The sequence below is a fragment of the Macaca thibetana genome, chromosome 10 (genome assembly GCF_024542745.1).
Source record: "Macaca thibetana thibetana isolate TM-01 chromosome 10, ASM2454274v1, whole genome shotgun sequence".
Lineage (NCBI taxonomy): Eukaryota > Metazoa > Chordata > Mammalia > Primates > Cercopithecidae > Macaca > Macaca thibetana.
In genome coordinates, this window is record NC_065587.1 from 1,140,257 (window position 1) to 1,211,139 (window position 70,883).

At 53.2% G+C, this 70,883-nt stretch overlaps 1 protein-coding gene across 1 annotated transcript; it reads left to right on the forward strand.

Annotated features, from left to right (window-relative positions):
* The first annotated feature begins 51,999 nt into the window (after positions 1–51,999).
* LOC126929465 (uncharacterized) lies at positions 52,000–55,086 on the forward strand. The gene is made up of 2 exons (XM_050745848.1): positions 52,000–52,072; positions 52,160–55,086. The coding sequence occupies exons 1-2, from the start codon at positions 52,004–52,006 to the stop codon at positions 52,718–52,720; spliced, it is 630 nt and encodes a 209-aa protein (XP_050601805.1). The 5' UTR covers positions 52,000–52,003; the 3' UTR covers positions 52,721–55,086.
* The last annotated feature ends 15,797 nt before the right edge of the window (positions 55,087–70,883 follow it).

A 70,883-nucleotide genomic window follows, 5' to 3' on the forward strand; every position in this document is an offset into this window, starting at 1 on the left:
CACCCTGTGTCTGCCTTTCGGCTGCTGTGAGTCGGGCTGCCATGAGCCTGGGTGTGCCGCCTGCTCCAGCCCATGTTGTCAGCTCTTTCGGGTGTGGAGGGAGAAGTGGAATTGTGGGATCATATTGTAACTTTGTTTAACTTTGGGAGGATCTGCCAAATTACCCCTCAAATTTGTTTTCAATTTTATTCTTATTTCCAGGTGCTTGTTCTTTCTTTTGACTGGTTTAAAAAAAAAAAAAAAAAAGGCCGGGCGCGGTGGCTCAAGCCTGTAATCGCAGCACTTTGGGAGGCCAAGACGGGCGGATCACGAGGTCAGGAGATCGAGACCATCCTGGCTAACACGGTGAAACCCTGTCTCTACTAAAAAATACAAAAAACTAGTCGGGTGAGGTGGCGGCGCCTGTAGTCCCAGCTACTCGGGAGGCTGAGGCAGGAGAATGGCATGAACCCCGGAGGCGGAGCTTGCAGTGAGTCGAGATCGCGCCACTGCACTCCAGCCTGGGCGACAGAGCGAGACTGTCTCAGAAAAAAAAAAAAAAAAAGGCAAAGGTCTTCAGCAAAACAGGAAGTGAGTTTCAATTGAACCGTGAATTAAATATGATACGTTCAAAATCTGACCAATACATTTTAATATTCCCCACACATTTATGTCCACATGTTAATTCCATGGAAATCAAGATGCTTTTGCCTCTGTTCTAACTTATTTTATTTATTTATTTATTTATTTATTTATTTTATTTTATTTTTTGAGATGGAGTCTCGCTCTGTCGCCCAGGCTGGAGTGCAGTGGCGCTATCTCGGCTCACTGCAAGCTCCGCCTCCCGGGTTTACGCCATTCTCCTGCCTCAGCCTCCCGAGTAGCTGGGACTACAGGCGCCCGCCATCTCGCCCGGCTAATTTTTTTTTTGTATTTTTAGTAGAGACGGGGTTTCATTGTGTTAGCCAGGATGGTCTCGATCTCCTGACCTCGTGATCCGCCCGTCTCGGCCTCCCAAAGTGCTGGGATTACAGGCTTGAGCCACCGCGCCCGGCGTATTTATTTTTTTAAGACAGGGTCTTACTCTGTTGCTTAGGCTGGAGTGCAGTGGTGAGATCTCAGCTCACTGCAGCCTCGACCTCCCAGGCTCAAGCAGTCCTCCCGCCTCAGCCTCGTGAGTAGCTGGGACCGCAGGTGCGTGCCACCACACCTGGCTAATTTGTTACATTTTTAGTGGAGACGGGGTTTCACCACCATTGGCCAGGCTGGTCTGGAACTCCTGACCTGAAGCCATCCTCCCACCTCGGCCTCCCACAGTGCTGGGATTACAGGCGTGAGCCACTGCGCCCGGCCTGAAAGTATTTATTGTTTAGAATTTCCTAAAAGTTTCATTATCCCTTTTGTTTTCCTAACAAGCTGTGAAACCCAGTGGGTTTTAATTGTGAATCAGCACCAAAACACATGCAGATTTAATTTCTAATTGAAATGATGGACAATAAACAGAATTAATAACTAAAATGCTCGAAGTCCGTCAAGCACGGTGCTTTGTCTTTGCCACGGACGTGAGAAAGCAGCATCCCCTCCGGACTTGAGGCTGGGGACCCTCCGAGTCAGAGCAGCCCCTCCCTCCCCACCTCTGAGGCTGTTTCCACTTTGCCGTCTCCCCAGCGGGCTCTGCCCGTCCACCTGTGAGACACCTTGTCTCCATGGCTTGTCCTCTGCTGGTCCCTGGGCAGTGGGATTCAGTGGCCGAGTTGTCATTTGTTTCCCTATTCTTTCCCCTGCAGCTCCTGGCCTGGCATGCAGCAGGTTCTCTGCTGGGCGAGTGGAAGGACGGAGCATGGCCACCACTGCAGGGGGTCTGTTTGGTGCTTGGAGACCTCACGTGTGTGTTGTTAGGCACTGGAACCCCTTGGGAGGGTGCAGGGCAAGTTTAGGATGGCCATGTGTGCCCGGATCTGTGAGACCTTCATTGGCTTGGCTGAGCAGGGGCTCGCCACAGAGCTTGGGGACCTCTTACCGGGAGCCGTGTGGGGGGCAGGGCAGGGCAAGGCCGTGGGGGCTGTGGGGGCTGGTGAGGAGGTGTGTGCTCAACCATCATGGGACTGTCCCCAGGACCCTCGGACTCCAGGCAGGGCTCTGAGCTGCCCACACACACCTCCGTGCACCCCCAGCTCCATGCGCTGCTGGAAAGTCCCTGAGTGCCAGGGGGCACCCGGGAGGGGCCTGAGTCCTGCAGACAGACCTGGGATGGGGGCGTCATCCACAGGTGAGGAGTAGTCCGTGCCAGGGACAGGCAGAGACGCCAGCATGGACCCTGCTGGGACCCCCGAGAGGGAGGCGGCCGCAGTGTGTCTGGCAGCCCGTGCCTCGTGGTCCCGGTTCCATCCCCTCCTCTCCGGCGGGCCGCACTCAGTGCCTTTTCCATCTCACCCGCACCGTGCGGGGGGCTCGGAGGAGGAGGGCCGGCGGGGAGCTGCAGCGTGCCCGGTGATGTGGTGCTCACGGGCTCCTAATGAGGCTCTCCGTCTTGTTTATTGTGTTCTTGCTGGAAGATTTTCTTTTTTCTGAAATGTAGGCACAGGATGAACTTGAAATATTGAGCTCTGCTTGAAATAAAAATGTCCTGATAATTAGAACCTTTGCCTGGAAAGATTCCTGTGGGGCTGTGGGGCTGGGCTGTGCAGGCTGGTCACGGATGCGGCTCTGCTGCCCACAGAGTCATTGCTCAAAGCAAACGGGTCAAGCCACCGAGGAGGGACCCACCAGGCCCCGAGACCCGGCAGCCGCCCCATCCAGCCATCCTCGCCATCCCAGCCCCCTCGGGCTGGCCGGAGCCCCTCGCTCACCTCCACGGCATGGGGGCCTCTTCCAGGGGCACCCCCAGGGTGCCCAGGCCCAGGAGAGAGGAACAACCATGTGCATGGTGGCCGTACATTGCTTCTTGACCGCATTCCATTTAAAGTAAAAAATACCTTGAACAAGTGAGAAACGTGCCTTGGGAGAGAAAGGTCCTATTTTAGTCAAAGGACTGCCCCCCATGGACAAAGGCCAAGAGGTCACAGGGGACCCCGAGACCCCGGCTTCTCGCCTGAATCCCAGAGTTGGGAACCGGTGAGCTGGAGGTGTCGCGTGGCGCCCCGCGTTTCTCCCCGTCAAGGATTTGAAACAAGCGCAGCATCAGGATCCGAGGCAGCCTTGTCGTCCTTCACGGAGTCCTGTTCAGCACGGATGGCCGAGTGGGGCTGACGCCAAGCCCTGCACACTCTCATGCACTGGTTTCCTGACCAGGGCAGGGGAGCTGGTTGAGGGTTCGGCTTTCTCTCTCCCCTCGTCCTACTTCAGGGCCGGCAGGATGGGTTTGGAACTGTTTTCTGGCTGGCCGAAGGGCTGAAATAATTTAAATTCACACGGAGGACCTCCCGCCTGCACCCCCACTGCCTGGGGCCATCTCCAAGACTGAGGCCTGCGGCCACCTGTACATCCTGGCCAGGGTCTTCTGAGAACCAGAGGGAGCTTGACCCTCACTCTGTCTCAGCACCCCGAGAGCTGGGCCCTCAGCGCCTGCTGAGCCCGCTCTGGAGGCCTGGTGCTGGGCAGTGGGCGGCTAGAAGCGCAGACAGGAGGGCACAGGGCCAGGGCCGAGTGTATGTCTTACGGGATGTGCTGTGGATCTCCGTGGGCAGCCCCGTCTCTGCCTGGTGGCCGACCATCTGGTTGAAGTGACTCTTGGGGTATGAGAAGAGCTCCCTGGTCTCTGTAGCCGCTGAGGCTGGCCCTCCCCAGGGGTCATCTTCTGGAGCAGCGCTGGCCGGGTGGGCTTCCAGCTGCTTGTCCACGGCCCTGCCCCTCGGGACCCCAGGGAGAGGCCTGCTTGGAGCACACGTGCTGAGATCCCTGAACATCTTCTGCTCTGAGGATCCCTTCACTCCTTCTCTGGGGTGCTGGCCTCGGGAACTGCGAGGCGTCTGGTTGGAGCTGACGGCTGCAGCCCGGTGCCCCTGGGACTGAGGGAGGTGTGGAGCCTCTTTGTCATCAGGTCTAATTACACAGGCTTTCTGACTCTTATGTAAAGCCCACATCTGAATGCAAAGATATTCGACTCCAGCGTTCTCCTGGGACCCGCGGCCCTGGTTTCCGTGCCTTCCTCCACCAGGGTTTTAAATTAAGCTTGATGGAATCGCGGCTGCTGCTTATTCATCTCCTTCGGGCCTTCGCGGGAAATCAGTGGCTCTTAATGAATGCTGAAGCTGACTCAGCAAGTTCTTCTTACCTGTGGCTTAAGGAAACGGCCTCAACACTGCGTTCTTCCTCATAAGCGGCTTGCCCTTATGCCTGACCCTCTCGCGGCTGGAATTCTGCTAGTGCTGCTGTTGTGGGTTGAATGTGCCCCCCACAAAAAGATATGTTGATGTCCTAGTCCCCCCAGGACCTGTAAAGGTGAACTTATTTGCCAATAGGGTTTTTGCAGTTAAATCAAATTAAAGATCTGGGGATGAGATAGTCCCATCCCGGATAGGGTGCGCCTTAAATCCTGTAACGGGTGTCCTCATGAAAAAAGGAGAGAGGTTGGAGGCCGTGCAGACACAGAAGCTCCCATCAGGCCGTGTGGCTGTGAACCAGGGAATTCCAGGGATCCTGGGGCCCCCGGAAGCTGAAGAGACAGGAAGATCCCTCCCTGGAGCCTCCAGAGGGAGAGTGGCCCTGCGGACACCTTGATTTTGGACTTCCGGCCTCCGAGCTGTTGCTCTAAGCCCCCAGTTTGTGGCCCTTTGTCATGGAGGCCCCAGGAGATCCCACGGTGGGCCCAGCTTTCCTGGTGAGGGTGCGCTCAGCCGACAGTGTGGATCTGTGGTGGGAACACAGCTCCTAATGTTTGCCCTCTGCCTCCCTGTGGCTTCCCCATGCCTGGAGGAGGAGCAGAGGGGTTAACAGAATCCAGTGAGGTGGAGGAGGCGCAGGCTGGGCCCTCGGGGGCAGGGGTCTCAGCGTGGCCCACCCCAGAGGCCATCAGTCTGGGTCCTGCCCTTGGAGCAGGTAGGGGACCGAGGGGAACCGGGCACCCATGGTTCACGTCGTGTGCCAGGGAGGAGATGGCAGAGGGCTCCCCTGGGGTGAGGCTGTGCTGGCCAGGGAGGCCTGGAAGGGGGCATTCAGGGTGGCAGAAACAGAGCATGGTGGCCAGTGGAGGCCAGGGTGAGGCTGGACTCCAGAGAAAGCCAGGAGAGGCCTTGTGAGGACAGGTGCCAGAGGGCACGTTTCTCAGGCTCACCCTGGTGCTCTGCGGAGAAGAGCAGGGGATAGATGGAACCGTGTGAGCCTTTGTGGAGGTGACGTCGCCACTGCGTCACTGGCCGGGAGATGGCAGGGGCTGGAGGAAGGGCCGGCCTGAGCCCCATCTGGAGGTGGGAGGGATACAACCTGTGGGTGGGCTGAGAGAGGGGTTCTCAGGGAGGGGAACTGCAGGCCCCCGGGTCTCCCGCTGGAGCTTCCGCAGGGGACTGGGCGGGTGCCCAGATCAGGAACCCGATCTGGGGAGTGTGCTGTGGTCCGGCTCTGTGTCCACACCCAGATCTCAGGAGGAATTGTAATTCCCAGTGTTGGAGGAGGGGCCTGGCTGGAGGGAACTGGATCACGGGGCAGCGTCCCCCTTGCTGTTCTCGTGATACCGAGTGAGTTCTCACGAGATCTGAGGGTTTAACCGTGTGAGGTCCTGCCCCTCACATTCTCTCTCTTCTGCTCTGCCATAGTGAGAAGCGCCTGCTTCCCCTTCACCTTCCGCCATGATTGTGTTTCCTGAGGCCTCCCAGCTATGCTTCCTGTACAGCCTGCAGAACTGTGAGTCAACTAAACCTCTTTTTAAAATGAATTACCCAGTCTCAGCTAGGTCTTTATAGCATCGTGAGAACGGACACACAGAGGGTGTCAGAGCCAGAAGACTTTAAGGAGAGGGACGAGCTGGGGCCTGGATGCCCAGGGAGGTGGATGTGGACCAGGACAGGTGTCAGCGGGGCAGAGATGGGGCAGGAGGCGTGGCTGTCCACCCCCGACTGGGGCCGTGCCCTCTCAGGCTCAGCTGAGGAGCTGCTCTTCCTCCAGAATGCGCTCGCACGGAACGTTAGGAAGGCCGTGGTGAGTGGCCCTGACCTCCACCCCCAGGACTGGCTTCTCCGGCCCCCGTCCTTTCGGACAGAACAGCTCGTGGCTCTCCCAGGACCTGGGGCCCCATCTTGGTGGGAGGTGCTTTGCTGAGACGCCTTAGGGACGATTCTGATTTTCCCTCGAGCTGTACAATGGTGGCTTATCTTTCAGGGTTCCCTGGAGCCCCTGAAGGAGGTTCGGACGCCAGCTGGGCTGCCTGCCTGTGGCGAGGCAGGAATGAGAGCCGGCGCGGCTGGCACCCCTGGGTGCCTGGTCCTGCTCACGATGCCCACCCCTTGAACCCTGACATGGGTGCCCAAGGATTCTCTCCCCAGGCTCGCAGACTCACCAGATCACCGGGCAAGCACGGGCAGGCCTGGGGTTGGCTCTGGAGCTGTGGACCATGTGGTAACCTCAGAGCCCATGGCTCATGTCATGTGCCAGGCAGCAGATGGTGGAGGGTGTCGGGCTCCCCTGGGGTGAGGCTGTGCTGGTCAGGGATGCCTGGAAGGGGGCATTCAGGGTGGCGGGAACAGAGCAGGGCGGCAGGTGGAGGTCAGGGTGAGGTCCAGGCCCTGCCTCTTGGGCTGCGAAGCGAGGCCGTCCCAGGCCAGGCCGCAGGGGCCTGGGGGCCTCTGGTGCTTTGTGGCACACACCTTTGCCGTTTGCAGCGACTCCTGCTTGTGACGTGGGTGGGTCTGCTCTCTCCTCGGCGACACCGTGCTGTGGCTCACACCTGCCGTGTTACTAGGACATTTGACTTGCGTTTAGTTTTTTCTGCTTATAAACATCTTTGCACATCAGGCGGTTTCTAATTTTTTTTTTTTAAAGAATGTTCTTCTAGAAAGAGGAGACCAAGACAAAGTGTCTTGAGGTATCTTGGAAAATCACTTTCTAAAAAGTTGGGCTTCGTCTCCTCAGGGCTCTCTGTGGAGCTCCTGACACCAAGCATGTGGTTATGGCTATGAAACCCCAGGGAATCCCATTTCACGTGTCTTGTTTGCTCATTAATTTGAAAATTAAATCCCAGAGGAGTATAAGTGAGTGGAGGGAAACCCGATGCCATATTTGCCTCAGATCTTTTCTTTCTATTTCTTTTTAAAGAAACCAGCACCGCAGACCTTTCCTCCTGAGGCGTGCCTGCCCCTCTCGCCGCCGGGTGCCTGCCCCTCTCGCCGCCGGGTGCCTGCCCCTCTCGCTGCCAGGTGCCCCGTCCTCAGCTCTGCTGCGCTTCCATAGGGTACCTGTGCAGCCGCGGCTGACCGGCCATCTTTTGGGTGAATGCTATTTTAACCTTTGTAAAATGTCACTTGTCACAACTTGCTCTTTTATGTTTTCCAGAACTATCTTTTCGATTCTATAGGTCGGCTTCATCCAGGTTAACTGCAGTTTGTTATCGCACAATATGAAGGCACCAGTGTTAATTTCTGGGCCTTGCAGATGTGCAGGGTTCTTAGTGTTTCTAGTCGCAGACAGGCTGGGGTAGATGTGACAGTGGGTGTGTATCTCATGGAGCTCAGCGGCAGGGTCTCTGGGCGGCCTCCCCAGGTGTCACCCTTGCGAGCGACCACAGACCCTGTTGACGTGTAGATTCCGACGCCGCTGGTCCCCGGGCCACGCTTTACCCAGCAGAGCTCCAAGGGGTATATCTGGGAGGAAAGTTCCTGGGCTGGAGGTGTGTGTGCTCCCAACAAACACCGCTGGGTGCTGGCCAGGCCCCTGGAGGTCATCGCCCCAGTGGATGCTCAGGCCAGTCGTGTGGGGGTTCCTGGCTCTGTGAATCCTCCCATCACTCTTGTGTCACGCTGTGAAAGTTTTCCTAATTTGCATCTCTTTGCGGTTTAATTTTGGATTTTCAGATGAAGAGACAGGCTGAGCCACTTACCACGTGATTTTTATTTTAGCTGTTGGGGTCTTCTCTTCTGCAGTTTGCCTGTTCATCTGGACAGATTTTAGGGTGGTTTTTTTTTTTTTTTTTTTTTTTTTGAGACGGAGTCTCACTCTGTCGCCCAGGCTGGAGTGCAGTGGCCGGATCTCAGCTCACTGCAAGCTCCACCTCCCGGGTTCACGCCATTCTCCTGCCTCAGCCTCCCGAGTAGCTGGGACTACAGGCGCCGCCACCTCGCCCGGCTAGTTTTTTGTATTTTTTAGTAGAGACGGGGTTTCACCGTGTTAGCCAGGATGGTATTGATCTCCTGACCTCGTGATCCGCCCGTCTCAGCCTCCCAAAGTGCTGGGATTACAGGCTTGAGCCACCGCGCCTGGCTGGGTTGTTTTTCTTTCACTTACCTCTTTGTAGGAATTCCACATACATCTGGGTATTAGTCCTTTTTATGTTGTGTGTATTGCAAAATTTCTCCCAGTCAGTGGCTCAGTTTTTAAAACAAACGGTGTGATTGTTTGTCAGAAAAAACTTCAAATGTAGAGTTAGAGGTGTGGAATCTTTTTCTCTAGGAGTTTTTATTTGTTTTGTTTGAAGAGACCCCTCCCTATTCCATGATTAAAAATATTCTCTGACTAGTCTTAAAGATTTCTTTACTAGTCTTAAAGATTTTTTGATACACAGAATTTAATTCTGTGTACCGGAGGAGGCAGAGATCTGCTTTTTAACTTTACCGTTTACGGAGCCTCAGCGCCCTGTCCCCTGAGCCAGATGCCACCACATCTGCCTCCCGGATGAGTGTTGGGCTACCTCCGGATTCTGTCATTCCTAGCACCTGACCAAAGGTGGTTAGCTCTACTCATTGGTCAAGTAGTTCTGGTAATTAGGATTGTTCATACAGATCATTACAGCACCTGAAAGCATTTGTTTCTTTTTTTTTTTTTTTTTAATTCCTATACCTCTCAGTTACTTTGCTTCTCTTACTGTCTTGGCTATGGCACCCAGCAAACGTTATAGGATAGAGAGAGGGAGAATCTCGTCCTGTTTCTGATTTTTATGGAAATTCTTGTAAAATTTCTCTAGCAAGCAAGCAGTTTGCTCTAGGTTTTGGTAGTTTTTCTGTGTCCGTTTAGACAATCTCTTTCTGTTTCTAGCCTGCTAAGAGGTTTTCCTCATTGGTGGTTGTGGAAACACTGTTTATGCCCCCTTTGTTTTTCTTCCAATCTGTTGAGCTTGTGGAGCAGGCTGGGTTTCCATCAGCAACCAGACAGCCAGTTTCTACTAACCCTTTACTATACTTCTGACAAATGCATAAGCTGAACATTAAGGAACTGGAAGCTGGCGCCTGAGTGTGGGGGCTGGAATGCCATAACAAACCCATTAAGACCCTGCCTGGGTTTTCTCAGACCCTGAAATCTGATCCAATAATGAAAGCATCCTTGGGCCGGGCACTGTGGCTCATGCCTGTAATCCCAGCACTTTGTGAGGCAGAGTCAGGTGGATCATGAGGTTAAGAGTTCGAGACCAGCCTGACTAACATGGTGAAACCCCGTCTCTACTAAGAATACAAAAATTAGCCAGGCTCGGTGGCGGGCACCTGTAGTCCCAGCTACTCGGGAGGCTGAGGCAGGAGAATCACTTGAACCCGGAAGGCGGAGGTTGTAGTGAGCCGAGATCGCACCACTACACTCCAGTCTGGGCGAGAGAGCGAGATTCCATCTCGGGGCGGGGGTGGCGTTGTGGGGGAAGGCATCCTTACACATACACCTCCTGCCAGAGCCCACTTAAGACTGAGAAACTTTCCAAGGCTCTAGAGAAACTTTCCAGACCCCAGACCCTCGCTAAAGATGAGATAGAGATTGAATGAAACAGTCCTGCTGGCAGGTGCAGCTCCACACGCAGCATGGATCTCAGAATGTAGACAAGCTCTGCAGAGAAACTCGTCCCTTGGAGTTGGTCTGGTGCGCTGCTCCGACCTCCTGCCCGTACCTGGCTGCGGAAATAAACTCCCTCCTTTCCCAGTCTGTCTGCATCTCGTTATTGGACCTTGAGAACAAGCAGCTGGGCCTTGTGCAGCTGAAAACATGTGGACAGACGTTCTCTTTCACCTGCTGCTGTAGTGGAATATTCCTATAGGTTTTCTGACACAGGGGCAAAGCCTTCTTGGTCCTGATGCTGATTTTTTTTTTTTTTTTTTTTTTTTGAGACAGAGTCTCGCTCTGTCACCCAGGCTAGAGTGCAATGGCACGATCTCGGCTCACTGCAACCTCTGCCTCCCAGGTTCAGGCGATTCTCCTGCCTCAGCCTCCTGAGTAGCTGGGATTACAGGCATGCTTCACCATGCCTGGTTAATTTTTATATTTTTGGTAGAGATGGGGTTTCACCATGTTGCCCAGGCTGTTCTCAAACTCTTGACCTCAGGTAATCCACCTGCTTTGGCCTGCTAAAGTGCTCGAATTACAGGCATAAACCACTGCACCTGGCCAGATTTTTAATATTTAGATATATTTATAAATAATTCCATTCACTCATAATTGATTTAGTATTTTTCCCACTTTGGGCCTCCTTCATTTGGGTGAGAATCTCCTGTGATTCTCTTCATTGTTATTTTGTATTTCACATGCTGTTTTCTTCTCTGACTTCTCTCAAAATGGTTTTTTTTGGAGTCTCACTCTGTTGCCAGGCTGGAGTGCAGTAGCGTGATCTCAGCTCACTGCAAGCTCTGCCTCCCGGGTTCATGCCATTCTCCTGCCTTAGCTTCCCTAGTAGCTGGGACTACAGGTGCATGCCACCCACCCAGCTAATTTTTATATTTTTAGTAGAGACAGGGTTTCACTACATTGGCCAGGATGGTCTTGATCTCTTGACCTCGTGATCCGCCTGCCTTGGCTTCCCAAAGTGCTGAGATTACAGGAAGTGTGAGCCACTGTGCCCGGCCTCAAAATGGTCTTTTTATCTTACATTTTTAGAACTTTGGCTACGACGTATCCAGGACTGTTTCTTTCCCCTGTTTATCCTGCTTGGGGTTTGTTGAACTTTTTGCGTCTGTAAGTTAACATTTTCCACCAAATTCTGGAAGTTTTTGGCCGTTGTAGGGACCTGGCCAATACGTGCCCTTCCCTCTCCACTCCTGCGACGGCCATTGTCCACACGCTGGGCCACTGGCTCTTGGCCCTCAGGTCTCTGAGGCTTGGCTCATTTTTCTTCAACCTTTGCATTTTTTTTTTTTTTTTTTTTTTTTTTGAGACAGGATCTCACTCTGTCACCTAGGCTGGAGTGCAGTGTTGTGATCATGGCTCACTGCAGCCTCGACCTGTCAGGCTCAAGCAATCCTCCTACCTCAGCTTCCCAAGTAGCTGGTACTACAAGTGTGCACCTTCACGCCCAGACATGTTTTTTTGTATTTTTTGTAGAGATGGGGTCTCACTCTGTTGCCCAGGCTGGTCTCTAGCTCCTGGGCTCAAGCGACCTGCCTGCCTTCGTCTCCCAGAGTGCTGGGATGACAGGCCTGAGCCAGCCACTGTGTCAAGCCTTCTCTTCATTTTGAATCTGGCAAATTCTACTGCTCTGTCCTCCAGTTTATTTTCCTTCGCCACCTCCAAAGTGATGTCAAGGCTGTCTAGTAAATTTCTGCTTTGTTTATTGCAGTTTCCACTGTTAGAATTGCTATCCATTTTCTCCAGTTTTCATTTCTCCATTGAGATTTCCTATTTATTCATTGATATAATATTTTCCTGTACTTATACATATTTTATTATTTGGATATACTTTATTTTTTATTTTTTTTAAGATAGTTTCATTCTGTCGCCCAGGTTGGAGTGCAATGGTGCAATCTCAGTTCACTGGAACCTCTGCCTCCTGGGTTCAAGTGATTCTCGTGCCTCATCCTCCCAAGTAGCTGGGATTACAGGCGCCCGTCACCACACCCGGCTAATTTTTGTATTTTTGGTAGAGACAGGGTTTCATCATGTTGGCCAGGCTGGTCTTGAATTCCTGACCTCAAGTGATCCACCCACCTCAACCTCCCAAAATGCTGGATTACAGGTGTGAGCCACCGAGCCAGCCACCTTAGGTTAGTTTTTTAAGAACATGTTTTTAACAGTTGCTTTGATAGCTTCTTTTGCTAAATTCACCATTTGGGTCCACTTGAAGTCAATGTCTATCAGCTGCCCTTTTTCCCTGACTGTGGGTCAACACTTCCTGTTGTCTGACAATTTTGGGGTGAAAAGCTGACGTTGTAGGGAATGCGTTTTAGTGACTCTGAAGTTCTCCGTGTCTTTCTGGGGGTCGTTCTTCCTTTTGCTCGGGAGGTGGTCAGCTCTTCTGGATTCGCTCTGCAGACCTGGTGTTCCGGCTCCGGGGGGCCGTTTCCTCCCCGCTCGGCCTCAGTGCCCCCTTGGGGCTGCCTTTCTTCTTTAGCCCGGCTCCTGATGCTCTCCCTGCTGCCTGTGAAATGGGACAGACACGGGACCCATGCCCCGCAGCCTCCTTATGTCTACAGAGACGTTCCCTCGTTCCCGGCCTTCCCACCGGACTCTTCCAACCTGTGGGTTCTGCTTCCTCAGCGTCTCAGCCGGGGGCTGTGCTTGGTTCAACACAGCAGCCGACTCGTGGGTCTGGCCTGCAGGGTTCCCCTCTCGGGAGTGAGCTTCTCCTGGCCTCCCTGCCTTCCTGCCGGCCCCAGATGTCTTCCCGGCAGTGCAGCCGGCAGCTGTGGGCCAGGCTGGGTTCATGCCCAGAATTTGGATCTCACCCTGTGGCTGCCTAGGTAGTCCTCACCATGCTCCTGCTCCCTGAATGCTCACCTGTGACTCACCCAGCAAGGCTGTGGTTTTCCTCCACCCTTCTCCACACACACAGCCGTGGAGTTGGTGGGACCCTCTTTCCAGCGGACGCTTGTCCAGATGGACTCCTCCGGCCACCTGTGTGCACTGGGAGCCTCCGGCGTCATTCAGTTTGCTTAACCCCCGTTCTAGGATGGTTGTCTAGGGAAGGGCCGTGTGTGCATCTCACTTGCCTGCCCTTATTTTGAGTAGTGCCAGCACTGTGTTTAATTTTCATGGGACAAGTTGTTCCCCATTCATTTTTTCCAAAGCATTCTTAACGATTTCAATGTATTTTTTGGAGGTTCAATTCACTGTTGTGTGGAACGGCGTTAACACGAAGGCGTTCGAGACCAACTCGCCGCCTCCAGAGCACTGCTTGTGTGATGGTTCGTGGCTCTGGCCTTTAGTCCGGTGGAACACCCTGGTGTGTCCAAGGGCCCAGGTTTCTTTAGTGAGGTAGACAGTGTAGCTCTGCGTTAAAGCAAATCAGCTGGGGGAAAAGACTATCGGTATTTGTGTTGGGCTTTGTTAACTTATCCTTGAGCTGAGAGTACATTTCCCATCACATTATCTAAGACAACTGCAAAGATGCTTACTCTGGATCAATTTCATCCTGGAGTGGCATCCACTTAACACCAGGAGCCCCCGTGCTTTTAGCTGAATAAAGGTCAAACCGTCAGGCGTCTGGACGGACAGCTCATTCATCACTCGCAGACAGACGTGCCTAGCGCTGGCCTCCGTGCCGCGCGGGAGGACCACACAACAAAAGGTTAATGGATGCGAGGAACCAGATTTCACTCGATGAGCACATAATGACGCCTCAGTGCGGCATTTCCATTTTTATTCAGTTTAGAGGATGGATATTTGCGATTCTCAGCTCTAATTACCCCATTTAGGATGTTCGCCTGGGAAACCGTGTCTTGTAGGGGTCAAGACCACCCTTTGCAAGAAATCTTCTCCCTGATTATCTGCGGAAGTAGAAAAAGTGTCCCTGATGGAAAGTAAGATGGTAAATTAATAGATGACAGACCCCTTTGCAATAAATCCCAATAAATCATGTGCATTTTAATCAGCTCCTGTCTCCCGTGATGGGGAGAGATGAAGGTGGCACGTGGCTCTCCTGGCTGCCTGTCCCCCAATGCCCTGCCTGACTGTGCCTGGGGTCACCGGCGGCTAAGTTTGGGGTGATTAATTAAACCCACTGCTTTGCTGCTGTGCCCTCCGACCCAAGGAGCTGATGTTGGCGACTCCGTGGGTCAGCGTGTCACGGATGGGGTGGCCGGGAGGCATGTGTGTTGTCTACTTGTAGTGGATGAAGATGAGGAAGTTTTCAGGCACTGGAGGGGTCATGGCCAAGGGGCTCAGTGCAGTCTTGGGGGTCCCTAGCTGCTGGGAGAGTTTTATTTGTTTATTTATTTTTGAGACGGAGTCTCACTCTGTCACCCAGGCTGGAGTGCAATGGCACAATCTCAGCTCACTGCAACCTCTGCCTCCTGGGTTCAAGCGATTCTTCTGTCTCAGCCTCCCAAGTAGCTGAGATTACAGGCGCCCACCACCACGCCCAGCTAATTTTTTTGTACTTTTTGTAGAGATGGAGTTTCACCGTGTTGGCCAGGCTGGTCTCAAACTCCTGACCTCAGGTGATGCACCCGCCTGAGCCTCCCAAAGTGCTGGGATGACAGGCGTGAGCCACCGCACCTGGCCGAGTTCTGAGAGGGATATTCTGGACACAGCCCACAATGTCTAGAGGCAGGAAATGCAGACTCCCTGGGATGGGACATGCAGACTCCTTGAGACAGGAAATGCAGACTCCCAGGGGGCGGGAAATGCAGACTCCCAGGGGCGGGAAATGCAGACTCCCAGGGGACAGGAAATGCAGACTCCCAGGGGTGGGACATGCAGACTCCTAGGGGCTGGTAGACACACTGCGTCCCTGCTTCTGTCCTGGGGCTGAGTGCTTGTTGGAGAACCGCACCCTGCAGAGGTGAACAGGATCCTACAGACACCCGCTGCCGGGCAGCACCCCTCACCCTACCCCGGGTGTATTCCGTGGAGTCTCGGGGGTCGGAGCCTGTTTCAGATGACTCTTTGGGGCGTCTTCCACGACCCTGAAGTCTGAGGCCTCTGCAGGTCTGGAGAGGATCAAGGTGGGAGCCCCCACCATGCGGGTCCCTCCCAGAGCCCCCGGTTATCCAGCCTATAAGATGGCCTCGGCCTCCTACACCTCTGTGGCCATGCCTGGCTCGGAAGGGTGTGCAGTCTCCTCTTAGCGAAGCCGTCAGCGAGGGGTTCTTGTTGGGCTGAGCTTCATCCAGGCTGCGGCTTGGCCATGGTGACGGTGTTTCCGTAGCCGAGCCAATGCGGGAGGAGCAAAGTGCCGGATGACATCCCTGAACGCTGACTCAAGGGTCTGGGGCTGGGCAGGCACTCGTGAGTGGCCCTGGCTTGTGGGGGGCCCAGGAGAGGACCCCAGCCTGTCTGTGCCACCCTGGCGAGAAACCATGTGGGCCTCTGCAGGCCACGCTCCCCAACATGGCTCTTGCTGCTAGAAGAAAAATTAAATTGTTTTCATGTCTGTTTTTCCTTTTTTTTTTTTTTTAAGAAAACCTAGATTAATTAGGAGTCTTATTGGATATTGAATAAATATCAAACAGATGTTAACAGCTTGTAGAAGACAAACAGCTCTTGTGCAGAAAGTTTATTTGTCATCACCACACTGTGCAGGCTTCAACAATATCCTGGGAAGAGGAAGCTGCGTGCAAGGCGGGCCCCTGGAGCTGTGTGTGGGAATGGAGCATGGCTGTGCCCTGTCCCTCAGACCAAGGGGCCAGCGTCCCCTCTTCTCCCAGTGGAGTGGGTCGTTTTGATCACCCAGCAGGTGGGGGTCTCCCAGGTGGACGGTCCACTGACCATGACCTCACACCTATAGGGCCCCGGCGTCCAGGAGCCCAGCCCCAGGGTGTGGGCTTCTGTCTGGCGGGACTCATGCAGCCCTGCTCCTGGTGCAGAGACACAGGACTCCCAGGCGAAGGGAAGGTAGAGATCTCTCCCCAGACGTTGAGGATGAGGGGGCCAGTGAGCCCAGAAGGCCCTGTCTGTCCCTGAGAAGGTCGGGGAGGGGGTCTGTCTCAGTGATGATTCTGCAAGGAGAAGTTTTCCTTGCACTGAGTTCCCCAGCCCTGGATACCTGGTCACTCTATGGAATGGTCTTCTCCGTCAGCATCTGGAACGTCACGAGTGAGCTGTGCCACGCCTGTCCTCTCTGCAGTGGGCAGCTTTGGCTGTGTCAGTGGTGCTGGGACGCCTTTCCTGCTGGGGAGGCATTTGGAGGGGCTACAGGTGGTTCTGGGAGGTGGGAAGGAAGCCGCAAGGGATGCCCTTGGGGACAAGACCCTCTTCCCTGGCTCACAGGCTTAGCAGAACTGTGCAGGCTCCACACGCTACTGCCCGAGGACTCCCTGGGAGGACATGGAGGGCCTGATGGCGGCTCTTCTCTCCTTTCTGGGCTGCCATGCACTCTGGTCAGCCCTCACATCACTGCCCCTTTTGTGCTGGCTTGTTTTCTTCTTTTCTGGATCTCCCGACACCGAGAGTTTGCCCTGGAGGCTTCACACCCAGCATCTGACGTCACCTCACACTGGGTGTCTGCCTGAAACACTGTCACACCACAGGCATCCAGGTGCTTCCCGCGGGGCCTGAGCGTGTGAGGTGCCTGGACCTCGCCCAGGACAGAGCCCAGTCGCCCACCCTGCATCCTGCTTGTAGGAGCTGGGCCACAGAGCAGGAGTTACTATCTAAAAAGTTAAAAAAAAAAAAATTAGGAGGATTAATTTTAATAATATATCTCATTTAACTCAATATTTCCAAAACATGACCACTTCAACATGTAATCAATAGAGGATTATTGTGATACTTTATATGCTGTTTCACAGTGAGTTGTTGAAATTGGGTGTGTATTTTGCTCCCCTAGCACACTTCAATCAGATCGGCCTTGTTTCCCATGCTCGTTCGTCACACTTGGCCCGTGGCTGCTGTGCTGACAGTGTCAATGTTACAGAACTAGAATATTCCAGAAGGAGATGTTACTGAGCTGGGTCCAAAGGAAGGAGTCACTTCTACTATTATGACAACTGCAAACCAAAAATAAGATTCTCAGTCCCCCAGCAATCTGAACGGACCCCTCCTCTCAGCCAAGGCCATTCCAAAGTTACCCTGAAGACCTAGTTCAGGCCATGATGAGAAGAGGGGGCATCGGACGTGCTTCATTCTACCCTCCTCCCTTTTGGAATTCGGGAAAAGCCGACCAGCGTTAACGTCAGCACAGATCTTAAGTCTGATAAGGAAGGTTTACCATCTGTTCTCTCTGAAGCCTGCTACCTGGAGGCTTCATCTACATGATGAAGCTATGGTCTTCACCACACATTATCTTAGCCCATTTCCATTGATTCCAGGTCTTCAGTTAATAACTTTACTCTTTTAACCAATTACCAGTCAGAAAACCTTTGAATCGGCTGGGCACAGTGGCTCATGCCTGTAATCTCAGCACTTTGAGAGGCTGAGGTGGGTGGATTGAGGTCAGGAGTTTGAGACCAGCCTGGCCAACATGGCAAAATCCTGTCTCTACTAATAATACAATAATGCAAAAATTAGCTGGGTGTGGTGGTGCACACCTGTGATCCCAGCTACTTGGGAGGCTGAGGCAGGAGAATTGCTTGAACCCAGGAGGCGAAGGTTGCAGTGAGCCAAGACTGCACCACTGCACTCCAACCTGGGTGACAGAGTGAGACTCCATCTCACACACACACAAAAGAAAACCTTTGAATCAGCCTAGAACCTGGAAGCTCCCTCCCTGCTTTGAGTTGTCCTGCCTTTCCCAACAAAACCAATGTACATCTTACATATATTGATTGACGTCTCATGTCTCCCCCAAAAGCAAGCTGTGCCCTGACCACCTTGGGGACATGTTATCAGGACCTCCTGGGTCTGTGTCACAGGCACATCCTTCGCTTTGGCAGAATAAACTGTCTAAATTGAGACCTCTCTGAGATACTCTTGGGCTCACACCACTCGCTCTCCTGCAGGTTGGAGTGCAGTGAAATTAAGAGCATTCAGAGCTATGACAATGTAGTAAATGCTTATTTGTTTATTTAACAGCTGTTTCCTTCCTATTTCTGTTTATATTCTCCCCCCATTTTTCTATGGAGTTATCTTTTCTCTCTTGCTTTCTAGGAGAATTTTAGGTGTTAGGGAAGGCAGCCCATTGTCTATGACGTGAGTGACCAATGCTTTTCTCTTTAGTTGGTTTATTATTTGACTTTCCTGATTGTATTTATTTTAAAATATGCTAAAGTTTTAAATTGTTATGTAGTCTAATTTATCAACTCTTTTTTTTTTTGCACTTGGATTTTAGGCTATAACTAGAAATGTCTTCCTTACTCCAAGGCTGTAGAGGAATTGACCTCCCCCACTATTTCTTTTTTAACATAAAATCTGTGGTGGTTTGAAGCTATCCTGGTGTGAGCTGAGGTGAGGGTCAAGTTGTATTTTATCTAGATGGCTACAGTGGCTTCACTTTTTCAATGAGATCTTTATGAAAACGTCCATCTTTTCCTCCTGATTTAAGAGGCTTCCTTTACTGTATATCAAATTCCCGTACGCATTCTTGACCACTCCTGGGTGGGCCCTCTGTTCTCGTAAAAGTACCACTCGTTGGAGCAAGGAGTTAGGAAGGGCCGAGTTCTCAATCAGGGCCGGTTTCCCTCCTGCCTCTTCTTCTGGAATTGTTTGGGGCCTTCTTGTTTGTTTGTTTTTTTTAAATATGAACTTTAGAATCTCTTGTTCTCTCTCAGCATTTTACTGGAGTTGTGTTAAGATGATACATTAACCTGAAGAGAGCTGCTGCCTTTATGGTCTTGAGACCTTCTGTCTATGGGCATGTTTGGCCTTTCCACATTTTACCTGTAATTTTGAATCCTCCTGGGGGGTTCTGGAGGGAGCCTTTTACGAGTTCGGCATTTTCCTTCCTAAAGTCTATTCCCAGGTAGACTTGTCTTTTTCTTTCTCTGTACCTCCTCTTAGTGGGCTACTTTCTTCTGACTTGTGATTGTAGATAACAACTTTATTTATTTTCATGTTTTAGTTTTACATCCCAGCAACATACTTAATCATCTTAAAAACAGTGGTTTTGTTGTTCGATTCTCATGGGGTTTCTAGTCATACGATGACAGCAGCTGCACATAATCACAATTTTGCCTCCTGTTGCCCCATTTTTATGACTCCAACTTTCCTGTCTCAGGCAGGTGAACTGGGTAACACCTCCAGGAAAATGCTTAGTGGGAGTAGGGACCGTGGGCAACCCTAATATTGCAGGGATTGGAGCCGGGCAGAAGGAAAGGGGAGTCGTAGGTCAAAGGGAAAAAGTTTCGGCTGGACAGGAGGAGGACACGCTGGAGATCTGTCTGATGGCAGGCAGGTGCAGTTAACAACCACACACGGTGTTCTTAAAAATTGCCAGGAGAGGAGATTGGAGATGCTCTCGCCACAAAAGAATGGTAAGTATGTGAGGTGATGGCTGTGTCAATTAGCTTGATTTAATCAGTCCACCATATACACAGCTAACAACAACAACAAAATCATATTCTATACCAGAAATATATGCAATGTTTGTCAATTATACCTTAATAAATCTGGGAAATGATAAATAAATTTCCCACTAGAGACCCATGTCCCCACTTGCTCAGGGGGTCTTATTCCTTGAATGCTGCTGGATCTCACCATAATTTTACTTATAATGTTTGTGCTGAGATTTATCAATGAGAAATTTGGTTATTGTGTCATTTACAGATATTTGTACACTGTTCCATAGTGTCCTATGTCTGTGTTGTCTTGTCAATGTATTAGTCCATTTTCATGCTAATGATAAAGACATACCCGAGACTGGACAATTTACAAAAGAAAGAGGTTTAATGGACTCATAGTTCCATGTGGCTGGGGAGGCCTCATAGTCATGGTGGAAGGTGAAAGGCAGGTCTCACATGGTGGCAGACAAGAGAGGAGAGCTTGTGCAGGGAAACTCCCCTTTTTAAAACCATCAGATCTCATGAGACTGATTTACTATCACAAGACTAGCATGGGAAAGACCTGCCCCCATGATTCAGTTATCTCCCACCGGGTCCCGCCCACAGCATGCAGGAATTATAGGAGCTACAATTCAAGATAAGATTGGGGTGGGGACACAGCCAAACCGTATCATGCTGCCCTGGCCCCTCCCAAATCTCATATCATCACATTTTAAAACCAATCATGCCTTCCCAGCAGTCCCCTAAAGTCTTAACTCATTTCAGCATTCACTTGAAAGTGCACAGTCCAAAGTCTTATCTGAGACAAGGCAAGTCCCTTCCGCCTATGAGCCTGTAAAATCAAAAGTAAGTTAGTTGCTTCCTAGATAAAGTGAGGGTACAGACATTGAGTAATACAACCATTCCAAATGGGAGAAATTGGCCAAAACAAAGGGGCTATAGGGCCCATGCAAGTTTGAAATCCAGCAGGGCAGTCAAATCTTAAAACTCCAAAAACATGATCTCCTTTGACTCCATGTCTCACATTTAGGTCACACTGATGCAAGACGTGGGTTCCCATGGTCTTGGGCAGCTCTGCCTCTGTAGCTTTACAGGGTACAGCCTCCCTCCTGGCTGTTTTCATGGGCTGGTGTTGAGTGTCTGCCACTTCTCCAGGCACATGGTGGGAGCTATCAGTGGATCTACCATTCTAGGGTCTGGAGGATGGTGGCCCTCTTCTCACAGCTCCACTAGGCAGTGCCCCAGAGGGGACTCTGTGTGGGGGCTCCAACCCCACATGTCACATTTCCTTTCTGGACTGCCCTAGCACAGATTCTCCATGAGGGCCCCGCCCCTGCACAAACTTCTGCCTGGACCTCCGGGCATTTCCATACATTCTCTGAAATCTAGGCGGAGGATCCCAAACCTCAGTTCTTGACTTCACCACCCTAACGGCTTGTGCCTCCTCATAGGGGATTCTGCCTGCGAACCTCATTCTGCAGCACTTAATTGCTCTAACTGGGGAAAAGTAAATTCACATGAATTTGCTTGATTAACTAACTAATAAAAATTATTTAAGTTGAATATAAATTTTCTCCTGATTAGGGGAGGGCAATCCTGGGAATAAAAAGGGCTGAGAAACATACTTTGCTCTCCCTGCAGCCAACCCCAGAGCTCCCCCAGGCGACAGGGCAGGCAGGTGCAATGGGCCCATGAGGACAACTTTCCAGGACAGTTGGTCACTTTCAGCCTCTCCCTTGCCTGCCCCTTTCAGATTGAGGATGGTGCCCACCTACTTTGCTGAGCCAGAGGAGCCCATTTAATAGAGAGGGGTGGATGGTGGTGTTGGGGAACAAACCTTTCCACAGGGCCTTGGAGCCCCCACAGCCCCTGGGAGGGCAGCCCATCCATGTGGCCTGAGCCTGCCCAACTCCTGTGAGGGCCCCATGGTGAATCCACATTGGCCCAGCCTGCACCCGCCTCCTGGGCATCATGGGTGGCCCACGCTCCTGGGGCAACACCATGAAATGAGGCAAGGGCTGCTCAGTCTGGCACTGAGACTGAGTCCACCCCAGCCCACCTGGCCTCCCCTGCCTGCCCCTTCTACCCCACCACCCTGCAGGGCATGGCTTCCAGAACGGAGACCCTCGTGGGCATCTGCTGTTTGCTTGTCTCTGTATCTCATGAGGGAAGTAGACAGAGTCTTGTGCTTAGATGTTTTGCAGGAGTGAAGGACAAGTCTGTTTTCTCTTTATTCAGTTCATGGAAGAAACATTCCAAACTCTTCCCTTGATGCTCTGGAGAGAAGCCAGCCCCACGGTGGTCAGGGTCTCTCATTTCTCCACCACTTGTTAGCTGCGGTGTGGACGTGTCCTGAGCCACACATGGGCACGTTCTGAGCCCCTGATCCACACGGAGCTTAGCAGAGCATTCGAGTCGTGCCGGGGGTGTTACTGTCCAGGTGTCTGGGCCTGGTGAGGACTGAGTGATGCGCCAGTCACCACCTCAGAGCATTTGAGGAAGGCCGTTTATCATTCCCCAAGCAAATGTCCAATCTTTTTTTTTTTTGAGATGGAGTCCCACTCTGTCGCCCAGGCTGGAGTGCAATGGCAAGGTCTCAGCTCACTGCAACCTCTGCCTCCCAGGTACAAGTGAATCTCCTGTCTCAGCTTCCTGAGTAGTTGGGATTATAGGTGCGCGCCACCATGTCCAGCTAATTTTTGTATTTTTAGTAGAGATGGGATTCACCATGTTGGCCAGGCTGGTGTCAAACTCCTGACCTCAGGTGATCTGCCCGCCTCAGTCTCCCAAAGTGCTGGGATTACAGGCTTGAGCCACTGTGCTTGGCCTGGCAGATCTAGTTAATGACCCTAGATGTGTAGGACGCCATTGTTCCTGTCCCTGAGGACGAGGAGGCAGGATGAGGCTCAGCAGGGTCAGTGGAGAGATGCTCTGTCTGTGTGGGAGCCTGGTGAGGGGCCGGGTAGGGATTTGGTCCTGGGAGGTCATCCGTCTGGTCATTTCGGGGGCATGGGCATGACCTGCTAAGCCATCACTGTTCTCAGGTGCCCACTGACCCAGAAGTGGGCCCTGGGCACCTGAGGGGCCACCAAGGCCGGGGCCAGGTCATGACTCCCACTGGAAGGGATGGGAAGAGTCACCAGGGACCCTGGGAGTTGCTCCAAGGCGCTCAGTGGGGGCTCCGGCTGAGCCGGTCTCTGTGACCCGTGGGGTTCCGGGCGGCCCCCACAGCCAACTTCCTCCAACTCCACCTGCGTCACTGTCCTTTGGAGGGAGACCTTCGGTCGCTGTTTCCTTCTGTCATTGAAGAAACACGCGCCGTGACGTTTTCTCGGTCAATATGCTTGGATTGAAAATGTCTGAGATGAATAGATGGGAATTTGGTATATAATCAATAAGAGACTTTGAATGAGGAGACAGACTGGACTGTTTTATAAATAGTTTGGGTCCATCGGGTCTATGGTTAAAAATTAAAGTTACGGCTCTTAGACCACAGCATTCTGAAAAAAAAAAAAAATGTACAAAAGAGGCAACCACGACACAAATCTCTAACAGTATTAAAAGAAAAAAGATCTGTATATTGTCAGCCTGAGCCTGGAACCCCGAAAGAAAAAAAAAAACCCAGATATTCAGCATCGAAATAAGGAAATAAAAAGTCCGTATGAAAAACTGCATCATAACAAAAAAGAAAAGAAACAGTGGGGGGAAGTATTCATGAAATAAATAGCTGGAGGTTAACCTCCAGGTTTAGGGAGTTTTCATTCTAGTTTACAAAATAATCATAGTGATGGCAAGAACAGTAACCCGATAGAAATCCGAGGAATCTTAGAGAACTCACAAGGAAGGCACATGGCGGAAACGTAAAAAAGATGCTCACGTACACCGTTACTCAAGGAAATGGATGGAAATGGGGTTTATTTGGCCATCACATTGTCAAAAATGTTCAGGATGGGGAATAAACAGCCTTTTTTTGGTGTTGGGGGCAGTGCTGGAGCGTGGAGGGGCTGTCACTGAGAGGAAGACGCACCCAGAGCGGGTGAGCTGGGAAGATCTTGAGAGACCATCAGTGCATTATCCCTGCAGGAATATGGCCGAGTGGATGCAGACAAACACCAGAAGAATTTTAAGTAAAGAAAAGCCACAAATATATGAGAACTATAATTGGTTGATGGTAAAATCAGATTCTGTCATAGGTGTGTGTGAATATGAGTGTGTGTGTATTTGTGTGCATGTCTGTGTGTACGAGTGCATTTGTGTGTGACTGTGTATTTGTGCATGTGATTGTCACTATGAGTGTGTGTGTCCACGTCACCTGCTGGTCACTGAGGTTCCTGCAAGCTTTTTGTGAAGGACGAGGGTCCCGGGGAGGATCTCTAATTGGCCAGATCCTGCGATTCCAAGGAGGTGGGGGAAGGACTCTCAGCTCCTTTTGGCTTTAGAGGAGGAGGAAGAAGGCTCTGCCTCCAAAACTTCCCTCCCATGGTGAGGGTCAGGGTGCTGGGAAGGACAGTGACGGATATTCCCAAATATCTCACTCACACTCCATTTGCACAGAGTCTCGCACCAGACCTGGGTGCCTGGCTCCACCTGAGTTGAGAGGCTGGGACCCGCACAGAGCAGGTGGCCCTCCCAAGGTGTTGGCGTCCACAGCTGTCTCAGCTCTGCCTCCGGGGTGGGACCCCCCTGTGCTGGGGAGGGAGGAGACCTGTCTCCTCTCCTGTCACTTCCTTCTAGAGGGCCTGCAGTGTGTGTAGCTGGTGAGATTCACAACCCGGTTTTCCTGCACGAGAGACCCTCAGATGCATACTTCTCACTCTGTCCTTAGTGCAAGTCCCTGGGGCACAGCAGCCCCTTCAGGGTCTGGTTACGCCGCAGCCTGGGAGGACACACAGAGGGGGTGTGGCTCCGAGTGGAGGGGTGGAGGTCGGGTTGCTGCACACACTCACTCCAACAGGGTCCAAGGTGGGGCTCTGTCACCTCTTGTCCCCTTCCCAACCCAGCTCCCACGCCCTGTCTCCCGGTCTCAGCTCACATCCCAAGGCTCCTGAATGCCACCTCTAATTCCTACAATGAGAGATCTGGGTTTGAATCCTGCCTCTGCCTCCTTTCAGCTCTCTGGGTTGTCTCTCTTTCTACCAGGGTCCCTGTACTACCCCCTGTAGGGCATGCAGATGGGAGGATGGCACAGGAGGGGGTCTGTGAATGTGCCCTGTGCCCCCTGGCCCCGGCTCCCTCTGGGCCATCTCCCCAAGGTGGTGCATGGTCCAGTCCAGCACCCGTCTGCCCCACTCACGGGGACTTGGGGGTGGGGCCTGCATCAACTGGAAACTCCCTTCATGGGGGACTGGCTGCCCTGCCCCTGCCACACTTGGTGGGGGGGGGGGCCTGGTGTCACAGGGGTGAGGCTCTCGTCTCCCTGCCCCGGGGCTCATTCTCTGAATTCAGGGGTGACTCAGCTTGTAGAGCCACTTGGCAATGGAAGGTCAAGATGCAGAACTTAGTCTCTCTCTCTCTCTCTCTCTCTCTCTCTCTCTCTCTCTCTCTCCTTCTTTCCCTCCTCCTTTCCCTCCTTCTTTCTTTCTTTTATTTGGTAATTCATTGAAGTGCCCTTGATTCAGTCCTCTCTGCTGCATTTGGAAGGTGATCTGAGTTCTTAGTTCCATGTTGGATATGAGCACACACCTGGCAGGCAGATACTGCTGGACTTACCTCCTGGGACCACGTGGCTGGAGTGTGAGGGTGTGGGGCTGGCCTCATCTGTGCATACGGGATGGTGATACCATCCCCCGAGCACCACCTGGAGGGGACAGGACAGCTAGAAACTGGCCTCACACACAGTGCAACCACCGTACCCAGGTACAGGACCTGGGGCATGTAGGGGTGGGGAAGGGCAGGGGGTTAAGAGTTCTTGGAGCTGGATTCAACCGTCATCCGGGACAGGAGCCTCTGGGTGTGGCTTTGACATGGGGCCTAGGACAAGAGCAATGGCTTCCCCAGGCCACGGTGGGCACTTGTGGGTTCTGTGCCATGCTGGCCTGGTGTGGGGCGGTGGGCACTTGTGGGTTCCATGCCATGCTGGGCTGGCATGGGGCAGTGGGCACTTGTGGGTTCCGTGCCATGCTGGCCTGGCATGGAGCAGTGGGCACTTGTGAGTTCAGTGCTGTGCTGGGCTGGCGTGGGATCCCTGTACTTCCCATCAAGCTTGGGCAGCTCCAATGAGCTCAATGGACCTGGCCATCAGTCCCATGTCACTAACTCTTCTCCTGCCATCATGGTCCTGGGGGCGAGGCTCTCGTGTTCCTTCCACCCCAGACCGAATGGATTGTCTCAGAAATGCTGTTATTCCAAACACATATTTATTTCACGCATTAGGGTGAGAAAGTGTGGTCTGTGCTTGCTTCATCCATCTGATAATAAATATGCGTAATGTATTCCTACCCGACACTTGAGCAGGTGTGGAGCAGGGCTGTGCAGGGTTCATTACCGCCTTGTCCCTTCCAGCGTCCCTCACCATGACATCTTGGCACCACTGGTTACTTCCTGTGGACCGCTGGTTTATTTTTGTTTGTGGACCCCGCCTCCATGACCAGGGCCTGATTCATGGCTCTGCAGATGGGGGCCATCTGCTCTTTCCAGGGGGCCCTGGCGGGGCTGTCCACAGCGGGTGGCACTGCAGGTTTAAAAAATAGCCAGGAGGATATTGGGCTGCCCTCTCTCTCCCCTAGCATGTTTTTAAAGCATTGTCACTCTCCCCTTTTCTTTTGGGAGGAGAGGTTCTAGGCATCAAGCCTAGGTGTTTCTCTGCTCTAGAAGTTCCTTGATCTTCTAGGTTAATGGAGAGATTTGACAGCAATATCAGAGACCAGCTGCCCTTGGGCAGCTCCTCTGCCACATGCTGCTGTCTGAGTTTATAAGCACTATGTCACTTCGTCGTCTACTAGCCCTGATAGCACCACATCCCCCAACTGTCCTCCATCCCTCATTGCCCATGGACCATCCACTATCCACCTGTCATTTCATCCCCCAACCACCATCCACTATCCACCCATCCACCCATCATTCCATCCACCCATCCACCATCCACCCATCATTCCTTCTACCCATCCACCATCCACCATTCACCCATCATTCCATCTATCCATCCACCATCCACTATCCACCTATCCACCTGTCATTCTATCCACCCATCCACCATCTACCATCCATCGGCAGAAGGGCAGGAAGGCTGTGAGCTCAGGGCTGGGCTGTGGGTGCAGGGACTGCCCGTGATGAGGTCTCCTTGATGACCAGAGCCTCAGGTGGCCGAGGTTGACCGGGGTGGGCAGAGTCAGAAAAGCCTCAAACCCCACAGAATGCCTGGGTCACTCTTCACCCACACAGCCCCCCTGGCCCCCATGGCGGTCACCACCCTCTGTCCCTGCACCCACCAACCCACCCCGATCTCCAGACCCACAGTCTATATGCTTGTCCAGGCATCCAGCTGAGCTGGGTGGGCAGAGCGGTCAATGCTGGGGGTCAGGGTGAGCAGGGGACGCACTTTGGCCCTGGAGGGCGGGGCTTGTCGGGGACCCGGTGGGTGCCCAGGGGCCAGGTCTGGTGGCCTCTGTGGGAGTTCTGTGGGTGGAAGGAAGTAAGCATGAAGGCTGTGGGGCATCCCACCAGGCTAGGCTGTTTCTGGAACCTTCTGGAAGCTCTGGGCCTTAGGATGGGGTGGGGACAGGTGTGTGGGCTGCAGCAGGTGGAAATAGGAGCCGGGTTCCTGTAAATCAAATGAGTGGCAGCATTGCTGGTCAAACCCAGTTCCAGAGCAAATCACCCAGAGCTACAGATGCAGTGGGAGAAGCCGACGGCCCGGCTGGGACCCTGGCCCTGCTGGATGCCCTGCACAGCACAGAAGCAGCTTGGAAGGAGAGATGGTCTGGGACAGCAGCCACGTGAGTGACTGGCAGGGCTGCCCATGCCTTTGGCTGGGTCACAGGGACCCCTGCTCACCCCGGCTGCCCAGCTGGGAGCTTCCACACCAGCCCGAGCTGTGTGAACAGCCTGGAAGGGAAATGGGCCTGGTTTTGCTTTGATCCCCAACCAAATGTGGCTGCCTGCCTCCCCATTTCAGCTGTGCAAGGATTTGATTTAGAATTCCAGCAGCAGGAAACCAGAGATGAGCCTGAGAACAAGGGGGCGTTGACATTGGGCTGGGCGAGCCCGTGGGGGAGCATGTGGGTGCCCAGTGCGCCGGGGGCAGGAACTCACACCTGGGTAAGACTGTGTGTCCAGGGGGTACTGTCTTCTTCCTGCGGAGCTCCAGAACCTGGCACCTGGGGCGGGGCCGCTATGAGCCCCTCAGGTGGGAAAAACGAGGCCCTGAGAGATGGTGGTCTGCTCCTCAGCTGGCGTCCACTCAGGCTCTTTGGCACCCAGGAGGGCCTGCCCTTCGTGGCTTGAGCTTTTAGGAGGCTTGGGGGGCCTCTCAAGGAGGTCTGGATCTGCAGGGAGGAGGGATCATTGCCTGTGGGAGGCAGGACCCAGAGGTCTCTGTCCAGGCCCGGCCACGGGGTTTGCTGACCTCTCCCGAGGACACTGTCCCTGTGGGAGGGGCGTGGCCAACTGGGGTCAGAACCACAGCCGGGGGGTGGGTGCAGCTGCTCCAGTCTCCCTGCTGGGTAAGCATTGGTGATGCTTTGATGAGGATCAGAGGCCCAGCAGCTCAGATACTTGGGCAGGGTGCTCAAGCTCTCTGTGCCTCAGTTTCCTCTCCTGATGTCCTGGGACCTGGGAGTCGCTGGTCATGGGTGCATGGGGACTGATGGAGACAGAAAGATGAGGAGCCTGTGCTGGGGGTGATGGAGAAGGTGGCAGAGGGGACCCCTCGGTTCAGCCCCGACACGGCGTAAACGCGGGGCCTGGGCTCGGGGGATGACGGTGTAAATGCAGATTCCGGGCTCAGGATCACAGCGTAAACGTGGGGCCCGGGCTCAGGATCATGGTGTAAACGTGGGGCCTGGGCTTGGGGGATCAGGGTGTAAATGCGGGGCCCGGGCTCGGGGGACAGCCACCTGCCAGCACTTTCTGTAAATGCCCAACGTCAGTCACTCACGCTCGGCCGGGGGCAGGCAGCACATCCTCATGTACTGTGGGCACTGGGAGGTAACTTGGAGCCACTAGATGCACAGCCCCGGCTTCCCTGGGAGCTCAGGTTCCAGACACCAGACAAGGGTCCCTGAGATCCAGCTGGGCTGGCCTTACAGGAGGCTGGAGGGCAGCGAGTCTTAGAACGCCACACCCGGGTGTTCACACTACTGGGCAGATCTACTGAAACCATCAACCTCCCCTAAAAACGGGGTCCTGTTTACTCTTTGGGCCCTTCCCTCCTGTCCCTTCCTCTCATGCAGGTGACCCCCCCCCCCACAGGGTCACCTGTGCTGTCCAGGGGCCTATCTGGGGGGAAGGTGCTGGGCGACTCTCAAGACCAGACCTCAGACCTGTGTCATCGGCTGTCCTGTGGTGGGGGCTGAGCGCTGGCCCTGGAGCCCCCCTGGACCCACAGACAGCGGTGGGCGGCCCAACCCGTCCTGGGGCCCTTGAGTCTATGCGCCTGGGCTGAGTCTCAGCTGGGCCCAGGAAAGCTGGATCCTACTCACCTAGGGGAGGTTTCCAGGTGGCAGGTGGACCCCTGCCAGGTAACACAATCGCACCAATGGACTGAAAACAAGGTGCTTGGCCTTGAGCAAGTATGACCTTAAAATGTGACCATCCTTATGTATGTGTTTAAAACGCCGCCACCATCCTCATGTATGTGTTTAAACGCCACCATCCTCACGGCTCAGATGGCACTGTCCGGTCTGATCGCCTCCCTTCCCCCAGCGCACGAGATCATTTCAAGAAACTGGATTTGAGGCTCACATTCCAGGCGTGCGCCATTGCCTGGGTCAGGGTGAGCCCAGGAGGGAAGAGCGCGTCCTCCCTGCAACATCTACGCTGATTATTTTACCTGATTGGATTCCTGGGCCTGTGACGGGGCTTCTCGCTGTAGTGTAGTTGCAGGAGTGCCTGGGGACCCTGTGTGGGTGGATCAGACACGGAGCAAAATACGTTTTCAAAATTAGGGTAATAAGGTCTTCCAGTCTCACTCAGCAGAGGAGGAGAGGAGAGGAGAGAGGCTCCGTCGGCGTTGACTGTCGCCCAGCCATTCCTGTGTTTAGGAGCGTCACACGGGGACAGGGAGGGGTGCGTCTTTTCTGCTTGCCAACCGTGGGGCCAGGCCCCTCTGGGGGCCCCAGGAGGTCCCTACTGGAGCCTCTGGCCACGATGGAGGAGTCTGGACGGTCGTCTCCAGGGCGGACGAACTCTCTTCTGAAAGGGGGTTGTTTGCATTTCAGGTGGGATTTCCTGTGCACACTAGAGCAGACACGACGATGGTGCCCTTGTCCCTGGGGTGTCTGTGGGCAGGCCCCAGCTGCAGCTCCCACACATGTCTGCACCGTCCTACTCCCGAGCACAGGGCCGAGAAACAGGAGGGTGTGGGGTCTGTCCTGGATCAGCAGGGACGGATGGGGGCTTCTGTGGGCAGGCGTCTTGCAGGCCCGTGGTCAGGTGCAACCGCCAATGCCGATTGATTGACCAATCCAAGATGCATCTTCCTCTGACCAAGATACGGGCTGGGCAGGGAGGTGCTGGCTTGTGGAGGCTGGGGGTGGGCCTGGGTGCCTTTGGCTCCTCCAGCAGCTTGCAGCCTGGCCTTGGCTGTCAGCCAACCTTGAGATGTCCTCATCCGGGGCGGGACTGGAGGAGCTTGTGATGCTGCTCTGGTGCCTTGTGTGTGCTGGGACCGCTCCGGGTCCTGCCAAGTCGATGATGGGTGCCTTCGCTCTCCCAGCTCTGCATGGCAGGGGCTCCTCACCTGCTGGCCAGAGTTGGCAGAACTGGAGGCCTTGGCTGGCCCACATCCTCTGCCAGGCTCCCGACAGTGCCACTCGACCCTGGCAGCCTGGAGCCTGTGGCTGTGGGAGCAACTCTCTTCTTAAACACACGTGTGACCTGAGTGTCCTGGCCTGGCCTGCGGTGACCCGAGTGTCCTGGCCTGGCCTGCAGCATCCGCCGGTGAGCGGCTCCAGTGCGCTCAGCAGTGGGGAGGTGTGGGCTCTGGAGGGGTTGGCACAGCAGGCCCTTGACCTCCGTGCTGTGGCCACAGGGCTCCTGTGTTGGCTCGGTGGCAGTCTCCATGCTGTGTTCTAGAGGGTGTGACTGGACAGGGTGGCAGCCCAGTGGTGACACGCAGGCCTGAGGGAACCCCCTCCCGAGATCCGTACCCTCTGGGGGCCTCGGTGCCATGGGGGCTGCCTGTGCCTCTTCCATGGTGTCCCAGCCACAGCCAGGCTCATATGTGTCAGCTCTGGTCCTTGTTACAGGACACCAGGCATCTCTGCAAGATCTGAGGAGAGGGGCGCTGCAGCAGGGCCCAGAGCTTGGCCTCCCCGGAACTAGGCTGGGGCCAGCGGACCAGGTCCACCTGTCCCTATGGCGGCCCCGCCCGACCTGCCCCCATGGCGGCCCCGCCCCTCTCCCTACCTGTCCCTATGGCGGCCCCGCCCCTCTCCCTACCTGTCCCTATGGCGGCCCCGCCCCTCTCCTGACCCGTCCCCATGGCGGCCCCGCCCCTCTCCTGACCCGTCCCCATGGCGGCCCCGCCCCGCCCCTGGCGGCCCCGCCCCTCTCCTACCTGTCCCCATGGCGGCCCCGCCCCTCTCCCTACCTGTCCCCATGGCGGCCCCGCCCCTCTCCCTACCTGTCCCCATGGCGGCCCCGCCCCTCTCCGGACCCGTCCCCATGGCAGCTTGGCTTAACGGCAGAGACTTAACTTGATTTAATCAGCTCTCCTCTTTGCCTTGAAACCCCGTAGAAGGAATTCGATTGCTCATTCTGAGAGCTACCGAGAGCTGATTTGAATCACCGTGGTGCGACCGCCCGGTCAGGGGCGCTGGCGGCCACCGGCGTTCCAGGCAAGGCCAGACTGCAGACGAAGCGGGCTTTCACCGGCCCGTGGCCTGGGCTGGTGCTAAATGATTCATTCTTTGCCGGGACCAAAGGACACTTGATCCGCCTTTTCAGGCCTGTCATTGAACAATTCAAATCAATGGATGGGATTACGGGCTGATAGAAACAGGAGTTCTCCACGCTCAGAGAATGACAACTGTGGGACTGCTGGGGGCCCCGTCTGCCTGAAGAGCCGTGCTCGGGAGACGCGGAGGGGAACGAGGTGGAGCACGCTCACATGGTCGGGCTCCGCTACACTCCCTGGACGTTTTGAAATAGAATGCATTATTTCAGAATAACATATTCTTATTTTAATTAACTTTTGATGTTTCTGAGCTTTCAATTATCAGCAGAGCAAAGAGAACCACTCCGCCGGCTTGGAGCAGACCCTGTGATCCTAGAATGTGTTGTGGGTGTGCCTCAGGGCTCGTCACAGGCTGCTGAGCCTCAGTTTCCCTCCTCACGGAGCCTCCTTTCCGACTGATTCTTGCGATGACTCCCCAGATTGACTGTGAAATCAGTTTTGAGTACCTTGAAAAATTTCTAAGAAGTTATGGTTTTGACGCAGAAAGTTAGCTAAATAATACAGCAGGCTGAATCACATCTGGAAGAACCGAGAATTCTATCCAGAGTCTAAACACTGAATCAGCAAGCAGCTTCTCTGGCTGTTCGGTGGCCTGTGTTTCGGGGACACCCAGGGAGGTCTCGGAGGCGTGGGGACCTGTCCTGTTGGGTGGTTTTGGATGAGTCTGGGTTGATCATGCAGGGAGCTGAGGGCCCAGCCACAAGGTGTGGCCCTCAGGGAAGATAAACCCAGGAAACGGTGAGAGCTGTCAGTGGGGAAAGTCCGTGGCTGGAAAATCCACGTGCCCAGACAGGGTGCCCGGTGCAGCTGCCCAGTGGGCAGCGGGTGGGTCTCAGAGCCTGGACTCTGGAGCCGTGTGGCTTCATGGGCGAATGGGCCTTTGAATTTCTTGTGTGACCTGGAGCTTGCTTCTGACTCCCGTGGGCCTCCGTTTCTTCATCTGTAAATTGGGGTCATTGAAGATCCCTCCCAGGGTGACTTTGAGGCTCCACTGGGGACACGCCTGTGGGACCTTAACAAAGAATCCGGTGGGAGGCGCAGTCGTGGAACCCGTCCACGCTCTGCTTCCTGGTGTTAAACGTGACGACGGCTGGGCAAGTGGGGCCGTGCAAAGTCATCTCCAAAACACTTAATCAAAACATTGAACATTGTCTTACTATTGGTTATAACGTATAAAGAAAAAGTCGTGAAGTCAATAGTGTGCTGTAATTTAACCCCCTAGAACCTTGAGCACTAAAGTGCTTCATTTCCTGTCGGACGTGCAGCGGGAGGTGTTAGGGCAGCGCTTGCTCCCCGTCCTGCGGCCACACAGAGCGCGTTCCTCCCAGGCCCCGGAGCTGCCTCGCTTCTCCCCTCCGAGTGTGGTCCAGCCTCCAGCGTTCTGTTCTCGGCATGGTCAGAGCCAGGAAACATCTCCGAGGGCCTGCAATGTGAAGGCCTCCAGGCCTGGCCTCACCCGGAGCAGGGTGGGTGCTCAGGGAAGGGAAGCCAGGCTGTGTATCCCCGGGAGGAGGCTGGGTGGGTGGGCTGGTCGCTGTGTCCCTGGGCTACACTCCTAGGGTGTCGTGGGGTGGGTTAGCTCCTGTGCTGTGTGCTCCTGTGCTAGCAGTGGTGGCCGTGGGGCCCCCTCGGTGGCCCTCCCGGAGGAGGGTGCTCTGGTTCTGAGGGTGCAGGTGTCCAGGCTGATGCTGTGCGAACGGGCCTGTGTCTGCACTACCGCTCCCCGATCCTGTCTCAGGTTGGAAAGAGATGGGTGGTTCAGCTGTCTCTGTAGAATTCCCCTGTGTCCTACAAGCAAGGCATTGGTTTGTGGCTTTGTCTGGTTTGTGTCCAGGGGGTTTTAATGACTGACCCTCTGCTTGCCAGAGGCCTTCTGAACGGCAGCTTTGGAAAAGTCAAGGGTGGTCGTCCTGGGTCCTGGGCTGACTGAGATACCAGGTGGTCCAGTTCTGAGGAATTCCCTGAGCCTAGGCCCCTGGTGGGCAGCTGGATGGACATGGCTGGGCCTCAGGTGAGGCAGGAGTGGGAGGCGGGTGAGCCTAGGGCCAGCTTCACAGAGGGACATCCAGACAGAGCTACGTGGACCTGCATCTTTGTCAACATCAAGGGGCAGGTGGGGCGAGAGAGCGGTCACCGAGGGCAGGATTCTGGAAGCTTCTGGGCAGCGTCAGAGGTGCCTGTGATCATCACAGGCTTGGTTTGTATCACAGCTGGCAGCAGGGTGCACTCAGCAGTAGGCCGAGGGTACTGCCCAGGCCGGGGAGCTCCTATGGCAGGGACCTGGGCTGGTTCCGGAGAGCTCACCCCGCCCTGGACACACAAGCCCCAGCCCCCTTAATTTTTGCCTGAGGACCTTATCAGGGCCGTTAGGTCGTGCATGTGAGTCTGACTCCAAGTAGGAAAAAGCACCGTCCAGATTGTCTGACCCGCGCTTTCCCGAGGAAGGAGGCCTCGTAGGGCTCAGCTGCTCCGGACCCCGTGGGAGGCTGGGGGCCTCCCTCACCCATAGCCTTTGCAGGGTCCTGTGTCGTTGGCGAGGCACTCCCCACATTCCTGGGCTTCTTTGTGACCTTGCATTTTTTTTGTGACCTGGGCTTCGTGGGACCTTGCATGGTGGGCAGCCTCCTCACCCCCTGGGGTGCAGAGGAGGAGGCTGAGGCTCTGCAGGGAGCCCCCTCCCCAGGGTGGCCCACCCTGGGTGGGGGGTCTCCTTGCCTTCCATCCATCTGCATGACTGGGATGCCCTGGATCCATCTTTTGTTCACACTCATTACCTTTTTTGCTGGTTGGTTTTTCTCCTACCAAAGAAATGTGCCCCCTTAAAGAAAACCTTAAAGAAAATGGTCCTAGTGGAGAAGCAGAGGTGGTGGGGCTCCTGGTGCCTCGCCCGCTGCCTGTGGACAGGACCTCTACGGCCTGCCTGACGCTTCCGGGCAGGTGCGTGTGGACCCTAACTCCATTCCCCTGCACCCCCACCAGGCTACGGGACCTCCCCTTCCCTTGTCCTGGACCCTCCCCTCCCCAGGCTCCCTCCGGAAGGTCCAGCCCCACCCTGCACCCCTCACCCCTGCAGCACCCCAGCCCCGCGGCGGACAGAAGCCGTGGAGGTGAGCCGGCAGCTGTGCCCGCATCTCATTTCGCTGAGAATGCAGCTCAATTTGAGTAAAGCCACCGGCCAGGAATCCATACTTTCTCCATAAACCTCTGAGCTGGCAGATGTCAATACTGTCGGGATTGAGGTGCCATTCAGACGTCAGGCCTGTTTAGATGAAAATGTCTAATCAGAAAAACATTGGGGGCTTAGAAGAGATGGACCAAACAATTTCAAAACAATTTATCTTAGAAATTAATTCCAAGGAAAACTTTACCCAGGGGGGGCTGGAGCTTAGAGTTTTATTTTCAATTTATTAAACCCCTGATGCCTCGTGTTCTTCGCGAGCCTGGGCTGAGCCCTGGGTGGCTCGAAGTCAGTGCGTTCCTGGGTGAGATTCTCTCTCTGTCCCTGGGTGGGATTCTCTGTCCACGAGTGGGATTCTGTGTCCACGAGTGGGATTCTGTGTTCCCAGGCGGGATTCTCTCTCTGTCGCCGGGGGGAATTTGTGTCTCTGAGTGGGATTCTCTCTCTGTCCCCGGGCGGGATTCTCTCTCCGTCCCTGGGTAGAATTTTGGTGTCCCCAGCCACCCAGGAAGCTACACCCTCTATGTTGCCCATGCCAGACACTGGTGCCACCCAGGTCACCTTTGCTCTCGATGACTTGTTCTTCAGCCCCTGTCACGATTCCTGGTGGTCGACAGAGCCCCGTTGGCTCCTCCTGGGTCTCCGTGGTGGCCCCGGGGGCTGTTCTGACACCCGCGCCCTGAGCCAGATCCTTGGGTTGGTTCTCGGCAGAGACTGCCATCCCTCGGTCACCCCATCTGAGCCGGCCTCTTGGCTGCGCACCCAGAGAGTGGCCCTGGAGCCACAATGTTTGCCAAAAAGCTGTGTGGCCTCGGGCAAGACGCCAAACCTCTCTGGGCTCCACTGGCGTGAGCTGTAAGGTGGGGATGGTGGTGACGGTGCCCGGCTGGCAGAGCTGTGTGGCCTTGGCCAAGACGCCAAACCTCTCTGGGCTCCACTGGCGTGAGCTGTAAGGTGGGGATGGTGGTGACGGTGCCCGGCTGGCAGAGCACTGATGAGGATTAGAGGTGTGAGCAGCTCAGCTCATGGAAAAGACTCAGGGCCGATGGGCGGAGACACATCCATGAACCCTGCAGATGCTGCCAGGAGCTTGCACAGACCTTACTGGGAGCCTTGGGGGCGGGTTGGAGTGGCCCAGGTCCTTGGACGGCTCTGGGTTGGCAGCTCACTTGGAGGTGGAGGAGCTGGGGGAGGGGAGTCCCCAGATGTCCCCCAACCCCCGTCCCCAGTGAGGAGGAGAGTGAAGGGCTGCTGGCCCTCCCTGGGTGGGCACCTCCCACTCCCTTGGGCCTGGTGGTGAATTATAGAGAAAATATGCTCTCGGCCTGTTAGCTTTGAGCTGCTGTGGTTGGGAATTGAGTTTCTTAATAAACAGGAAAATGAAAAAGTTTTGAGCTACTAGAAATTCAGATAAATTATCAGTAGGTAATAAATGGAGCTATCTGGAAAAATGAAAGAGAATTTTCTCCCCAAGACCAGGGGCCTCTTGTCTTAAACCTGAGTGTTGGTTTTCCCTGTTTCAAGGAGACTGAGAGCAGCATAGCCTCAGCCCCTCCACCATGCAGTGCCCCATCTCCAGGGAGGGCCCCGAATGGGGGTGTCAGGGTCCCTTGGGTGGCAGGACTACTCCCCTCTAAGGTTCAGGGTTGGGGAGTCTCAGCAGAGCCGGGGGCTCAAGGGGAGGAAGAGAGGACAGAGCCCATAACACAGTGTGGCCTCCTGAGGACAGAAGGTAGTGCGGCACCCGGACCCCACATCCTGCAGGGGATGCGGTGCTGTCTAGAGTCTCATGGTGACTGAGAAATGTGAGGGGCATCCAGGAGGTTTCCCTGGCCTGGGCTGCAGTGGCTCTGGAGGGTCCCAGGCCACCTCTGGAAGCTCCGCCTGCTTGGGGATCGTCCCCTACAGAGCCCGGCTGCCAAACCCTGAGGGAGGCTCCCAAGTATTGAGAGGCTGTACACACACTCATGGCTTATAGGGGCAGAGAGCACTCTGGGCATGGATGCATCCTTCCAGGGACAGTGGGCACAAGGTCAGGTCACTCTGATGACCTTGGACCTAGAGTAACGCTGCCGTGAGAAAAGCACAGGGCACCTGGGGTGAATGTCTCTTCAGTCACCTGTGCCTGGTGTGAGTCCTTCTCAGTCACCTACACCTGGGGTGGGTCCTCCTCAGTCACCTGCGCCAGGGGTGAGTCCTCCCCAGTCACCTGGACTTGGGGTGAGTCCCCCTATCACCTGCACTGTTGGAGCATCCACTCTGTTGCCTTCTGTCCCTATGGATCTGGTTACTTTAAGTCCTTTGTGTAAATGAGATCCTGTATTATGGGGCTTAGCCTTCTAGCCATCATTTTTAGGGGACAGAAATATTGAGTTCTAACAAATTGCCTTGCCCCTTTTGAATTGGGGTGTTTTTATGGACATCTTTACATATTGAGAATGTTAAACCATCTCAGAGATATGATTTGTGAACAATTTCTCTGATTTTTTTAGGTTACCTTTAACTCTGTTGATAATGTCCTTTGATGCAGAAATGTTTTTATTTTTGATGAAGCCTAACTTACTTATTTTTTCTTTTGTTTCTTGCCCTTTGGTGTTATATCCAGGAAATCATTGACATATCTAACGTCATGAAGCTTTTCTCCTAGGTTTTCTAGGAGTTTTAAAATTTTAGCGCTTCTGTTGATATGTATTTTGAGTTAATTGTTGTATATGGTGTCAAATAAGGAAGATTTTGAGAAAGACAATCACAGAGGGAACAACTGGGCCCTTCCATGGTGGCACCTTGTCGCAGAACGTCCAGCTGGGGAAGGGATGCAAATGCTGTCATCCGAGATCCCTGGGCATATCTGGCTGTGGGAGGATACGGGGTGCAGGGCGGTCATAGTTCTGGAGCCCAGAGCGGCTCCCCTGAAAACCAAGGTGTCTTCATGGGCGTGCACACCTGCTGTGGAAGGTGCCCTGGAGGGCTCTAATCAGAGCCCAGTGCAGAGCACAGCTGAGCCCTGTGCCCATCTCACAGGGGACTTGTTCCTGGATTCCTCCCACAAATCCTTCAACGCAGCAGGAGAAACACCTGCTAGGACACTGTGGCTGCGACGTGCACCTTCCCCCAAAGCCAAGGTCTGGGCTGCCTGAGACTCTGGATGTGGCTTTGTCATTGAAGGCTCTGCCTCCAGGGGCTCTTGGTCAAGGGTGTGGGGAGGCACAGAGCCAGTTCTCCAAGCAAGGCTCTCCTGGGAGTGAAGCCTGTCCAGAGAGGGAGATGGTGGGGCCAGTGGCGGTATCTCTCCCGACCCCTCTCTGTCTCCCCATCCCTGAGCCACCCCCACAAAGCCAGACAATTCAGGCCACCAGAAATCTCACTGTTGCCCTAAGAGGATGTGTTTGGGGTGGGTCAGGGTTAGACCCCCCCCTCACCCTCCTTGGCGCCCACACAGGCACAGTGAGACCCAGCTGTAGATGCAAATGGCCCTTGGTCCCTGCCTCTAACTGGGGACGTAGGAAGGTCCACTTCCCAGGAGGTAGTGAGCATGCACCTGGAAGCCCCCAGAGATGACATCCTTTTGCTGTTCTTGCTCTTCTTGATTCTGTCCTCCACCTTTTGGGGAAATTTGGGGTGTGAAGGGTAGAATATCACCCAGTGGGCCCTATCCAGGCACAGTGTTGAGAAGCTGGTGGGATGGGCCATCCTCTCCTCATCCAGTCTTGTTCACAGAGGAAGCCAGACCAGGATGCCAGGGAGATGCTAGCACAGGAGACGGCTGTAAGCAGGGCCCATCAGAGATACCACCCTCCAGTCAGCCCAACTCCCTCCTGGAATCCTCTCCACGACACTCAGAAGGGGGTCTCACCACTGTCCCCATGCAGAGATGAGGGCATGGGGCTCAGAGAGATTCTCTGCCCAAGGACTCCCCTATAAGAGTCCAACAAGGACTTGAACTTGGATCTGTCCGATTCTGGGCCCTGAGCTTCCAACCACAGCCCAGTGAGACCATAAATAGGAAACAACCTGAGTGTCACTTGTTATTCTAAACTCATGCTTTGCCCAGGTGCTTCCCACAGTGAGTGCTGATCACTACGGTTCCTGTGCATCCACGGGCACAAGGTGAAGGGAGGGTGGGAGAGGACGGCTGGAGAGAGACAGAAGGGGAGACAGAGATGGATAGAGAGAGAGAGATGGATGGAGAGAGAGAAGGATGGAGAAACAGTTGGAGAGAGATAGATGGGAAGAGAGGGATGGAGAGAGGATGGATGGAGAGAGAGAAGGATGGAGAGAGAGATGATGGGGAGAAAGATGGATGGAGAGAGAGATGGATAAAGAGAGAAATGGATGGTAAGAGAGAAATGGATGGAGAGAGAGAGGGATGGAGAGACAGAGGGATGGAGATGGATGGAGAGAGAGATGAATTGAGAGAGATGGATGGAGAGAGAAATGGATGGAGAGAGATGGAGAGGGATGGAGAGAGAGATGGATGGAGAGAGAGTGATGGAGAGAGATGGATGGAGAGAGAGATGGATAGGGAGAGAGATGAATGGAGAGAGAGATTGATGAAGAGAGATGGAGAGAGAGATGGATGGAGAGAGAGGGATGGAGAGAGATGGATGGGGGGAGAGAGATGGATGGAAAGAGATATGGATGGAGAGAGAGATGGATAAAGAGAAATGGATGGTGAGAGAGAAATGGATGGAGAGAGAGATGGATGGAAAGAAACATGGTTGGAGAGAGATGGATGAAGAGAGATGGATGGAGAGAGAGAGAGAGATGGATGGAGATAGAGAGATGGATAGAGAGAAATGGATGGGGAGAGAGATGGATGGAGAGAGATGGATGGAGAGAGAGAGACAGATGGAGAGATGGATGGAGAGAGACATGGATGGAGAGAGAGAAGGATGGCCAGGAAGAGATGGATGGAGAGACAGAAATGGATGGGGGATGGATGGGTGTGGGTGGAGGGGTGGATGAATAGGGAGAGATGGATGGTGGATGGGGGATTGATGGTGGGTGGGTGGGTGGCAGGTATAAGGGTGGATGGAGAGAGAAATGGATGGGGTTTGGGTGGGGTGGGTGGAGGGGTGGATGAAGAGAGAGATGGATAGAGGGTGAATGGGGGTGGGTGGCAGTGGGTGGATGGGGAGTGGATGGAGAGAGATGGATGGGGGCAGATGGGGGTGGGTGGGAGGGTGGATGGGGAGTGGATCTAGAGAGAGTTGCATAGTGGGGTGAAACGGGAGTGGAGGGTTGGGTAGAGGGTGGATGAAGCATGAATGGAAAAACGCCTGAATGTTTTTCCATCATTTCCAGTGACCAGTGTCTGATGCATCCTTTGAGACCCCACAGGGCGCTCTTTATGAAGCCATGTTATCTACATCCTGATGTGACTTCACACAGGTTTCAGGGGGCATTTATTGAAATGGGGGGCAACTGAGCTGCCATCAACATTTTTGGCAACAAAAAAACACAGCCGGGTGCAGTGGCTCATGCCTATAATCCCAGCACTTTGGGAGGCCAAGGCGGGCAGGTCACTTGAGGTCAGGAGTTTGAGACCAGACTGGCTAACACGGTGAAACCCTGTCTCTACTAAAAATACAAAAATTAGCCGGGCGTGGTGGCGGGTGCTTGTAGTCCCAGCTACTCGGGAGGCTGAGGCAGGAGAATCGCTTGAAACTGGGAGACGGAGCCAGCCTGGGCGACAGAGCCACACTCCGTCTCAAAACAACAGCAACAACAACTTGAAAAACGAAGGAAGGAAGGAAGGAAGGAAGGGACCTGGCTGTCGTCCTTTTCTGAGATCCTGGGCAGTCCTTGGTGCGTTTTCAGGGTCCAGACCCTTTCACTGGTTCTGAGGGCCGAGCGCCGTCTCCACCTGTTTCCACCGCTGGGCAGTGGGAGCGGGTGGGGGTATCAGAAAGAGCAGAGGAGGCAGAGATGCCAGGACTGGGGAGGGACACAGCTACCTGTGGGCTGGACCCTGTCCCCAGCGTCTGCCTCCTGCAGGGTCCCCGAGGGCCCGGGGCTTCCTCCAGCAAAGGGAGGCCTCTTGCAAGGCCCGGCCTGGGCCCAGGGGCTTCGCAGGGATCGAGATTTTACTGCCACGAACACCAGAGCCAGGGATTGTGTTTCTCCGGCTGAGTGGAGGCTTCCAACCCAGCAGGTGTGACGCAGCTCGGCAGCTCCAGCGGGGACTCCAGACCCTGGAGGACGCCTCTGCCCAGGAGCGCTTGTGTGCCCTGGACTGGTTCCCTCCGGGTCTGAAAACAGCCCCACAGACCCCAGGCCCTACTCAATGGCAATGAAACCCGCTTCTGCTACACGCAGGAGCCCCTAATTGGAGGAAGATTTTTTCCTTGAAATGATTCCAGCTAATTTCATGCATTTCGTGGAAGAATTCTCCAAACTGCCACGGCCCTGGTTTCCTCCTTTGTTCCTGCAAACAGCTGTTTCCTCCCGAGGACCCGCGGCCTCAGGCCTCCCCGACACCGGCTCGCTTGGCCGCCGCGTCCCGGCAGGTGGCGCTGAGTCACCGCCTTTCACGGCGACGGCGCTTCCTGCGCTCGGCAGGCTCCGATTTTCCTCTTACGCCACGATTTACAGAATCCCCTGTTGACTTAGGGATCTGGGGAGCCTAACTTAAAATTAAGTAAATACATAAACCAGGGAGCCAGTGTCTTCCCAACAGGAGCCGTCATCGGCGCCTCGGGCCCCGGGGGAGGCCCGGCCCCGGCTGCTGCTTGGCCGCGGGTCCCTGCAGGACGCGCTCGCTCCGGGAGAGCCGGATCCCCGGCCTTGCGCGGAGCAGAGGGACGGGGGCGCCGCAGAGGGACGGGGGCGCCGCAGAGGGACGGGGGCGCCGCAGAGGGACGGGGGCGCCGCAGCGCAGGCCTCGCGCAGGGTGGTCTTGAGACACTGCCCAGACTGGACACAGAGCGGGAGGACCGAGACCGAGACGCACGCCCTCCCCACGGCCTGCCGCGCCTGCCGGTGCCGTGAATGGAGGAAGGGGCAGAATCGGCTGGAAGCCGAGTGCATTCAGGGCAGGGTCCACACCCTGCCTGGCCCGAGGAGGGGCTGCTCCCATCTGGGAGCCCTACCCTGGTGGCTCGGGGAGGGAGCTGGGAGCTTTGCACCCAGTGAAGAGATCTGCACCTCGTGTGCCCTGAAACACACGTGTGTGCCCCGAAATGCCTGCACCCCGCGTGCCCTAAAACACGCGTGTGCCCCGAAACACCTGCACCCCGTGTGCCCTGAAACACACACGTGTGCCCCCAAACACCTGCACCCCACATGCCCTGAAACACACGTATGCCCCAAAATACCTGCACCCCACATGCCCTGAAACACACATGCGCGTGCCCCAGAATACCTGCACCCCACATGCCCTGAAACACGCATGTGCCCCAAAACACCTGCACCCCGCATGCCCTGAAACACACACACTGGAGTTCAGTCCTGAAGCTGGCTGGACCCTGAAAAATCTTGTATTTCAATTCATTTATGTCCCAGAACTACTAATTACAAGGACATTTTGGCACAAGAGTAATTATTTTTGCTTCCCAGTTAGCCCAGATCTTCAAGAGAAGGTGGGTCCATGTGGGTTGGGCCCAGGGCCTCTGTCCTCAGAGCCAAGTGCTGTCTGAAGCATCATACCCACAGGCAGAGCTACAGGCCTCAGTTCCAATCTTTAGAGAAACAGTGAAAGGAGCATAGCGCTGCTTCCCCAGAAGGATGTGTCCCGAACACTTGCCTTGCCAAGGAGGGTGCTCAGGGTGAACCCCTCAGAGGGGCTGGTCCCAGCTCAGATCCACCCTGGGGCTGGGGTGGAGCTGCAGATGAGGCCGGATTCCTTCCCCACAGGGGTCTCTATAGAGCATGGGGTTGTGGAGGGGCACACTCGCTCCTGCCTTCCCTGGGGGCTCCAGAGGAAGAGGGAGGATTAGCTGCTGACTCCTGGGCTTCTCTCTGGGAAGAACCCTGTAGCTCCTCAGGGCCCATGGGGCAGCCCTTTGTGGGAGCTGGAGCCCCTGTGGAGGGTGCCCAGGGCCCACGTGGCACCTGCCCGCTCCTCACTGGAGGGAGGCAGCTCTGCCCGTGCCGCTGCTGCAGAGGCCTGGGATACGCAGCTTCATGGAACCCAGACCCCATCCAGGGAAGAGCGGAGTGCTCAGGGCCCGCATTGTCGCCCCCCTCTGTGACCTCGCCTCCCAGGGCTGCTCTTGACTGTCCCGGCACCTGCTCATTCTGGGCCCTTCTCCTGGGTACGTAGATTCCCCTGGTATCTGTCCAGCGTGCCCACGCCGCAGCTCCGATTCCAAATCCTCCTGCTGAGTCTGCGCAGAGCTTGGTTCCCTGAACTCCTCCCCCCACACCCAGGCCTCTTTCTAGTCTTGCCAGGTGTGGTAGTGGGGGGCTCCTCCGCAAGGGCCAAGGGTGCAGCCGTCCTGACGCAGACTCCCCTCCTACCCCTCCAGGTTGTGGGGCATGGAGCCGTGCTGGGCTTCCTGGGAACAGGGCCCAGGCCCCGGCCACTTTCCCGGGAGCTCAGAGCCGCTGGTCTCCATCGGGCACCAGGCGTGATTACCAAGGCTTGTGGTAGATGTTTCTGTGGACTGGGGCTGTAGGCAGGGGAATTGCAGAACTAACCCCACTCTGAAGGGACAGGGACTGGTCTGCGGCTCGAGGTCTCCTCTGGGGACTGAAGCAGGGATGAGGCCTGGCCAGCACCTGCGCTGTGGGCGGACAGGGGCCGCGGGCATCACCACCCTCTGTGGCTCAAGGGCCATATGTGTGTCCAGCAGAATCTAAGGGGTTGGAGAGGCTGCCTGGAGCCGCACCAGGGAGAAGGCTCTGGAAACAGCACATAGGGGATTAAAGCCCTGCCCGTGGGCCTCACAGCCCAGAAGGGATGAGCTCATGAGAAAACAGCAGATCCATCTGAGTGGCCCAGCAGGGAGCCCACGCCTCCACCTGCCAGGGCTGAGGCCCATACATGTTCTGAGGCTGGCCAGCCCTGCACCCCAGCCTCCCTGCTCCAGCCCAGCCCTGCACCCCAGCCTCCCTGCTCCAGCGCAGTGCTGTTTGTTCTGTGACGGGGTCTGAGAGGAGCATGGACTCTCCCCATTCTCTGCCTCCTGCAGGCTCAGTGAACAGGGACCACACACAGCAGCCTCTGGTCCAGCCCAGGAGGCATTGCTGGGTCTGGGTGCAGCTCTGGGACCTCCAGCCCCTGCCCACCATCTTGCTCTGTGCTCTTCCCGCTCACACAGCGGAGCCCTCCACATGGAGCCCCTGACTCTCCCAGAGAGCCTCACACTCTGGAGCCAAGGCTGCTGTCATTAAGACCTAGGACTAAAATTTGGCAGCAATTAAAGGCATGCTCGCTGCTGTCCACCCACAGCTGTCAGGCTCCGCTAGAGGCCGCGTGCCTCCTGGATGCATTCACAGAGCTGCCCTTGGGAATCCTTCATTAACTCAAATTACAGAGTAAGTCTCAGTGCTTGACCCATGACCCCCACCTGCGTGCAGAGAAAACGGAGCATTCAGTCCTAATTAGGAGGCCTGGAAGGCAGGGCGGCTTTCCCTGTGGCGAGCTGGCCTCCACCACCCTGATTCCTGGGTGTGTCAGCTCAATTAGGAGGCGTCCCCCAAACACACCCAGTTGTTTCTGGCAGCGATCTGTCCAGTTGGCGGCGACGCTTCTGTCGGCATAGCAGGGGCGTCGCTGGGTGGGTGCCCTTAACTAGGCCATTGTCGGAACTGATTGCAATTTGCTGAGCGAGGATGAGCATGGGAGCTGTGAGCACAGACGACAGCAGCCGCCCTGGAAGGTGGCGACGGTGGGTGTTCCCACAGAGGGCAAGGGCTGGAGGACTGAGGAGGACTCAGCGTCACCTGGCAGTGCTCGAGGGGATGCTCTGGTTTCAGGGGGTGTCCGGTGCAGTCAGGGGGGCGGGGAAATAGGAACAAAGATGTTCTGGGACAAAGGATTTGCCTCAAGTTAAAGGAAATGCTACATTTAGGGTCCCCGAAAGTGAGAAGCCAATTTACGACCCAGCTGCCTCCCATCCTGGAGACTTAAGTGGCTGATTCTCTGTTGGGTGGCGGGTGTGGGGGGGTCCCTGCCCACTGGGGGTCCATGGGCTGACCCGAATCCTTTCCATGAGTGTCAGAGTGGGCGGTGTTCCCTTTGTCCCAGCTGGTCCCACAGCAGGGAGCCGCGGGCTTGGAGTCATGGGTGGGCCGACCACAAGGGCCCCCCACGCCTTGCTCCCATCCATTCATTCTGCATCCTGGGCTCTGCCTGGGCTTTTGTACCCAAGCAGCTGCATGTACCATTTCCCTGTCCTTCCCTGTAAGGACAGCGTGGTGACGTTGCTGGGTCGAGGAGCCTGAAACAGGACAGGAGCCTCCTAGAGACCTGGGCAGCTCAAGCTGAGCCGCCTCCTGCCTCTGCCTCCTCCGGGATCCCTGAGCCTGGTTGGCATGAGGGCTTCATCCCCCATTGAGAGAACCTGGAAGGCCCCCTGAGCCACCTGTCCCTGAGTTCCCTGTCAGGGAGGACCCGTGTTCCTGGGCGATGCCCGGGGCTGACCTGACTGTCCCTCTTGTCTCCAGCTGCCCTACCCCATGCCCTGTTGCCCATTCTCTGACCCTCAGCTTTTCCTCTCCAGCTCCTGGGGGGCACCCCTGCCCTGACTTTGGGGGGTCCAGAGCCCTGACTCATTCTTTCTGAGATTCCAGCAGCAGGCGGGACCCTGGTCCAACAGGTCGCCAGGGATCCTGTACGTTTGCCTGAATTCCTACCTGCCGGGGAAAACCTGGAATGGAAACGGTTTACATCCAAAATGTACCTTTTGGAGCACAGCCTGTGGATGGAGTCCCTTGCACGGACCGTGGGCCGCCGGGTGCATCCCCCCTGCATGGAGCATGGGTCTGAGGATTCTCTTTCTGTCACCCAGGCTGGAGTGCGGTGGTGTGATCTCAGCTCACTGCAACCTCCGCCTCCCTGGTTCAAGCAATTCTCCTACCTCAGCCTCCCGGGTAGCTGCGACTACAGGCGCCCGCCACCACGCCCGGCTAATTTTTTTTTTTTGTATTTTTAGTAGAGACGGGGTTTCATCATACTGGCCAGGCTGGTCTCGAGCTCCTGACCTCGTGATCCTCCCGCCTCGGCCTCCCAAAGTGCTGGGTTACAGGTGTGAGCCACCGCACCCGGCCCAGTCTCTGTCTTTCAATGGGTGCATGTCAACCCCTGACTTCTGAAGCGATCATCCACATAGCTGGATTCCTGTTGGCCACGTTGGTTACTGTTTGCTGTTCCTCAGTCTCTGTTTCTTTTTTGTCTTCCACTCTTTTTCTTCCTTCTCTGGTTTTGATTGAGAATTTTGTATGATTTTGCTTTCTCTCTCTCTTAGCAAATCAGTTACACTTGTTGTTTTCTTTCTACTTTTTTTATTGGTTGTCGTAGAGTTTGCAATACACATTTACAGCGAATACAGGTTCACTTTAAATAGCATGGTGCCGCATCACAGGCAGTGCAATTGCCTCATGGCAGAGTGTTCCAATCTCTTACAACTTTGGTGTCATTCATTTTACTTATCCATAAGTGATAATCGCCAAATATGTGGTTGCTATTATCCGCTTCTCCATTTATCCACTTATTTCTCCATTTATCCATTATTTCTCCTCCACTTTAGGAAGATAATTTAATTGGGTACAGAATTATAGGTTGTTGGTTTTATCCTTTCAACGCTTTAAATGGATACAAATGGTTTACGGCTTGGGTTACTAGTAAATGTGTGGCGTCGGTGGCTCAGAAATGTCCCCCCAGAAGGCACTTCCTCTGGTGGGAGCAGGATGGGAAGTGGGCTAACAGGGAGAGGGTCCCAAAGGTGGCAGCAGGGATGGGACGTGGGCTAACAGGGAGAGGGGGCCCAAAGACCTCACAGCAGAAGGTCCCTGGAGTGTGAGACCCGGCGCCCAGGCAGAGACTCCCAGGACGGCACCATCAGCCCGGGGTCAGGGTGGCCGTTTGGGGGTTGGCAGAAGTTTTGTGCTCCTGTCTGCAGATGCCATCAGAGATGGATTGGGGACGGTCCTGCAGGGAGGTGCTGAGGGGCGGAGCTGCGACAATCGGCCCCACACCAGGTGGGTGTCATCAGAGGCAGCTGTGATAAATGGAGGGTGAAAATGTATTTATAGCCGGCCAGTGTCCGAGGCTGTGAGATTTATGTTCCTCTGGTCTTGATGGTCTCCCACGTCCCTGAGGGCTCTGGAGGGAGCCTGGCCAGCTTCATCAGTTTTCTGTGCTGTGTCTTCCAGAAAAAGCCGGGGGGCCGCTGAACCCAGGTCACCAATGAGAGCTGTGAACCCAGCCTGACCCCTTAACCAAGGTGCTTTCAGGGCACAAGGGAGACGCAGGAGCTTGTGGCTGCTGTCACTTCTGCCCTCAGTTCATAAACGCTCTCTACACGTCCCCTGTGCTTGGCAAGGGGCCTGGATGGAAGGGCCAATGAGGAGACGCCCATCCTCCAGACACTGTGCCTCCCCGCAAAGGCCAGCAGCCCCGAGCATCACTGTGCCTCCCCTCAAAGGCCAGCAGCCCCGAGCATCACTGTGCCTCCCCTCAAAGGCCAGCAGCCCCGAGCATCACCGTGCCTCCCCGCAAAGGCCAGCAGCCCCGAGCATCACTGTGCCTCCCCGCAAAGGCCAGCAGCCCCGAGCATCACTGTGCCTCCCCGCAAAGGCCAGCAGCCCCGAGCATCACTGTGCCTCCCCTCAAAGGCCAGCAGCCCCGAGCATCACTGTGCCTCCCCCCAAAGGCCAGCAGCCCCGAGCATCACTGTGCCTCCCCCGAAAGGCCAGCAGCCCCGAGCATCACTGTGCCTCCCCCCAAAGGCCAGCAGCCCCGAGCATCACTGTGCCTCCCCGCAAAGGCCAGCAGCCCCGAGCATCACTGTGCCTCCCTACAAAGGTCAGCAGCCCCAAGCATCACTGTGCCTCCCCCAAAAGGCCAGCAGCCCCGAGCAGGGCCCTGGGGAGAGACCAGGGGAGCAGAGGATGGGAAGGAGAGTCAGAAGTGAGGGGCCCGGACTTGAGTAGGGTCCGGACGGCACCTGAAGGTTTCTGCAAGGTGGACTCGCCGGGTGGGAAAGTGGCACCCCCACGCCCTGGGAAGCTTGAGGTGCCGTGAGTCCTCGGAAGGGGCGCTGCGTCTGTAGGGGGCCCTGGCTCTCTGTTGCAGCCCCTAGGCATGGGACCAGCTTGCTTTCAGGACAAGGGGAGAGGGGGCAAAGTGCCCACAAGGCCAGTGTCTGTGACCCTGTGTCTCTCACCCAACTTGGGACCCCCCAGAACCTTCCTCGGGCAGCCGTGAGGAGAAGGCCAGGATGGGGCACAGCAGAGGCCTCACCTGCCCGGTGGGGGCTCTGGGGCTGGGGCAGCTCCTCAGAGATCGCCCAAGTCCAGAGCTCTCACACTATGCAGCCGTCTCGGGGTGCAGGGCCGCTGGGTTACTGTCAGGTCCGTCAGCTGCAGCTGCTGGCCCATCCAGGGCCTGTTGGATTTGCAGAGGCCAGACTCGGGAACCAACTAGGGGAGAACCAGGCCCCTCTGCACCCCTCACGACTTGTGTGGGGGCCGGCCTCTGCCGTCCACCTGGGGCGTGACAATGCATTCAATTCTCTGTCTCTCTGTGTCACTGTCTCTGTGTCTGTCTTTATCTCACTGTCTCTTTAGGTTTCTGTCTCTCTCACTGTCTCCCTCGCTCAGCAGCTGGGTGGGAAAAGGACATTCTGGAAAGTTCAATGTGATCTTCCCTACAGATCAGGACAACTGGGCTATTACAGTGACGTATTGGGGATCTGGGAAATGGCCCCTCGGAGTTCCGTGAGCTCTGTCTGGAAGGTCCCCATTCATTTCCCGTTCCCTGCTCTGCTCCACGGGGATGCCACAAGGCTGCAGTTCCCTGACGCCGGCGTCTGCTCTGTCCCCAGCCCACCGCCCTGACCGTTTGGGCAGACCCTTCCTCCGCAGCGCCCCTTGGGAGCAGCTGGGTGGGAAAAGGACATTCTGGAAAGTTCAATGTGATCTTCCCTACAGATCAGGACAACTGGGCTATTACAGTGACGTATTGGGGATCTGGGAAATGGCCCCTCGGAGTTCCGTGAGCTCTGTCTGGAAGGTCCCCATTCATTTCCCGTTCCCTGCTCTGCTCCACGGGGATGCCACAAGGCTGCAGTTCCCTGACGCCGGCGTCTGCTCTGTCCCCAGCCCACCGCCCTGACCGTTTGGGCAGACCCTTCCTCCGCAGCGCCCCTTGGGAGGGCCAGGGGGACCCTTGCCCGAGCCCTCTGTGTGTTTCCGGTTCTTTCTTCCCCTCCCCTGTCTGGATTCTGCATCTGGAACCTGGCCCAGGGAGGAGGCTGGGTATGGGATGCTGGTGTTGCTGGGCAGCTGCCTGTGGCCCCAGCCTCCGTCTCGACCACCTTAGTGGGGTGGGTGTAGCTGCTGCCCATCTCTCCTGCCCCCGGGGATTGGGTGCTACTGGCCTTCACACCCACCTCTGTGGGGCAGGCCCCTGTACACCACTCAGTCTGCTGCTCAGCCCCACAGCGGCCCTGCCTTCCTCCTGACAGTCAGGGCCCCCTTCCGCCATGGGGGGCCCGGCTCTGTGATGGCGCCTGGCTGCCAGCCCTGCCCACACCGCCCAGCCACCCCAGCTTCCGGGAGGCTGCTGCCCACTCTTCACTGTGGCCAGTGCAGGGTCTCCTGGGCCCCCGGGAGCAGGTCAGCTGGCAGTGTCCTGCCTTACACCACAGCCACCAGCATGGCCACTTCTCAGGGCCTTTGGTCCCCGGCACGGGCCGAGCTGGGTTCTCGCTCTCCTGAGCAGGTGTCTGGGCAGCTCCTGCATCACTGGCATTGCTTATGTGCTGCACCTGTCTCCCTTGATGGCTCTCAGCCCTGCAGTACCCATGGACGTCCCTTCCCTCTCTCAGCAGGTGCCTTCTGGAAGATTCCATGTGGTGCACTTCCAGGGACAGGCATGTTCAGGAGAAGCTGGGGAGGTGTTACCCAAAAGGTGGGGCCATGCCTGGCCTCCAAGCCAGGGCCTCCAGCTCAGAAGGCTCAGAGCAGGGCCTCCACCACCTTCCCCATCCTGAGGCCTGGGTCCCCGTCCTTCCCCACCCAGGCCTGGCTGTGGCCCCGCAGGTCTGGGCGTGCACGGCATCTGTCTGTGGCTCTGCTGTGCTGAGGGTTCAGCTGCACTGCTCTTTGTGCAGGAGCGGAAGAGGAGGGTGCTCCAGCGAGTGTGCACATTCTTCCAGCATCTCGGGGTGGGCCTGACCTTGGTGGAGGTGGCTGGTTTCAGCTGAGGGCTGAATCCTGAGGATTCGGCTGCAAATGAGCTCCTCCGCTCCTGGCAGCCCTGGGTCTGGGGAACCTGGTGTCCACCGCGGCTGACCTGTGTGGTCGGCCGGCCGCTGTGGGACTGTCAATGACCCGGCTAATGACAACTTCAGCCAGATGCTTATTGCCTCAAACAAATGCCTGGAGTTCGCCTTCCTTCTCCTTTTTGATTAATATTTATAATTTGAATCGTTGATCAAAATTACGGATCACGTTCATAGACTAGAACCACGCTCGTGAGGAGAGCTCTGTGACTGGCCGCGGGGAACACGCACAGACGGCAGCTTTTCCGGAATCCCCCTGATGGCCGGAGCCCCGACCTGGCTCTTTGCTTCCTGATTTTCCCCCAAAGGGTGCAACAATTCCTGTTTTCCCAGCTCTGCAATCTTTCCCATCTATCAAATGGGAGTTAAGATGCAATTACTTATTTATGAATGAAATTAGAAGAGGCATATTAATAAATTATGTGAATCCATTTTTTTCTAAAAATATGATGGAGGAATTAGTTGACATATTAGAAATGCTGTGATTTTTATATTGTGATTACTTGTTCTTTTAAAGCAAAATGCATTTTAAACAGCTTAGCAAATTGTCTAATTAACCACTTTGTTTACATAAAAACATGCCTGGGAAGCGGGGGGAGCTTGCCTCTGGGATTAATGGGAACAGTGGGAAAGTTCTTGACAGGATTTCTACCAAGGAGACAATTTCTGCTGAACAGGGAGCGGGTGTGGGGGGCCGTGAGTTTGAGCCGCGTTCGGTGTGAGCTCTGCCAAGGCTCAGTTCTGCGGCACCAGGGGCCTGAACCTGACTTGTTTTCAAGGTGTTTCTCTTGTTGTTTGGGAGAAGTCCCAGGTAAGCAGCATTTGTGCCCCTCCGGCCACAGTTCCCAACATGAGCAACGGCCCCCTGTGAGCTTCTTTCCAGGTCCTTCAGTCGCAGGGCCTCACGCATCTGCAACCTGCCTCCTCCACCCGGAAGCCCATGGGCTTCCTGGAGATGTTCTCAGCTCCCAAGCACAGCCGGGGAGGCAGTGAGAAGTCACACTTTCATGCATTCAAACTGAGTGAAGCTCTGTTGTGTTCTGAGCACCAAGAAGATCTCCATGATGCCAGCAGGCGTGTCCACAGAGGAATGGGGGAAGAAAAGGTGACCCCTGGGCAAGGAGCAGTCGGGGGCTGGAGACCACCGGGACAGGGACAGTCTGAGGGGCTCCCCGCCACCGGACGCTGCCTGTGCCTGGAGGCTCCCGAGCCTGGGGCTTCCTGGGTAGCTGCAGCTCCAGGCCTAGCGGCACCACTGTCTGCAGTAGAAGCCCTTGCTTCTGGCCTCCTGTTGCTCTTGTTTCTTTCTTTATCTTTTCCTGAAAAGATTCTAAAATGTCCCCGCCTGTCAGTGCCTGGATCTCTGGCAGGCCTGGTCCACGTGGAGGGGAATTCCACTGCTGGGACCTTCTGCTCCCCGGACTGTTTCCATCCTGCTCTGCACTGGCGCAGGCTGTGAGGAGCTCTGAACCCAGAGGGTGCCGTGCCCGGCCTCCCCGCTCCCCACCTCTAGGGAGAGCCCCTCTCAGAACACGCGGTGCCATGGACCTCAGTCCCCTGGGGAGCGTCCAGGGACTTTCTGGCGTCTCTCATTTCTGTCCCAGAAAGTATGGCCCCGGGATTAGAGAAGATCGCCTTCCACGCTCCTGAGACTTTGGACCACATGAGCCAAGTTTATGGACAGACCCCTGAGTTGTTAGGCAGCATCCTCCTCCGTGACGTTTTTAGAAAGTGGTGACTATTTGGGAAATGGAATCGGGCAATGCTGTTGGGTTGCAGGAATTCTAGGAGATGCACTTTATTTTGCCTGTGTTCCCCCTCCGCCCTGGTAGCAATGATGTCCCGGGTTCGGATGGACCGGCAGCGCCGCGGTGTTTTCCGCAGAAGCGTGGACTTTCTTCTTTCCACGCCGTGGTGTTTGGTGAATCGTGACGGGAGGTGTCTTGGGCGCAGCCTGGTGGGAGCTCCCAGCTTCTGCCGTGTGCTGAGCGCGCCTCCTTCTGCACAGGAGACGATCCTCCCTGGCCGGCGGGATTCACGACCCTTTGCGCAGTTGCCTCGTCCAGATCCACGCGCAGGACTGGTCTCGCGTGACACGCGCGGCCGGCCCCTTTCAGACGGAAATGGAGGGGCTGACGCCGTGGGCAGAGCTCTAGCCAGGCAGCCCAGGGTGCGCGTCGTGTCCGTGTCGGTGAAGACGGTGTCTGCAGACAGGTCACTGCAGGGGGAGAGGAAGGAGCTCCGTGGACCCTGCAGGACGCAGCCTGTGGGGAAGGGGCTCCTGTTCTCACCTGCATCGTGCAGCCCTGGGGCTGTGGTTTCCTGTCTTAAACCACCTCCATCAGCCTGGATTGTGTTCAGATTGTGGAGTGCGGTGCCCGAGGGGGCCTGCACCCCTCACTGTCCCTTCATGTCCAGGTGCAGCGTCTCCGTCCCAGAGAAACCGCGTGGAGTCCCTCCACGGAGCTCCTCCTCCCGCTGGAGCCAGACCTCAGACTGGGAGCGCCTCAGTCTCTGCGGGGTCAGAGGCCTTCATTGTAGGAGCAGAGGCGAATTCAAACTCGGATGAGCCCACGAGGCCCCAGGTGGAGCTATTCCTTCTGCCTTTGAAAGTTCTGTTGAGAAATTGCAGGTAGTGACGTTAGCAATCTTAACTAGGCATAGGATGTTTTAATGAATAGACTTCCGTTCTGAGTCATCTCTTATTTTAAAACATGTCTCTATTATAGAACTAAAAAAATGCTCATTAGAGAGGGAATTATTGAAATACCATGAAATAAACAAAGAAGAAAATTAAAATAAATCATCCATAAGTTGGCTCTCCAGAGACAACTCCTGTTAATTTTTTTGATGTATTTCCTTCCTCAAGTTCTATCTTTTTAAGATTGTCATGTAGGGAACACAGGAATCACGTCCCGTGCCCCTTTCCTTTCTTAAAATAGCATGGTTGATGCCTAATTAAAATCTTTTTTTATTATCATAAGTAATAAATTTCAGCCAGATTTGCATGTGTGGATTGCATATTCTTTTGTTTTCTCTCTTTTCATGTTAAATTATTGATGCCGTGAATACAAACAAATCCCTCCCACACTTGCCTTGCTTTCCAATTAAAGCACAATGCAAAGCCAGTACCGTGTGCCGTGTGCCATGTGCCGTTTGCCGCAGGTGGTTGCGGTTAACTTTTGAAGAACAAGAGAGAGGTGCCCTTTGGGAGGTGAGGCGGCTCCAGGGAGGGGCTTGGTAAGAGCTGCCCGATCAGAGTCAGTTGCTGCCGTTCCGTGGGAATCCAGATGTGCTGGCTGGGAAGCCTCTAGGAAAAGATGGGTGAGTTATTTCAGGCAGGGCCCAGCTTGCTGTGTGACAGGGGCAGCAGCTGGGAATGAGAGAGGCCTGGCTAACGACATTCCAAGACCCTTCTCGGGTCCTTCCTTTACTCGGGGCCACCTACCAGGAGCCAGCCCACCACACCTGGGGGGCATCCCAGCACAGGGCAGGGCGTGCCGTGCAGGAGCTGTGCGTCTAATTCCAGGGTCAGCTACTGGACTCAGCGATGTTTTCCCAGTGTATAGGGTGAGAAAGTTCCCACCCGAGCTGGGGGCTCAGACTCTCCAGCCAGCTTGACAGAGGCAACCCTGACCCATATTCTCCTTGGCTTTTTGTTTTTGGTTACCTCCCATCCATCATCCAAAAACACACATGCCCAGCAGAGAATCGCTGCTTCTGCGTCCTGCTCCTGGCTGACATCCAGGCCACCCATGCCTGTGTGGCTATGCTTCTTGTTAAGATATTGAAAAACTCCAGTGCCAGTTGGCAAATAGCACGGTAGTAGCTGGAATGCGTAGTGGCATTAATTAATAATGAAAATCTGAACGTAACTGCACTCATTTGAGCCAGTTGTCGTAAGTGCCACAATTACCCTTGGTAAATGGGTCTCTAATAGCGTGGCTTTAGTCAATAGTAGAATTAGTAAATATATAGGATTCTTTAGTAGCGTTATAAGGTCCAGACAAATTGGGGATATAACTGCTGTTAGTTCAGGGGAAGCTGAAAGAGGATTTGTACTGCAAACAATATTTTTGATGCAAACATACATTCTCCCCTATAAGTTACCTAAGGACCTGTTCCACAGGAGATGGGGTTTGGAGCCTTGATGGCTGACAGGATGGTCACTGAGTGGACAGAGGTGGAGCAGGTGGAGGTGGGTGTGTCTGCACTTGAGGAGGGGTGAGCAAAGGCTGGGGTGGGAGAGCAGGGAGCAGGCGCTACCAAGTGGGTGTTGAGGGATTGGGAGGAGTGCAGGCTCCCAGGTCCAAATCATGTGGGTATGTACCTGGCCATTGTGATCCAAAGCATGTCCAGCTGTGCTCTCGCTGGCACCAGTACTTATGATTGCCATTCCATCGGAAACCCATTGGAAAAGTCCAATGCTGTTCCCCATGTCAAAATGTGATCCAGACAGTGTCATCATTTAGCTAGCAATGGCCATATCAAAGTTACTATGAACAATTTTAAACACCACCACCAACAAAATCATTTATAACAGCATCCGAGACAAGAAATACTTGAGAAGAAACAAATGTACAACACACACACACTGACAAATGTAGCTCACTCATGAGAGAAATGTAAGAAATAACTAAATAGATGGAGGGATATACAATGTTCATGGATCATAAGACTCAGAACCGTTAAGATTTAAATTCTACCCAACTGGTCTATAGATTCAGTGTAATCCCCAAAGATGGTTTGTAGTAATGGCAAACTGGTTTTAAGATTTATTTATAAATGCAAAAAATTGAAAATAAGAAAAATAATTTTGGAAACAAAAAATGAAGCTGGAGGACTTATCCTACCTGATTTTAAGATTTACTATAAGACTACAATAAACAAGACAGTGTGATACTGGCATAAAGATAGCTGGACAGTTCAGTGGAACCCAACCAAGAATCTAAAAATTGGGCTAAAAATTGATATCTGTATGGAAACAAAGTGAATTTCAACCCTTACTTCATACCATATAAAAACATTGACTAAAAATAGATCCTAGATTTAAATGGAAAAACTAAAACCATAAAAATTGTGAAAGGAAGCATATGGAAAAAAACCTGTGTTACCTTGGAAGGCAAAAATGTCTTACGTAAGACACAAAAAATGAAAACCATAAAAAAAATCAGTATGTGGTATTCGATCAAAATTCACTGTTTGAACAGACACTTAAAAATAGAGATATTAATGTAGTAACCATGTGAAAATGTTTAACATCATTATTAATCAGAAAAAACAAATTAACTCTGTAATGAGATACCACCACACACCCATAAGAATGAATATAGTTTTGAAAAGTTTGGCTAAATCAAATATTGACAAGAATGAACAGTCACTGGAACCATCAAACATTGTTGGTAGGATTGTGGACTGATTCATGTTTTTGCAAAATAGTTCAGTATTTTTTTTTTCCTTGAGACAGAGTCTCTCTGTGTTGCCCAGGCTGGAGTGCAATGGGGCAACCTCAGCTCACTGCAACCTCCGACTCCTGGGTTCAAGGGATTCTCCTGCCTCAGCCTCCCAAGTAGCTGGGATTATAGGCGCCCACCACCATTCCCGGCTAATTTTTTGTATTTTTAGTAGAGACAGGGTAAACTCCTGACCTCAGGTGATCCATTTGCCTTGGCCTCCCAAAGTGGTGGGATTATAGGCATGAGCCACCACGCCTGGCCTGGTATATATATATATACATTTTAATAAAGTTAAACATACACTCATTATATGATCCAACAATTACATTTCTAGATATTTACTCAAGAAAAGAGAAGGCACGTGCCCCACAAAGACTTGTACATAAATAAATGCTCATTGCAGCTTCATTCAAAGAGCTAAAAGCTGCAAACAATCCACATTGCTATTAACTTGTGTAAATGCATCTGTATATGGTATTATAGACGATATGCTCAGATACTGTGTATATAATGTGCTCGACACAACAGGAAACCACTCAGATGTAACAAGGAATGAATTATTGATACACACAAGAGCGTAGATGGCACCCACAAACACGCCAAGTAGAGGGAGCTGAACACAGAGCATTTGCTGTGTGATTCTACTTAAACTAAAGTCAAGAAACTACAAACTAACTGGTAGTGATGGAAAGCCGGTGGAGGCTTGCCTAGAGCTGGGTCTGGGGGCTGGGTGGTTGGGGGTTCAGGTAAGTCTTGGGATGAAGGAAATGTTCTATATCTTGATTGTGGTGCTGGGTACACATTGCACCCACTTGGCAGAACTCATGAGTGTATTTATTTTATATAAATTATACCTAAAAGTGGATTTAAAATGATTTGGAAATAATTAGATGAGCTGACATTTGGTGCCACAGCACATGGTATTTGTTAGGATACACATGCATGCCAGGAATGTGACATGCATACACTTGCATGTACAGACACACCCATAACATTCACACATAGGTACACACATGCATGTACAGACACACCCACAATATACACACATGGGCACACACATGCATGTACAGACACACCCATAATATGTACACATGGGCACAGACATGCACGAACAGACACACCCATAATATACACACATGGGTAAACACATGTATGTACAGACACACCCATAATATGTACACATGGATACACACATGCATGTACAGACACACCCACAATATGCACACATGGGCACAGACATGCATGAACAGACACACCCATAATATGTACACATGGGTACACAATGCATGTACAGACACACCCACAATATACACACATGGGCACACATATGTACAGACACCCACAACATACACGCATGGGCACACACATGTACAGGCACACCCATAATACGTACACATGGATACACACATGCATGAACAGACACACCCACAATATACACACATGCATGTACAGACACACATGTACACACCCACAATATATACACATGGGCACACACATAAACCATTTTATCTGCGGCTGCTACAACAGAATACCATCGTCTGTGGGCTTATACGCAGAAGACAAGGATTTCCTGGCATTCTGATGGCTGGAAGTCCAAGGTGGGGGTGTCCAGTGGCCCATTCTAGTGAGGGCTCTCTTCCCAGTTCACCGGCAGCTGTCTTCTTGCTGTCTCCTCCTGTGGCAGAAGGGATGGGTGTTTCTCTAGGGTATGTTTATAGGGGTGCTAATCTCATTGATAAGGGCTCTGCCCTGGTGACCTCACCACCTCGTGAAGACCCCATCTCCTAACCCCATGATGCTGTGTGTTGGGTTCCAACATAGACATTTTTGGGGGACACATTCAGTGTGTAGCACATACATACATACAACATGTGTGTAACAAAGGGGATACATACATATGGTACGTAATAAAGCAGACACATAAATACATACGTACACACATGTAATAAAGAGAATAATTACAAACATATATGTAATAGAGGGAGTAAATACATACACATATGTAATAAAGGGAATCAGTACATATGCAGTTACGTATTATACAGGTTTACTTTAGAGTATGAAGGGAAAACTGTCCATTTGGATGGACGTGGATACTGATTGGTGCTGCCACTGCAATTGTGGGAACTTCCTGCCCTCCCGCCTTCGGGTCCCTCTACCGGCCACTCCCTGGCCTGGAGTGGGGGCTTGAGCAGGGACTCACAGTTGCCATATTCCAGATGCAGGAACACACTGTGGCCTCCAGTGACTCCAGGCCTCCCACCCCGTGGACGCATCACGCTGAAAGTCCTCCAGGTGCCGTTACTCTGAGGAGGCGCAGACCGCGGTCCCTGTTTTGTGTCCACCCCTCAGACAGAGACCCTATTTCAAGCATCTCGTGTTTGGAGGAACCGAGAACGCAAAGGCAGCCGCGTCTGATTCACTCATCCCACGTGCCAGCTTTGTGCCTGGCTCGCCTCCCCTCTGTTCTCCCCTGGCGGGAGCATGTGTGTAAAACACACTCTTTTCTTCCCAGTTTCCAGGGTGTGGGGTCCATCTTCCCAGTTTCCAGCAAGGTCTTGTGAAAACCGCACTTGATTCTAATGGGCATGGCCTGGGCGGTTCCACGTTCTCCTGAGATGGGAACTAGATGGCTGTCTGTCTTTTAGAGGGCTCTGACCTTCTCATATAGGAACTGAGAAAAGCAGACTCTCCCTCCGGCTGATCCGCCTGCACGTCCCCGTGCTGCTGGCGTGCTAGGACCTTCAGGGAGCCCCACCGCCACCTCCGGATGCCACCGGCTGCATGCCCTCGGCCACGTGTTCCTGGGGAGCGGAAGCAGGGACTGTCCTGCATGCTCCCTTGACTCTCCCAGGTGGTCTCAGCGCAAAGCCAAGAGGAGTCAGGACTCACCTTGGTCCTGAGTCACTCACCTTAACACACACAGCACTTTTACCATCACTAAGAAAAAGGCAAACTCACCAAAAGAAACATGGTGCCGTTTATTTCTCAAAGGAACAGAACTGTGGCTGTGAACATGATAACATCTCCGGCTTCCCATGTAATCGGGGAGCTTGCACCTTAAAGGAGCAGAGCTGTGGCCGTGAACAAGAGAATGTCTCCAGCTTCCTGTGTAATCAGGGGAGTTTGCACCGCAAAGAAACAGAGCTGTGGCTGTGAACATGAGAATGTCTCCAGCTTCCTGTGCAATTCCTGGAGTACGTGTGGGTGCCCGGCAAACCAGCACCCTTGGTTCCCTCTGGACGTCTGGTCACTTAGGGTCCAAGTGGAATTTGGAGAGAGACAGAGATGGCAATTTTGCCTTGTTAACTTGACAACTTTCTTGCCATACTTGCTTTGCTTTTTGCTTTTCCTGAAAATTCATCACAAGTGAATGGCCATGAAACAAGCACTTTTGGGCAATGCCAGGACAGATTTTTCTGGAATGCACTTTGGCATCCAGAAATTTGCACCAGGATCCAGCCATTCCAGCAGCAGGACCTGAAAGCTGTGTGAGTCACCTTTCCCTTCCCCGACCTCTGGTCGCTCACATCAGGACGCCCAGCCTTGTTTTCAGGGTCTCCCGCCACTCTTGCCAAACATCGTCCCTGCCCTGGCCGTGGCCCCACGTGGCCCTGAGGATGGAACGTCTCTCCTGTGTCCATGGATCTGGGCGGGGGCTGAGAGGGAGCCCCCCGACCCCCGCCTCAGGTGTCCACTCTGCTTGGGCCAGATCAGACCACATGTCCCAGCCCTCTGGAGCTGTGAGTCTTGGTGGCCCCACCGCTGGGACGAACACACCACAGCCGTGCTCCTGGAGGGAGCCTCCGCAGCTAGATCCCCACTGCCTGTCCCAGCCCCAGCCTTCCCACTCCTGCGAGCATCCACGTGTAGGCTCCCAAACCCCAAGATGAGAAACCCAGATCTGCCGGAATCCCTGTTCCCGGTTCCTGGGCTCCCATTTTGTCTGTTGTCCTCCCCGAGGTCACCCCCATGCTAGTCCCATGAGATCTGGACTTTGTCTTGTTCATCACAGCTGAATCCCGGGCACCCAGGAGAGGCCTGAGCACCACATTAATCGTGGTGACGATAGTCACGATCCTGTTTCCTGTGTAGCAGGCACTGTTCCAAACACTTTGCATGAACACGATCATTGGATCCTCACGCCAGCCCTTGGGGAGACATCAGCTTCCTCTCTCCCACTTTGTGGATGAAGCAGTGAGGCTCTGGAAAGCTTGCTCCCAAGTCTGTGCACCCCACCACGGGCCGAGCTTCTTTTTCCTTTGGAGACTTGTCAAGTCTACCAAACAGAAAGACCTCCTTGGAGATCTGCACAAAGATCCATGGATGAGGATGTCCCTGACATGTTTTTAATAGGGAATTTGGCAACACCCAAGCGTCCACGACAGAAGCAGGACTTGGGTGAGGGTGGCTCACTAGCACGACGGGGCTCTCTGTGGCCTTGGGAGTCCTGGCTGAGGGATTCTCATATTCATGTATTTTAGTCTATTTGTGCCGCTATCCCAGAATTCCATAGACCGGGTAATTGATAATGAACGAAATTTACTGGCTCATAGTTCTGGAGGCTGGAAAGTCCAAGGCTGGGGGGGAGCATGGGGTGGGACCCTCTTGCTGTGTCATCCCATGGCCCAGGGTGAAGGGCAGCAGGCAGTGGGGGGAAAGGGGGTGCCCAAGAGAGGGCTGAGCTCATCCTTTAATGAGGAACCCACTCCTGCCATAATGGCATTCATCCATTCCTGAGGGTGGGGGTCTCATCACCTCCTAGAGCCCCCACCTCCCCACACTGTTGCTTTGGGGATTCCGTCTCCAGCACACGCTTTAGGAGAACCACATTCAGACTGTAGCGTGTGGAAGATGAGGACGCACCAGCAGTGAAGAAGCAGAATGCCAGGCGTTTTTACAGTGTGATTTGCATTTAACTTAAAAGTACGTAAAGAAAAGAGATTGGAAGGAAACACACCAAAATATTTACACTGGTGACAGCAGGCTTGGAGAACACAGATGAATTCCACATTCTCCTGTATACTTTCCTCAGTGCAGTACATTTTCTACAAATATTATCTGCTACTTCCTTAAAAAGGAAAATGCAATTTCAAAACTTTGAATTCCAGATTGTGTCTCCCTGAGAAGCAGTGTTTGCTCCAAAGATTCTCCACCCCTCACGTCTTTACACGTGCAGCTGCCCAGCATCGAGACTCTGCACGCGGTGTCAGGGTTTAGGGGCTTCCAACCTGAGGCTGGTGGCTGCTGGGGTGGAGGGCAGGGCTCTGAGTTTCAGGTGGGGAAGGCCCGTGCTCCCCACAACACACAGGGTGCTGGGAATCTGCCCACCACAGGACCCAACTCTCCAGACCTTGACTCACCTCTATTTTCTTGGGGGCTTCTCCAAAAGCCAGTTGTAAGGGCAGCGGGAGGTCGGGGGCTTAGTTCCCCCGGCCTGAGATTTGGGGACATAGAAGGGCTGCAAATAGAAGGCAGCATTGCAGCATCCAAGCAGTGCCTGGTGGTGCCTTAGCTCGAACTCATCTCAGACTGAGGCGTGGACAGGCACCTTGCTAACCCGCACCATGGAACTAATAGTGCCATGGCAGACACAAAACCAACTGTGTTCGCTGGTATAGTGCCTGGACACCACAAAGGATGTGCTCACTTATTTCTATTTTTTGTTGTTTAATTAATTAATTAATTAATTAATTTTGAGACGGAATCTTGCTTTGTTGCCCAGGCTGGAGTGCAGTGGCACAATCTCGGCTCATGGCAACCTCTGCCTCCCGGGTTCAAGCGATTTTCGTGCCTCAGCCTCCCCAGTAGCTGGGACTACAGGCGCCTGCCACCACGCCTGGCTAATTTTTTGTATTTTTAGTACAGACAGGGTTTCACTGTGTTAGCCAGGATGGTCTCGATCTCCTGACCTCGTGATCTGCCCACCTTGGCCTCCCAAAGTGCTGAGATTACAGGTGTAAGCCACCGCGCCCAGTCACTCACTTATTTATGCTGGCTATAGAGATTATAAAGCTATTGCTTGTCTGTAAAAGAAAATTTTAAAAATTATGTACATATGTATGAATACATGAACACGCATAGGTGTGTAACATGCACGTAACAGAATTTGCTTATAATCCACTGGTATAGCTAATGGCTAAACTCTTGGTACTTTGAGTCATTTTCTCATTGTATCCATAGATAAGTACTTTATGTTTACAAAATGAGAATTATGGGAAATGTACTATTTCATACAATTTTTTCCTTTAATAATATATGTGGTCATTTTATGTTTATTAAATGTTTTCCTCTTATATACATAAAAATAATTGCATCTTATTCTATCATGTGGATGTATAAAGAATTTATTTAACAAGTTTCTGTTGCTGTGCATTTGACTTGGAAGTCCAAGGGGCCAACATCTGGCCAGGGCCTTATTGCTGTGTCAGCCCATGGTGGAAGGTGAGAGCGGAGAGGGTGGGGAGATAAAGTAAAAGGTGTGTGTTTGTGTGGGGAGAGAGAGAGATGGACAGACAGGAAAGAAGAGAGAGAGAAGGAGAGAGAGGGAGAGACAGAGAGTGGGAGAGAGAAAGACAGAGACAGAGGAAGAGAAAGAGAAAGGGAGGGAAACAAAGAGAGACAAACAGAGAGAAAAGAAAAAGAGAGAGAAGAGAGGTAGATATGCAAGAGAGGCTAAACTTGTCCTTTTGTAAGGAATCCAGTGTTTGATAACAGATACAAAACCAACTGTATTCACTGGTTGAATTCTTACTCCTGTGTGGTTTCAGTTTTTTCACTTTTTTCATGATGTTGATACACACATCTTTATATGGCAATCTTTGCATTTCATTATTTGCTTAAAGTAAGTTTTCAGAAATTAAGTGACATGCTGAATAGATCAACACTTTTTAAGGCTTGAATATGCCCAGTGAAATTTGTACCATGTGATCTTGAATTTATTTGTTTTCGTGCCACATGATGGTACTGATTTGCCACGGACAACTGTGGTTTTAAATTATTCTTCAGTTTAATATTTATTCTGTAAGTGTCATAAAGCCTAATGGTTTTAATTGCTATTCCTCCGATAATCAGTGATGCTGTTTTTTCTATCGATATTGGGCCCTCATAGTTCCTTTTTGTTAACTGCCTGTTCATGCAATTTGCCCATTTCTATTGATGAAGAGTTTTGAGAACTTTGCTGTCAAATAAGTTGTAAATATTTCATCCAGGTTTTTCTTTTGCTGTTTCATTGTGTTTTGGAGAAATGAGTGGCATTTTTTCAAAATTTCCGTCATCTTCTTTGCTTCATTGTATCTGTCTCTACCTGAGAGGAGAGAATCACTGTCTGCAGGATATGAGGCCAAGTGTTTCTTTTCATGTAACTTTTTCATCTTTAACATTTGCCCATCCATTAGGATTTTACTTTGATGCAGGTGTGAGGTGAGCATCTAAGTGCATTATTTCTTGCCTCAGTTTTTAAGCAGGGAGGACCTGGCTGGGTGGGGGCTGTTCTTTCTCCCCTGATGAGAATCCCCACATTTTCACACAGTGAATGGTTCGGCATATATCCCCCAACACCAGACTTTTCATTCTATTTAGTCCTTCCTAGAACCAACATTTCAAAATTATCATAGTTTTATAATTTGTAAATGTTGTAGTAAAATTGTCCTTATTCACTAATCTTACTTTTTACCTTTTTTCTTTTTTATTCTCACCAGTGAAAATGGCAATCATTTTGTGAGAGTCCCTTCAAACTTCTGCTGCTGGCAATATCATAGAAATTGCATGTAATTTATAGATAAACCAGCAAAGAATCATAATATTAAGTCTTTGGGGAGGAACTGGGCAGTTCACTCCATCAATCCACAGGAAAACTCATGGGTTGCTGTGTTCTTTGATGAAACTGTGCCTTTTCTGACATCGTAGGTCTTGAATATTTACCCTCATGTTTACTCCTTGGTATTTGATATTTTGTTGAAATCATGAGTGGGGCTTTTTTCTGCCTTTTTCTAACAAGCGACTGTGTTCTGTCGGTGGGTGTAAATGGTCTGCAGGTGGGGTTCAATTCTGATGTCATCAGCATTTGAGGAGCACCGGCTCTGTTCTAACAGGACTGCAGCTGATTCTCTTGGATGACAATGGCATGAATTATGAATAACAGTATTTCTTAATTCCTTTTTATTTTTCCTCCAGAGACAGGGTCTTGCTCTGTTGCCCAGGCAGGCATGGAGTAGCACCATCATATCTCACTGCAGCCTTGAACTGGCCTCAAGCGATCCTCCCACCTTGGCTTCCCAAAGCCCTGGGACCACAGGCATGAGCCACTGTACTGTGCCTTCTTTACTCCCTTTCACATGTTCACACCTTGTCTGTGTGCCCACACCTGTGTTATCATGTGGGCTGGCTCATGGGAAGAGGCAGTAAGACTTCAGTGACTTCAGTAAGAACAGCTTACTCACGCGTTGGGGGACCCCAGCACTGCCTTTCTGCCATGCCCTCCTCCTCCCAAGGCCTGAGCTAACAAAGCAAAGTGAGAGTAGAGAGGCAGCCTCTGGGATGTGGGGGCTCGAGGTTCCTGGCCCCCAACACCATGGATTCTGGAACATGTGTAGTGGCAGCAACAGGGTAAGAAAGGCGATAGCTGTGCCTCTCGTGTCTGAACTGGCCATGCCACTGAAGCAGCTGCTGAAGATCTGGGTGAGGCCTGCCTGGCTCTCTGCATGGCCTCTCCCTAAATGTGGATGACATCAAAAGTGATCACCACCCACAGACCATTCTGAAGCCCTCACCAGAGTGGCCTTGCCAGGGCCTGGGTGTTTCCTGTGGAGACTCTCCAGGCAGACTCTCTGCAGCAGATGTGGTGCTTTGTCCTTCAGGACGCCCAGGAAGGTCTGGGGCAGGGTCCTCAGCCTCCTCCCCACCAAGGACACATTTCACACGTGGAGAGAATGTTTATAGCACAAATCAGGTGCCAAAGTGCACACTGCACGGCCTGGTGAAAATGGACAACAATAAACCGAGAATCACATATAATTAGAACTCCCCTCCCTCGAAAAGCACATTTAAGTTGATACACAAATTTTGCGTTTAATTTCAGAGGTTTCACAGATGCCTCAGCAAAAAAATCCATCTATGGCTTCTTTAATTGAGCAGGGTCTGTGCCATTGCATCGTTTATTAATTTAACCAGGAAATGTATTCGGAAACGTAGGTGACCTGGCCGCAGAATGGGTCAGTATCTTGGTGGCATCCGGGGCCTCGCTGCAGCGTGCTGCTGTCCACCTGCCCAGAAGCCGTCCCCTTGATTCAGTTGAGGGAAAGGGACATCGGATCTGCAGCTCCTGGTGTTCGGTTTTAAGAAAGAATAAACACCAGGGCAGCTTAGGACATTGCACTCTGTGGACGGGAGCACCAAGTGCAGCTCTAGAGTGTGGGGAGGGTGCTCCCGTGGCCATGCCTGTTCATGAATCCCATAGCTGGTGGAATTTCACGCGTGAGAAACAAAGGGCAGATGAGGGCAGTGCCAAGTGGAGCACAGGTGAGTGGCTCTGTGGCCCCGCCTTGCTGGGTGGGGCTTCCTGGGCAGGGAGGAGCTACACACCTGGGCGTCTCACCTGAGCCACCTGGGACAGCCTTGGAATTCCATGTGCTTTCACCCACAGCCCCTGCCCTCCGCGAATTCCAGGCAGCAGGGAAGATCCACCAGCAGCCATTCAGGGTAGAAGACCTGCAAGGCAGTCATGGCCCCAAAGAGGGGACTGTCGGGGCTGCGGGGGGTTGGGGGAGGGCGAGGAGACCCATATCAGGCTTGCTTCGGAGATCCAGGCTGGAGGAGGAGGTGCAGATGAGGAGAACAACGGCTTGGCCATCCCCACGCTGGTTGCCAGAGTCCTCCCAGCCGCGGCTGAGGATGTTCTGTCTTCTCTGTGGGCCACGGTGCATTTCTCATGCCGGTGAGCTGGTGTTGATGAACACAGTGCTTGGGTTTGTATAGGGCCCAGGAGGCCTATTTCTGTTGGAAAAATCGGAGGAGTAGAATCTTAGATGCATCTGGAAATGATAGAGTCCCAAGGCCAAATTAATTTCCCATAGGGAATATAGTCAAGAAACCTTCTTACCCTCTAAATGGAGGCTGCATTAAAATGTGAGTTTTAGAGCATTTTAAAATTCATAATTCTGAACGGTGTCCTGGTCGTGAGTGATGCTTGTGCAGCAGGGCCCTGCCTGCAGAGCTCAGGCACTGGGGGCCACTCCTGGGGTCTGGGGCCTGCACCTGGAAGCTATCCTGGGCAGCTGAGCTTGGCACTGGCAGGGCAGCCTGCAAGCCTGCATCTGGGTGCAGACCCGGCTCTGCTGCTTCCAGACCCCCGAGCCCCCCGGCCTTGGCTTTGCTCCTTAGCCTCTCCTGCCTCAGCCTCCGGGTCTGTGGGGACAGGAGCGCCCACTCTGCAGGTTGCTGAACAGGAGGTGGCTTCAGTAGTAAGTGCTGCAGTCTCTGCCCAGCTCACAGGAAGCCACGGAGGCGGGTGGGTTAAAGCCGTGTCTTCCATCAGCCCAGGGCCGCCCAGACTCACTCCCGTATCATAACCCAGGCAGCTCCCAGAGCCCCCATGGCGCACAGACTCCTCAGGGAGCTCCCACGAGGAACCAGGCCCTGCAATGCACAGGCCCCGGTGACACATGGTGGTGGTGGGGTCCCTCTCAGCATGGCGTTGGGGATCTTTGTTTCACGGTGTCGATGCGGTCGGGCGTCACCAGGGGGACGTCTGTCAACTGGAAACCTAGAAAGACAGAGACCTTCTGGCAGGTTCTTCCCTCCTCCGGCCTCCCATCTACCGGAACTTGGTTCCCTCCACTCCCGGACATTTTCCGGAGGTTTGTGAGTCACGTGTTCCTTGCTCCCAGGCCCCTTGCCGAGCTCTTCATCCCAAGTGCCCCACTGCTGGAGGGGCCTGGGCTGCAGTGCTCCCCACGGGTGCCATCACCTCCCATGCTGGCTGATTGTGAGGCCCCCTGTGGAGCTGGGGGCAGCAGATCGAGCACTTCCTGGGCCTCAAATCTGCACTCCATGTGAGACCCAGTGACATGGGGAGCCTGTGGGGCCATGGCTGGGTGTTTTCTAGAGCAAGTGAAAGCTGCAGCTCTGAGGGTTCCCACCTTTCACCCAGGGCCCCAGCTGTCCCTGTCCCCAACACTGCACTGAGCAACCCCAATGTGCCCCAAAAGAAACCCACTCACCAGGTGGGCAGTGTGTCCCTGCCAGGCTGGGATAGAGTATATCCTGATGTCTTCTCTAGGATCTTCCATCCACACACACACTTAACTTACAGCACTGGGGTTCTCCAGGATCAGAGAACTACTCAGGAGGCTGAGCCGGTTCCTCCTTGTGCTTCAGAGATGGAATCCAGCAATGTCTGCGTTAATCTCTTCCCTGAGGATAAAGATGCACTAACTCTACCTAGAGACAGGAGGATGGGCAAAAGGAACTTCCGAATATTCTAGTAATTCACAAAGCTTTCAGCCTACAGTAAGACCTAGTGATCCTGGTACCCAGTAGGCGGCAAATGAATGACTGAACAGATGAATGAATGAATAAATGGAGGAGAGAAGGAATGAGGGAATTAGGGATGGGGGAAGGGGACATGGGGGATGAAAGATGAGAGGATAAAGGGAGTATGGAGGGTGAGGTTGAAGGATGGGGGGATGGGGAAATGGAAAAGAGCAAATGATGTCAGATATTTGCACAATGCCTTGTAAGTGCTGTGTGTAGGGTTTTCAGCATTATTATGATTATAACCACCATTGTCATCACCATCATTATCATCATCATCATTACCACAGCCATTTCATCTTCACCACCATCACCATCACATCATCAACATCATCACCACCGTCACTATCATCATCATAATCATCATCATCACCATCATCACCATCACTGCCATCATCACCACTATTATCAACACCGTCATCAAATTACTATCATCACCATCACCACCACTGTCATCACCACCATCATCATCACCATCACCATCACTAACACCATTACTACCATCATCACCACCGTCATCACCATTGCCATCATCATTACCACCACCATCACCACCATAATCACCACTACTATCAACACCTTCATCAAATTACTATCATCACCATCACCATCACTATCATCATCGTAATCACCATCATCACCATCACCACCATCACTGCCATCATCACCACTATTATCAACACCGTCATCAAATTACTATCATCACCATCACCACCACTGTCATCACCACCATCATCATCACCATCACCATCACTAACACCATTACTACCATCATCACCACACTTATCACCATTACTATTATCAAAAAAGTTGTTCTGTTGCTCTGACCTAGTCAAGGAGTGTTTTAAAACTGAACATATGTGAGTAGAGACCGCTTTCTCATTTTTCTTGCCATTAGTATTTTCTTTACTAATGTCCATTTGCTTAATCATCTGTTAATGCTCCCTAGTGGATAAGAAATAATAGGCAGTAAGTTTAAGAAAAAAAATGTTGGGAGAAACACAACATTTTAAAAAACTAATTTTATTTCATTGTCTCTGCATCTTGGGTTCTGAGTGATATTTTCCTGCTTCCTGGAGGAATTTGGTTAACTTACAGCACTGAGGTTCTCCAGGGTTAGCAACTGTCCTGCTGGGTGAGGTGTAAGTTGACATCCAAGGAGTTCAAAATAGTGCAATCACAACAGCTATGAGCCTCCAGGTGACAGCACCTTATATATACGTATATATGTATAGCTGGTTTCTGCCTGTGTAAGGCACAAGGTGGAGAATGCTGAATGAATCCTGAGAGTAGCTGGGAGTCAGGTAGATCTGGCCTCCAGTGAGTGTCCTCCCTTCCCAGCTGTGCTGACTTCCAATTAATAACAACATCTGTCACCAAGATGCTAGGGGGTATTATGCCAGTGGGGAATTCTTGCACAGAGTCAGTACATGGTGTGTGCTCCAAAATGCCACTCTTATTGCTATGCACAAAGAAAACACTCTTTTTCCTTGGGGGCAGGCAGGGACAAATGGGGTCAAGCTAGAGGGATGAGGTCTAAAGCTACTGCATCAGTAGTTAGAGTTGATATAGAAGGTGGCAACATGATCTTGCAAGAACTAATAAATTCGAGTTTGGATTACAAGCATCTGATGTTTGCATGTAGAGGACAAGCAGTTGGGTTTGCATCTCCTTTGCACTCTCATAGCACTAGTATGTGTGTATGGGTGGAAGATCATTGAGAATAAGAGAACAGGATGTACTCTACCCCAGGCATGAGAATCCCAGCAAGGTTCTGCCTGCCTACGAGCTGCCTTCTCTTTGTGGTGGGCAGGCCTCCCTGGTCCAAGTCTACCTCGTGTGACTCCTGAGTATCCTTCAAGTATGTGCAGTTGCCCTGTCACTATCACCAACATCATCATGATCACCTCACCACCGCCATTATCACCATCATCACCATCACTGTCATCTTCACCATCACCATCATGATCACCATCACCATCATCATGACCATCAGCATCACTATCACCACCATCATCACCATATCATCACCACCATCATCATCACTACCATCACCATTATCATCACCATCATCATCATAATCACCATCACCGTCATCATCATCATCACCACCATCATCACCATCATCATCATTATCATCACCATCACCGTATCATCAATACCATAATCATCACCATCATCATCATCATCACCATCATCACCACCATTATCACCTCACCACCATCGTCACCATCACCATCACCACTATCATCAACCATCATAGCCATCACCATCTTTGGCACCATCACCATCACCACCACAGTCATTGCCATCATCACCAGGTGGACACAGGTCCTCATGGTCTGATGCTGTGATGTCTCAGGAAGAGGTTCCTTGCACTGGGAATGCATTTTAGATGCCAGTGTGTATGGCCTGGTGATTTTCCAAAGTGTTTGGAGCCGTTTCTACTTCCACCTGCAATGGGGAGTTGGTTTCTGTACATCCTGCCAGGACCAGACGTGGATGCGCTTTACACAGCTGCCAGCTTGAGGATGGAAGAAAAGCGCATTTCATCATCTGTTATCCTGTGTTTCTGTGACCATACTGAATCCCGTGTGTCTTCTTATGCTGCTGGCTGTGTGAATCACCTTGTCTAGCTTGTTCTCGCTTAAATGACTGGATGGGCTCTCTTTCCCCTTTTCACCACGTTTCCTCTAGGGCAGAGGCCGTCTTCTACCCAATCGCATCCCACATTTCTCCAGTCTACGGCTTGGGTTTTGACACATGCTTCTTCTCTCCAGGTTGTTAAAGACAGCTTTAAATAGATCTATGTGTCCTTGACAGCATTTGAGTTTCCTTCTTTAAGAAGTGTATATAAACATTCTCTTAAGTTTTGGGGTAATATGGTTAGATTATTTATTACTTTCAGATTTTAGTCTATCTCTAATTTGCTTTAAAAAAAATTTTTTTATTATACTTTAAGTTCTAGGGTACATGTGCACAATGTGCAGGTTTGTTATATATGTAAACGTGCCATGTTGGTGTGCTGCACCCATTAAGTTGTCATTTACATTAGGTATATCTCCTAATGCTATCCCTTCCCCCTCCCCACACCCCACGACAGGCCCCGGTGTGTGATGTTCCCCTTCCTGTGTCAAAGTGTTCTCATTGTTCAATTCCTGCCTATGAGTGAGAACATGTGGTGTTTGGTTTTTTGTCCTTGTGATAGTTTGCTGAGAATGATGGTTTCCAGCTTCATCCATGTTCCTACAAAGGACATGAACTCATCCTTTTTTATGGCTGCACAGTGTTCCATGGTGTATATGTGCCACATTTTCTTAATCCAGTCTATCATTGATGGACATTTGGGTTGGTTCCAAGTCTTTGCTATTGTGAATAGTGCTGCAATAAACATATGTGTGCATGTGTCTTTATAGCAGCACGATTTATAATCCTTTGGGTATATACCCAGTAATGGGATGGCTGGGTCAAATGATAGTTCTAGTTCTAGATCCTTGAAGAATCACCACACTGTCTTCCACAATGGTTGAACTAGTTTACCGTCCCACCAACAGTGTAAAAGTGTTCCTATTTCTCCACATTCTCTGCAGCACCTGTTGTTTCCTGACTTTTCAGTGATTGCCATTCTAACTGGTGTGAGATGGTATCTCATTGTGGTTTTGATTTGCATTTCTCTGATGGCCAGTGATGATGAGCATTTTTTCACATGTCTGTTGGCTGCATAAATGTATTCTTTTGAGAAGT

Bases quoted from the DNA above. Each gene is read 5' to 3' on its own strand.
- LOC126929465 (XM_050745848.1), top strand. From the start codon at position 52,004: ATGGACCGGCAGCGCCGCGGTGTTTTCCGCAGAAGCGTGGACTTTCTT. The intron at 52,073-52,159 runs GTGAATCGTGAC...CCTTCTGCACAG, and splicing joins TTTCCACGCCGTGGTGTTTG to GAGACGATCCTCCCTGGCCG.